General features: G+C 34.8%; 4 protein-coding genes and 1 pseudogene across 4 annotated transcripts; all 5 read left to right on the forward strand.

Annotated features, from left to right (window-relative positions):
• The first annotated feature begins 12227 nt into the window (after positions 1-12227).
• LOC106833369 (olfactory receptor 4K15-like) lies at positions 12228-13202 on the forward strand. The gene has a single exon (XM_014844560.3). It carries the CDS (start codon positions 12231-12233, stop codon positions 13200-13202), a length of 972 nt encoding a protein of 323 aa, XP_014700046.1. The 5' UTR covers positions 12228-12230.
• A 10993-nt stretch (positions 13203-24195) lies between these two features.
• LOC106833368 (olfactory receptor 4K15-like) lies at positions 24196-25143 on the forward strand. Its single transcript, XM_014844559.1, has one exon. It carries the CDS (start codon positions 24196-24198, stop codon positions 25141-25143), a length of 948 nt encoding a protein of 315 aa, XP_014700045.1.
• A 19803-nt stretch (positions 25144-44946) lies between these two features.
• On the forward strand, positions 44947-45771 carry LOC106833367 (olfactory receptor 4K1-like). Its single transcript, XM_044765221.2, has one exon. The coding sequence runs from the start codon at positions 44947-44949 to the stop codon at positions 45769-45771; it is 825 nt and encodes a 274-aa protein (XP_044621156.2).
• Positions 45772-51698: 5927 nt separating this feature from the next.
• LOC106833366 (olfactory receptor 4K1-like) lies at positions 51699-52629 on the forward strand (annotated as a pseudogene).
• A 5995-nt stretch (positions 52630-58624) lies between these two features.
• On the forward strand, positions 58625-71015 carry LOC106833365 (olfactory receptor 4K1-like). The gene is made up of 3 exons (XM_014844557.3): positions 58625-58754; positions 67659-68616; positions 70985-71015. Exons 1-3 carry the CDS (start codon positions 58625-58627, stop codon positions 71013-71015), a joined length of 1119 nt encoding a protein of 372 aa, XP_014700043.3.
• Positions 71016-72089: the final 1074 nt, after the last annotated feature.

Raw genomic sequence — 72089 nt, forward strand, 5'->3', positions numbered from 1 at the left:
CTTGGTATTCTCCTGAACTAATAATAAACTTGTTTAATTTGAAAGGTAAATTTTTATTTTATAAATTTTAACTATTTATGTCTGTATAGTTTGCATAAAATTAATGTGTATCAGAATTAATTTGCAAAATTAAAAGTAACTTCCACTAGAAAACTACATTGGTTCTTATATTAATTCAAGCTTCTAGAAACTTGTTTTCCTCACTGCTCATAGTTTTTATAAATCAAGAGAAATTCCAAATTGTTGTTTAATCAGTATGTGATCACTTTTTACAATGAGTAATTATTAAATTGATTTATTGATTTTAGAATAGATTTTTACCACAGTTTTGGTCAGAATAAGATGATGTTTGATCCTTTATATTATTAAGGTGAAGACATAGATAGATGCATAGGTTAGTAAATAGTTACTTAGCTAGATAAGTAAAATTTTATATGAACTGTCTTATGCGAGGTATTTTTGTATGTTGATAAGGAACTAGTATAATGTGAGCACTGGACTCTGCTACTAAATGGAAGACGTTCTTGGTAGAAGCTATCATTTGAACATATTCAGACTCTTTATGGAAGTGTTTTCAAGATAAAATTTACCAATGAAACCCTGCTTTTCAAATGAATGTTTACACAAAACAGTTAAAGCAAAGTTGAAAAGACAGGTAGAATATCCCTCTTCTCTCCCTGTATATTCCCTCTTACTAGTTTGCGTGACTCGTGGATACATGTGTCCAGATTGAAAAACAGAGGGAAAAACAGCCATGGAAGTCTAATTCATGTGAACCTCTTGCATGTACTCCCAGACGCCATTGAAATCCACTAAGCAATTTGATAATCTTTCAGTTTATATGGTTCTGTTATGATGATTAATTTTACAAAGATCAGGGTACTTTTTTGTTGTGGATTATTTTTATTGCTATTGGTTATACCTGTGAGGTAAATATGCATAACTTATGCTGAAGTTAGAAGGACCAACATCCAAATAAGATTGAAACTGTGACATGGATCATGGGTAGATGTAATCTGTCTGTAAGGTAGCTGGTATAATTTAATTGACATTTTATCTTTTTCTTTCAGATTTTTTTGTTAAATAAATGAATGAATGAAAAAATAAATAAATTCCAACATCTATCTTGTACTAAAATATCAGGTTTGCATTTTTATTTTTTACTCTGGTAATTTATATTGCCATTATAGAAAGAAGATGTATACCTATTTACATTTATGTTTTTAAAATTTACTTTTTTTTAAAGCAAATGTTTAGGTCTGGAGGTTCTAAGTTTTTTCCCCTAATAGCTTTTTTTATGACTGTTAATTACAAGCCTGTTGTTAATTTGCCTTTTTTTTTGTCTTGTAACTCTGCTAAGACTTTGAAGCCATCAACAAAACCTAGATTTCCCCCTTTTCCTCACTCACCATCCACCGAAGAAAATTTAAAGGAAAAAGTGTATTTTAGACTGAGGCTATAAATAGCATTTAAATTAAGAATTTGTCTTTATATAATGTATCTATCTCTACTAAACTTTTTCGTCTTGTCAGCATTTAATTATATTGTGGCCTTCAGTGAAGGAAACAGGACCATTGGGCATATTAAGCAGATTTAACACAGTGCATTATGAGCTTACAAAATAATTGGAGGAACCAGAGGAGTAGGAGTTGGCAGCCACTATGGGAGATGTTGGGTTCCAGAATAGACTCCAGTGGTGAGATCTTAAGAACAAAGAACCTCCATGCTGCTGCCACTGCCTCACTACCCTCAACACCGTTGTCGCTGGTGCATAGTCACTGGAGTACAGATCTGGCTGCCACAATTACTTCTCCCTCACATCTCATCATCTTGTTCAACAGCAGCCATTACTTCAGTACATGCCCTCTGCCTTCTAAAGCTCACATTGGTGCATCTAATTTGTGGAACCTAATTTGCATATGGAACGTTGGCTAAAAAGAAGCAGCCCGTAGATTTCAACATTTTTATGCAATGGAAAACATCCTAAAGGAGAGTGGGCTGGAGGCTGACTGAATTGATCAATAGTATTCATCATCACATTCATTTTTTATGATTATAACCTTTATATTGTAGAGTAAAACCAATGTAAAGAAAAATACACAAAGTATATAACAATGAAATAGCATAAGGCAAACACCATTATAACGACATCTCAGGCCACAAAATAGAACTTAGTCATTCCTGAAGCTCTTGCAATTGTCCATCTAAATCCCAATTGTCTCTCTCCTTCAAAAAATAACTATTACCCTATTATAATAAATTTCTTGGTTTCTTCACAGTTTTATGTATATATGTATACCCAAGTATATATGCTGAGACATTCGAATTTCATCACGTCCACTTTGTTTCATTTTCTATTAATTTACATGTCTCCCTCCCACCATCCCTTCTATTTCTGTACAATTCATCTTTTGAAGAACCTGAGCTCCAGGGTCTCCTGCAGTCTGGAATATGCTGATTGTATGCATTTAATATAATTCAACATGTACATCTAACCTCTATATTTCCTGCAAATAACACATCCAGAGACTTGATCATATTAGGTTTAATACCTTTTGTAGGACAGACTATAGATGGTCTTATGTTCTCTCATCTGGAAGACCTTGATATCTTGCTGTCTCTCTGTTGAGGATGATAGCAACTATTGTTGTTCAGTGCCACAGCCTATAGTCCATGTCTTCAGTCATTTTTGTTGCCTGAACCTTGTTTTCTGCTGTAGTCTGCAGCAAGGCCTCTTGAGGACCATATTTCCTGAATTTTGGCATGTTGACAACAGCTTCTCTGGTTCTTTAAACCTGTCAGTTTTGCTGGAAATTCTTTGACTATCCCTTTATTTCCTTGAGCATCTTAAATTTAAATTATGACTCTGTAAGCACACTATCTGGAGCCTCAAAGGCTGTATTTTATTCACCATAGAACATCACAAATTAGGAATTTGGGATTGATCTTTTAATTTTAGAAGGAAGACATTAAGACTCTATCATGGTATTTATATTAGTGGTCTCTCTAAACCAGTTAGGTAGGATTCCATTGCATCTGATAGATTCTCGAAACACTAAAATTTCCAAATTTTCTTTAAAAATCTTAAATCTACCTAAGTAAAAAATCTTCTTCAAGAGTAACATATAATTAACTGGATTGTCATCAATATACCTATTTAAGTTTTTAAAATTTTTTCAAGAAAGGCACAGCTCTTCTAGCTATACTGCTTCCTTATTAAATAGAGTCCCTATCTGGATTCTGGAGTCCTTTTGGATCTGCACTCCCCAGCTCTCACTTCACACATGGGGAAAAAGGAGTCTGGACTGAAACAGCCAAACTAATTATGGTGCAAAGAGATTACATGGCTTTTCCTTACTTTAAAGGAAAAGAAAGGAAATATGCAAATAGATTGTGAACTAGCTCTAATAAGGCAGATAGAGGCTAGCTTTTCTGTGTGTCTGTTTTACCTAAAACTCATTAGGAAACCACACACCCAAAAATAAAGGGTGAAAAAGACACCTTTACACAAGCTCAGGGCTTTCCTTGAACCAGATCATTCCTCATTTGTCTGTCATCTAGGAGATGACTGTTTCTGGCTCATTAGATAAAGAAATCTGCTCATATCATAGGTTTTGGCTTTTGAACCAATAGGTCCATTTGTTGGCATTAAAAATATTTCACAGTGAAATAAACTTTCAAACATTGAATCAGATTAATATTCTAACCTGGTTGATCTTTAGTCCTAAAAATGCCTGTTTTAAGAGAAAAAAGATCACCTTCTTCCTTTGAATATGAGTCCTAATCAACAATTTCAATTCACACAATAAAGCCTCCATGTTTTCTATAAACTCATTCCCAGTAACACCTGCCGATAACCACAATACAAGAATGGTAAAATAAACATTAATAAAAATGTCTACTTTTTGCCTTTTTCTTAATTTCCAATGACTATGTAGAGTCTCTCAGCCCCAGTTCCTATTTAGTACACTTTCTCAATTACTTACAGATTTGCTGGAATTCATCTGAGGAACACTGCACCCCAAAATTAAAGAGCGTATGTTTTTTCCAAGAACTCATGTAACATTTACTGAAACATGATTCATCGGTCGGCCATAAAGTCTCAATAAATACTAAATATTTACACAATGCATTACCTAATTACAATGCAATAAAAATACAAAATGATAAATAGTCCTCTCTTACCCAAAACCCTCTGAAAACAAATTGAACCCTGAACCTTTGGAATAAGACAAAGAGCTTTATAAGTAAGTCATGAGTAAAAAAACCCTTGTAATGGCAATGACCAAAACATGTAGAACTGAGTAATACGAAGAGACTATATAGAAAAACTTAACATTTCTAGTCATAAATAACATGTTTAAATACAAGAAAAAAAGAGTAAGCTTGGTTTTCTATATAAGAAATTAGAAAAAAAACAAAGAGAAATAAAGGAATAGAAGGATAAAAATTATAAAAACAGGAGCAGAAAATAATAAAATTTTCTTCATCTCTCTCCATGAATCTAGCTTAAGCTTAATACCCAAACTCAATGAGGATATTAGAAGAAGGGGAGTTTTTAGACAATTTTATTTTTGAACATAGACTATGTATCAGTTAGGATTTGATGAGTGAAGCTGAACCACTTAGAATGACATAGAATAAGGGGTTGATTATAAAGATTGGACTTTACATAAAAATGAGAGTTGGTGGAGAATACTATGGAAGGCTGTTGTTTCTGAATCTAGTGGTGAATCTGAAGTTGCTATAGGTCAGCAAGGCTGATGGCTGAGAAGAAAAGCTGGATGTGGAAGATAAAGTGTGTCTCCTGTTGACAGTGTATAACTGGATCTTCTTTTTTCTAGTCTGATAATCTACTTTTGTTTGGAGTGTTCAATTCACTCATGTGTAATGTAATGATTGATATGGTGGTTTGGGATTTACATCTACAAGTTTGGGATTTGATTTCTATATGTTTCATGTCTTTCTTCTTTGTTACTGTTCCTTTGTTTTTCTGCTGACTTCTTTCTTGTTAATAGATATTGTCTAGTGTGCCGTTCTAATTCCTTTGTTGTTTTTCAACTATAATTTTTTCAGTTATTTTCTTTTTGGTTGCTCTAGGGATTACCATATGCATGCTAATTTATTGCAATTTACTTCAGATTAATACTAACTCAATTCCAGTAAAATAGAGAAATTTTACTTCAGTTTATCTTCACATCCTCCTCCTTTCTTTGTGCTATTATTGTCAGATACATTGTGTTCATATTTGTAAGTCAAAAAACAAACTTCATAACAATTTTATGCAACTGACTTTCAAATCAGGTTAGATAAGGAAAAATTTAAAAATCTATTAATATTGGCTTTTACATTTACCTACATAATTAGCTTTACTATAGCTCTTTAATTCTTTATATTGAATGAAGTTACCCTCTGGTGTCCTTTCCTTACAGCCTGAAGAATTTCCTTTGTTATTTCTTGTAGAGCAGATCTAGCAATGAATTATCTTAGCCTTTTTTTTTTTAATCTAAGAATATCTTTATTTCTCTTTCATTTTGGAATATTTTCTTCTAGATACGTATTTCTTTGTTGACATTATTTTTCTTTCAGTACTTTCAATCAGTTATCCTATTGCCTAATATCTTCCATTGCATCCAATTAAAAGTCAGCTTAATTTTATTTAACTTAAAAGCCAGTTAATTTGATTGATGTCCCTTGTTGTGATAAGTTGGTTTTCCCTTATTGTTTCACAGTTTTCTAATTGTCTTTGTATTTCTACTGTTTGAGTATAATAGTCTATACTAGGCATAGATCTCTGTTTTGTGTTTATCCTCCTTGAAGTCTGTAAGCTTTTTGGATCTGTAGATTAAAGCTTTTCATCAACTTCGGAAAATTTTCAGGCATTATATTGTCACATGTTGTTCTGCCCCTTTCTTTCTACCTTCTCTTTCTGGGACTCCCCTCATGGGCAGGTTGTTATATTTTCCTTGTGTCCCACAGTTCTCCGAAGCTCTGTTCATATTTCTCCATTCTCTTTCTTTTTTTTCCTGTTCTTCAGAATGGATAATTTCTATTGATTTATATTCAACTTTGCTGACTCTTCTGCTCCTTCTAATTTGCTATTGAATTCCTCTAGTTAATATCTCATTTCACTTATTATATTTTTCAACTCCAGTATTTCCATTGTTTCTTATTTATAATTTCCATTTCTTTCTTATTGTTCTCTTTTTGGTGAGCCATTGTTATTATGATTCCCTTTAATTTTTAAACATAGTTTTCCTTAATTCTTTCAACATATTTTACTATATACTCTGAAGTCTTAGTTTGCTAAATCCAACATTTGAGACTCCTCAGAGATAGCTTCTATTGACTGTTTTTCTTCCTATTTTTCTTCTTCTATGTCTGTCACATTTTCTTTTTTGTTCACTTTTGGCATGTCTCATTTTTTTTGTTTAAAACTGAACATTTTTGGTAATATATTGTAACAACTCTTAATTTTTATCCCCTCCCTCCAAGGAATTGTTATTTTTGTTGTTTTTATTATTGTAGTTTTCCTTTATTTGTTTAGTGTCTTGCTTGGACTAAGTCTGTAGTCTGTTTTCCTGAAGTATATTGCTGCTGATATCTCTGCTCTGGTTTGTTGTTGTTAAGTCTTGATTTTACTTTTGATCCTGATGTACTAAAGGTCATTTCTTGATAAGAGGTTGTGCTTCATCATCTTGAGCCAGTAAGTCTTTCATCTTTTGTCAATGGCAGACAGTTTACAAGTCACCCTGGATTTACTTTCTGCCAGGTCTCCTTATGTCACCTCTGCCTGTGTGCAAGGGCTCTCATTCACCCAGGAGCAAGTAGATACTTGTGGCCCTCCTTGGACTCTCTTGAGCATACATGCAGTCTTGTGTACATGCATAGCAGTCCAAACTTCCAGGGATATGTGGGGGCTTATCAAGGCCCAATATAACTCTGATTCATCAGATCTCTTTCTTAAGTTTCTGGCTAATCTGCCAATTTCTTTCTTGTCCCATCCAATATATTTACATACACTACCTACAGTGTTGGATTTTTCTGATTTTTTTTGCCACTGATATTGTTATTATTTTAGACAACATACCTGAGTATGGAATTTTCTGTTTTCAGCCCCAAATTGAGTCAGCAAACTTGGGAAATAAAGCTACTCATTTCCACAACTTGCCCCAGTCTCATAGAACTATATACTAAACAAGCTGGTGGGGGTTGTGATAATGTGAGAAGCCCAAGGCTGAAATAGCACAGATTTCTATTGTTCTTACCCATTGTTCAGAATTCTTTCACAAATAAATGCTTCTCAACTTTTTGTATGCTTTTGTTCACTATACACAATTCTGAAATAGTTTTTCTGAAAATTTTGTCCAGTTTTACTGTTGCTTTTGGGAAATTTGCTGAGCTCTTCACTCCTCTATTCGAAAGTAGGTTTTGCCTTTCTGTAATTGATTTTGTATACTTTAGATGAGAGAAACTTCTAAAATACAAATCTTACCATGTTAGTGCCCAATAATGCAATGCTTCCCCCCTCCCCGACAATTGCTTTTCATTATTCTTAGGAGAAATTCAAAACTATGTAATATTTCTTATTTAAATAAACCCCATATACTCTACATTTCAGCCATATTGCATGTCTTTTAGCTCTTCAGTTTTGCACTTTCACTGAGCGTTTACTCCTTGACATACAGATACTGGCACTTTTTTCTGCTTAAAAACTCCCCCATCTAGAAACATAAGAATCCACTAACTTAGCCAACTTTGACTCATCCTTTATGTACTAACTGAAACCTTCCAAAATTTTTTTAGATAAGATTAACACCTTCCATAATGTGCTCATACCACTCTCTTCTTCCCCTGTGGTAAAACAAGCACAATTTTACTAAAATTATTTGTCAAGCGATCTACTTTCTGCTTTAGAATATAAAATCTGTGAAGTCAGGAACTATTATGTACCTCAATATTTTGCCCACTCCTAATTTAGTAAGTGGAAAACAATTAGTGTTCAATGACTGTTTGACAAAGGGATGCAGTAATATGTTGTTATGAAATGATTTCAAGTTAACCAGCCATTTGACTAGAAAAGCTTGAAATAGGACTATAAAATAAGTTATACAATATGAATAAGGTATAAATATAGTTAAATGCAGAAATGGTTTTTTAACTTCTTAATATTTGGACATTTAAAAAATAAACAAAAGGTGAGAAAATGCCCATATGCTCCCCTCTATCCATTTGTTGCCTCGCTTCAACACTTATCAACATATGCCTAATTGTGAGCTTTTTTCCCCTATTCTTCTAAGTAAAATTGCCAAGGACAATGGTCAATCGTATATACAATTTTCTAGACACTGCTAAATGCAGTTCTATAATGGTGTTGCATTTTCGTTCCCACATGCAGTATATGAGAGTGACTCATAGCCTTGCAAAGATAGTACATTAATTTTTTTTACCAATATGATATATAAGAGATGATATTTAAGTGTAGTTCCACTTTTAGAAGAGCAGTTCTTGGGAAAAAAAAAAAAACAATATAGCACAGTTACCAGTGAAATCAAAATATAGTTCTTGGAAAGGCAAAAAAAAAAAAAAAAAAGGACCAACTGATTAAAATTGAAAAGAGACTATACAAGTAATCATTTTGAGATTAGAAAAATGGCCTTAAATTTGTATGTTGAGGAGATTAGACAATTAAAAAAATATGTAAAAGCAGAAGATGACAGATTCATCCAGTTGAATTTGTTAATTTCCTAAGAAAGCGTAAGTTGCCAAATTTGCTTAAGAAGAGGAAGAAAACTGAAGTCTCCAATAATTATGGAATATATTGAGAAGAAGTTAAGGATGTAAACCTATAGAAGTCACAAGATGCATTCAAGTTTATGTACAAAATTTTTCAAACCTTCAAAGAACAAATAATATTAAAGTATAGAAATACATTCCTGAGTACTTCAACTCATTTTGTGAGTCTATCATTGTCTCAATACCAAAACTGGATATGGATAACACAACTTCAAGATACTTGTAAAACACTTGTAAGTCAATTTCACTAGTAAACCTATATGAAAAAATCCTACATAAAAAATTAGCACATCACCCAGGTTATGATATTCTCATATATCACTTCATAATTAATTAGGATTTACGCTAAGAATGCAAATATATTGATATTGGATTTTCTATTCGTGATATCTAACAATAAAGGTTAAAAGAGGAGTTCATTACACATTCCCATTGTGGGGGATCAGATATTTTCTGCCAAGATGGAAAATGTCACTGAAGATTCAATTCAATTCTTCATGAAGTATTTCAGAAATCTCTACATGTCAAAGTTTCCCTAAATCTATTAGAAATATAGCACATGTAATTGATAGTAGATATGACACAGGGAAGGAGCTCTGGGAGTTGAGAGAAAGTTGAAAGTGGCCTGGCTCTCTGGACGTAAGCAGTATTCCCTATTCAACACACCCACGAACATCTAATGACAAAGAATCACCATGGGAGACATCTATCCTCCCATAGTCTCAGTTCAATCCCCAGTCCTGAATGAAATGGAAAAACTATAAAAGGGAAAAAGGTGAAATAGAGTGCTGAGAAGAAGAGGTCGTTTGCCTAAGTCAATATTTATTAGAGTTATGATATATCTCTGCTTGAAAACGTACACATCTGATGCAGCTCTCTTAAAGGAGCATTTGATTTGAAAGAAGCCGAAACTTGTGTCAACATTCTTGAAATCTGTAAATAATTGAATCAGGTATGTTTTCTTTATTTTATGTCAACCACTTGATCCATGTGCTTTGGATTTTTTCCTCTGGAAGTTGTTAATGGGATCTTTAACTAGAGAAAGAAACTTGGAGCAATGGCTTATGACATTTGAACTTACAGTTTTGTTCAAAATCCTTTGCCTCAACCACAAAATATTTATACATATGTTAGTCTGCTGCATAAAATTTGACATTGGATCTGATAGAAAATGCTTTAAGAATCAATTCCTGTAAGGTTTCACCTAATATTTTTTTGTTTTAAAATTTTTCTTCAGAAAGACTGAGTAGAGGAGACTCTATAAAAGCATACAAACATCATTTTATATTTATCGCCGTTCTTTCCAGCCCAGTCTACATCTAGGCGAAAATAGCATTTGGTAGAGGTACAGTGTCACTCTCCATGAGGATTTCTGGAATTTTTCTTTCCTCCCTTCCCACATCATTAATTTCTCATTCACTTTTACTAAAAGAAAGTTGTCATTTCATAGGTGACTGACCAAATTAAAAGATATGGTCAAGAATAATTTTATTCCCAACATTTTCTTAAATCCTTTTGGATACAAATTCCTTCCCCTCAAGAGAATGCCTCAGGGAGGATGCCCGTCTCACTCCAACTGATAATTATTAATCTAAATATCCTTCGGAATGGTTCTATTTGAGTTATTTTGTCACAGCATTCATGGTTCATTCACTTGATTATTTTTTTATGCTCAAGTTTTTGGGAGAATCTTTGTACAGTGTAATATAGCAACAAACCATTTAGCAAATATTATCAGAGAATAAAGTTTTTCATGCTAATAAATGTTAAACTAAAATTTATACCTTTAAGCAAAACACAATCATTTTGGAAAACAAAATACTTATGACCTCCTACATTTTAAACTAGAAAGGGCTATTATTATCAATTTCATTTATGGTACATTTAGTAATATTTAATGGGGTTTTACATCAATTACTTAAACTACCCTCTCATTTTCTAATCTGGATAATTCCATTTGTTGCATACTCTTAGACATACGTTTTAGATTCCATTAGAGACTCAACTATCAAGGATTGCAGAAAGAACTTTGAAGACCTGGGATAAAGTTCTGAATTTGTTACTTGCTGGTAGTATAATATTGAGCATATTAGTTAACCTTTCTGAGTCTCAATTTGCTCATATGAAAAGTGGGAACAAGAATCCTCCTCACCAGATTGTTGTAGAGTTTAAAGCTCACATACTGCATGTAAAAACACTTCCAAACCTTTTTTGCCCACTGGCATTATTCTTTTTTTTTCACAAACACTGACACTTATCACTTCTAATTATAACAGAAAATTAAAAGTGAGAACCTTATTTCTTTTAAAAAAAACTACTTGGTTTTCAACTAAAAGATTCTTGTGCTTCTAAATATAATTTTTTAAAATTAATTTTCAAATAAGAGTCTATCTCCTTAGAAACTTTTTCTGTATTGTTCCAAAGAAGATGCAGAGAGAATATAGGCAGAATGGATTATTTTACAATCTATTGGCAGTGTTTATTATCTCAATTGTATATCATCTTAATTGTTATTGTTTACTATCTCATTAATTATCTCAAATTTTGCTTAATGAGAAAGCATTGTGTTACTAGATATTTTTCAAAGAATATGCCTTATTCTATTAAGTCAAAGACTGAAAATTCTATGTCCTGGATATAATTACTTCTTGGAAGTTTTCTGTATTGATAAGTGAAATGTTACAGCTGAGCTTCAAATGATCTACTTTTCAACTGCATATCTTAACTAAATCAGATCTTGGCATTTCATAGTTATTGTCACCTTATCTATTGATATTCTGTACAGACATCTTGGCCATTGCATTTTGTTTATTTTCACATAGTGCAATGTTAGCTTCAATGGACTTTACTTCTAACCAAAACAGCTATCAAAACATCAGAGGCAATATGGGTTAAACAGTTCTAATGGTGTGATTGTGGAGGTTAACTCATAGAGGAAGCACAGAGGCCAGAGGAGAGAGAACGGTAGTAAAAAAACACAGGGAAAAGATATGCCTTTTCCTTGTAAATGTAACCTCTTGAGAATTCTCTAAGAATCAAAGCTGATTGTAGATAATCCCAAGTGGATAATGAAAATTAGCAAGGCAGGGAAACTATAGTCCAAGAATCTGGATACCTTAGTATCTCCTTTTAATTGTGTTTTTTGCAATGTAGGTTTATTGTTTGGTTAGCATCAGATTTAACCCACAAATATATAAAATGGAGTTGTTGATTTACTACATTTGCACTTTATAGTTTCCTCACTAGTAAGGATAATTGAGAGAAGAATCTATTTGTCAAAATTACCAACAAAGCATTTCCTAATAGGAATAACTCTGGAGCATTTTAAATTAATGTTGAGAGGAACCCTCCAGGATTGAGGTCTACTGTTCTTGCTCTTGATAATAATATACTAAAATTTCTCTTTGTAGGTACTTCTCTTGTAGCCTGAGACCATGGACCAAGGAAATTATTCTAGGGTGGCTGAGTTTGTGTTGCTAGGTCTCTCCAGTTCCTGGGAGCTCCGGTATTTCTTCTTTGTATTGTTTAACTTCTTGTACATGGCCATTGTGCTGGGCAACCTCCTCATTGTCATCACAGTGATCTCTGAACCTGCTCTGCACACACCCATGTACATCATGCTCAGTAACCTTTCTGTTCTTGACGTGTTTCTGGCCACTTATGCAACACCCAAGATGATACACGATTTCCTTCATGAACCCAAGATCATCTCCTTTGAGGGCTGCATGGCCCAGATATTCTTGCTCCATGTCTTTGCTGGTGGTGAGATGGTGCTCCTTGTAGCCATGGCCTATGACAGGTATGTGGCCATATGCAAACCTCTCCATTATGCCACCATCATGAACTTGTGCAGGTGTACAGGTCTGGTGGTAGGCTCTTGGGTCATTGGGGTCATGCACTCCCTGAGCCAGTTAGCTTTCACTATAAACTTGCCCTTCTGTGGTCCAAATATAGTGGACAGTTATTATTGTGACCTTACTTTGGTCATCAAACTTGCCTGTACAGATACTTATGTCCCTGAAGTGTTGATGCTTTTGGATAGTGGTCTCATGGGGGTGACTTCATTCTTTCTCTTGCTGATCTCCTACATGGTCATCCTGGTCACTGTACGAGGTCATTCCTCAGTGAGTATGGCCAAGGCCCGCAGCACTCTGACTGCCCACATCACTGTAGTGATCCTCTTTTTTGGACCCTGTATCTTCATCTATTCCTGGCCTTTCAGCAACTTCCCAGTGGATAAAGTCCTTTCAGTGTTCTCTACAGTTTTCACACCTATTTTGAACCCCATTATCTATACATTGAGAAACAAAGAGGTGAAGTCAGCAATGCATAAACTGAAGACCCGGTATATAAGTTCCAGGCTGCTTTTCCAGCTGTCTCTCACAAGATTGAATTTGCTGAATTGAGTATCCAGGAAGAAACTTGAGGAAACATGGACTTTACCCTTCTCTTGTGACCACCATTGTTTTAAAAAATTGCATCCTTTGTTTAAAACAGCAAATGTAATGCATGTTCTTTGTTAAATATTTGTAATAAAGTAGCCTACATACATCTCTGCATTCTCTAGCCATACACATTTTTGCTATAGTTTTATAGTCTTTTAATTTTTTAATTTGCTTATCTTTGCTACCCAAAATCAGTGACAAGATGTTTCACAAACTATTGTACAATTTAAATTGTATGAAGTTAATTTTGTAAAATTTATGTGCATATTCATACAGGCTAAACTAAAAATTCTATGTTTCCTTTATGGTCTAAAATACTCCACACAATGTGTAAGATTTAATTCCAGTACTAAAAACAATCCTATTAGTATTCTTTTTTCACACATTCTACATCAAAAAAATCCATAGACTTAGCATATAAAATATTTTTTACAAAAATTCAAGGTAACACTTTTCAATCTTTTATTTTTTTATTTATTTAATTTCTAAAAATTATTTATTATTTATGTTAATTATAAATTATCAAATAAATAAAATTTATTTATTTATTTAAAAAATTATTTTTCCTCCTCACGTAAGGTATTTAAGGGACTTAACACACGACATTTTTACAGCTTTATAAAATCACTTGACGTAAGACATGTACCATTTATTCTTTTATCATTTAATCCCTAAAACTGTGTTGACATCAAAATATGACAGTTAACCACATTTAAATCCATAAAATATGTATAAAACAAAGCACATGAAGCTTTAAACACTTGGCAATAAGGCCACATAAACGTAGAAGAAGATCCCCATCATACTTGTCCTCAATCAGGTACTCACTGGGCCCTTGTTTGGTATCTATGCACTGATTTAAAAGGCAGCAAATGCAAAGGAAGCTACTTCAGAGATCACTGAACATTATGGTCTGGAAGCACATTATGATGTTACTGCAGTATTATCTACCACCCAGCTTCCTCCAAGGTGGCCCCTAGAATGTCAGGTAGAGCTGACACAATAAAAAGACAAACAACGCAACATTTACTCTGTAGAGGTATTCTATTCATGCTATGCACTTGCTGTGATTTTGAACATAATTTGTCCAAAGAACTTGTCACCATCATCTTGGAATTCTAGTTTGTTTGACCGTACAGTCCTCTTGCTTCTCTCCCGGTATCAGCATTCTGATCAAAGATGGCCCGGACAGCAATTACTGCTATAGATAGCCCACATGCAGTGTTTCCCGATAATGTGGAAAATATTTTATGTATACCTCCATGATGAGGAAAACTTATTAGAGTTGTTTTGTGTTCTTCCTTTCAAATACACATTATCTTTGGTTCTTTTTGAGGATTCAACCCAATTATTCTGCCTATTTTTCAAAGAATGCAAGGGTTTCCTTTGAAAGTACCAGAGTCAGGATGATCCACAACACTGTATGCTTCAAGTAAAGAGCAGGAAACTGACATGCAATATAAACTGGAACTGCCTGTTCAAACAGTATTCCATTAGGACAGATTATGAGAGTATTCTATTCATCTAATATGGCTTTAGAAAATTATTAAGGTCTGAAACAAATCCATTATAGAGACATGAATCAGTCTCTATAATGTGTATTCCAATCCAGACCATGGTTTTGGAAAGACCTGAAGTCCTGGACTAGGAAGCTGCTCACTATATTTTAGAAACTCATCTCTCAGAGTCTGAAGCATAGTACACATTATGAATAAAAAGAGTGCAACTGGGAGCCCACAGAAGACTAAGCAGAAGAGCAAGTTCAAGCCTCTTTCCTTCCCTCCCACTACCAGTCCAGGAAGTACTGTCTCTCCCTGGGTGATGTGCTCTACTGCTGTGACGGGCACAGACATCAATTACCTTCATTTACTGCCTTCTCCTTTATAGACAACCAAGGTGAGATGGAGGGCAAAAATAAGCACCGGAACATTTTTTTAAGAAAATATGAAATTTCAGGAGCTTACTATGTAAACAGATAAATATAAAGGTAGTCTGATGATGGCAGATTGGAGGGGGTAATATCTGGTCCCTCCAATCTCCTTTAGGAACATGTAGGAGCATCTGCACTATACCTCCAGGGTTCCATGAATCGAACTTTGAAATTCCCTGGGCTGAAAAACTGCTCTGGCTTTTGCAGGATTTTTATATTCTGATTTTTCTTCTTCACGTTCTTATTTCTCTCTCTCTCTCGGTCCTTGCTGGTAATCAATTGATTAAGTCTGAATATTCTGTCCCTGAAATGTCTATTTCCTGTATCTTTCTTTCTCCATATTCATCTCTACTTCAGTAGGCATACAAGGAACTTCTGAGCTAGCCTCCAATTGCAGCTACTCACCTCTGGCCTTTTATCTCCTCCAGTCAATTCCACAACTGCCAGATACATGCTCCTAAAGTATATGCCCTTGCACTGCAATCACGAGTAGTATTACATTTGCCAACAAATTACTTACAAAATCCTAAGGCTTGTACTTAAGACCCTCTAAAATATGGTCCAGTGAAACTCTCTGACATACGCTATGCTCTAGCCAAGCTGGAGCAGTTGTTCTTGGATCGCTGATAGTTGTCTTCTTTCACACCTTTGTTGATTTTAGTCTATATGTGTAATCTTCCTTCATTGGGTTTCTTTGCTTTTCAAAACCTTGCGTCTCATTTAAGGCCCTTTACAAAAAATACATTTTGTCTTCTTCTGTCTCTTTCGTATTTACCTCCTCCTCCTTCTCCACCCTTCTCTTCCTTCTTCGTTTCCTGATCTTTTCAACAAAATTTAATCTCTCCCAATGTTGAATACCAATGTAATTTTTTGTACTTCTTTTACACTATGTATGATCTCCTTTTTGTATTTTACATTACATTGTTTATTTTCTTTAATTATACTTATAAATTGTAAACTACTTACAGATAAGCACTTTGTCTTATTCATTTCTGAATTCTTATTCTGTGGCTTTGCATATTGTACATACTCAATTTTCACACATTTCTGAACTACATGTAACTAGGGAATGCAGAAAAAGTAAGACATTCTGTTTTACCTAAATGATTTATAGTTTTGCAATCTGCAATTTTTTTTGCTATACTTACTATTATAGTAATTTGAATGAGGCTTGAAACAGTATGTATTTCACAGAGAATGTTAATAGTAATGATTGGGACTCAGTTGAACCTACAGAGAGAGTAAAAGTTACTTTATGAGAGTTCAATTACAACTCTAGAAAACACTCAGAAATCTTACCTATGGGTAAATTTTCATAGAAAATGAATCTTTTTCTTTTCTTTTTGGAGGAAGATTAGCTCTGAACTAACATCTACTGCCAATTCTCCTCTTTTTGCTGAGGAAGACTGCCCCTGAGCTAATATCCGTGCCCATCTTCCTCTACTTTATATGTGGGACGCCTGCCACAGCATGGCTTGATGAGCGGTGCATAGCTCTGCACCTGGGATCCGAACCGGTGAACCCTGGGCCACTGAAGCAGAATGGCAGAACTTAACTGCTGCGCCACAGGGCTGGCCCCAGAAAATGAATTTTTCACTAGTTAAAATAGGCCATTGAAATAACTAATGTATAGATATTACTGATGTATAGATAATGTATAGATAGATTGGGAATATGATTTTTAGAGATGTGAATCCCTAGGTAGAAATGATATTTGCTAATCTATAATGCAAAAGAGCTTGTTAGCATTGACCCCACTGGGACAAAATTACTCATCAATGAGAAATACATTTTCACATTTACCTCCTTTTAAATAAAGTGTGTTGAAGTAGAAGGAGTGTTGCAAGCCATATGAGAAGAATCTATTTTTCATATTACCATAATACTTCAGGTTATTTGTGTGGAACTTCTGAAATGAAAAAAACTGGACAAATTCTAGCTCTCTTGATGAGTCTATGTGGCAACTGAATAATGACTCATGTAAGTTTTAAAACTTCTGTTACTTCAAATAGCTTTCTGTAGACAAACTGTTCTAATATAATTTTCTGTTACTTTCAATTCTGTGAATGAGAGTGAATTTATCTCTCCATGTTTGACCTCTGTTTTATTTTCTGAGATGAGTTCATTTTTCTATATGCTACTAAACTTCAGGCACTCTTCCGCACACCTGGCCACTAGTATCTCTCAGTTTATTCTTATAGTTATATGGCACATAATGCGGTGCCACAGTGAATGGCCAATATATTCATGTGAATTCGATTGCTTCTTTACACATATAGGCACACATGCTTTTTTTAGTTCTTGCATTGATCTCCATGCAAATAATTATGCCAATATTCTATTTTAGAATGCTTAGCATATACTTTCTACAATGAAAATTTGTTTTGTCGCTTGCTTGCATATGGCCAGGCCAATTATTTAATTTGAGATTTGATAATATAAGAATAGAACTATACTTGAAGTGCTACACTTTATACTTATGTATTTGTCTGTATTTCTATGTACAGTTTTATAGAGTTCTTGGCACATAATGAGTATGCAAGAAATTGAAGCTCATTATTTCATCCAAAAATTAAAGGGGTACATATAACAACCCCATTATATTCTCCACTTAATATCTTGTAGATTTTTACAGACATTATGTTTTGGATGAATGAATCAAGCATCATAAATATACACAAACGTATATGTGTTTTTATATGCACTCACACACACACCCCATCATGCCTAAGTAACTGGATAAAACCAAAAAAGGTTTTCCAAGTTGACAAATTAGTGAAAGAAGAAAATGATTATATTCAATTACATCAGTTGTTTGAATGGCATTTTTGGCTATTAAAATTAAAAAATCATTGATGAGTAATTTACAAACACTTACTGTGTATTCTGCCATTCTTAGTTTAGAGGGTACTACAGATATTTATCCGAGGCTCTATAGTTTCAGAGATCTTATGTTATTTGTGTACAGGCTTCAGTGACTCAGCTAGTCAATGAGTAAAGTATCCATAATTTAGTGCTCAGAAAGAGTCACATACATCAAAAATCTCAATCTAACTCACTTTCATCAGGAAAAGTTTGAGTCCATCTTCTTTTGAACATGCCTTTCTGCTTTACTCTTACGAAGATTTATTTCCCTTCAAGAATATTTTTGGTCTCTTTTACCTTTAATTTACCTTAGAATAACTTTGGGACAGAAAGGCACATCTGTATGTTTTTCCATAAGATTTCTATTAACTTTATATTGTGTAGAGATTATGGAATTACTCAAAGTTAAATAGTCCAAGGCATAGATTTAGATTAAGATTTGGTCTGGTTCTTAGTTCTATAATCTAAACGTTGTGTCTTTCTTAGGAATAATAGGACTGAGTAGGCCAGGAATTCTGTTTATGTTGAAATATTCTCTTGTTCCTTATAATTTATGAAATTTCACCCAAATTAATAAAATACAATAGCTTTTTTTTAAAGACTTTATTTTTTATTTTTTCTCCCCAAAGCCCCCCAGTACACAGTTGTATATTCTTTGTTGTGGGTCCTTGTAGTTGTGGCATGTGGGACGCTGCCTCAGCGTGGTTTGATGAGCAGTGCCCTGTCCGAGCCCAGGATTCGAACAGGATTCGAACTGACGAAACCCTGGGCCACCTGCAGCGAAGCGCGCGAACTTAACCATTCGGCCACTGGGCCAGCCCCTAAAATACAATAGCTTTTGTGCTATTCAAAGCTCGCTATTTAAAGTGAGTGAACTGTTTTTTATTTTGTGTTTGTATTTGTTTTTAGTTTAAGTAAATTGAATAAAAATAAATTAATAAAATTAATAAAACAGCTCTGGGCCTCGCTCTAGAGATTCTCAATATTTCTATTTTTGCATTTATTTTTACGTTATTTGCCAGCTACAAAATAGATAAAATGTGCTGACATATGGTAAGACAAACAAATCAAATGAGTTTTATTTTACAGCTTAGAGGACTTATTAATGTTCAACAAATTAGCAGAATTATGAGGAAGAAATAGAATCAGTCTAAAAATGCTCTTTCTCCCTCCCTTCTTCCCTACCTCCTTTCTTTCTTTCTTTCTTTTTTTCTTCCTCCTTTTATCCTTCAGTGAAGTCATGGTTTCAAGATGATAGAATGTGGGTTGGACTTAAAAAAAATGATGTTTTGATGTTCAGAAAATCTAATTAATCATTTATGATTGAATGATCTCTGTGGCTTTCTTTGTCTATAAACAAAGACAGAATGACAATGTAATATATTCAATCAGTAGTTATCCTTCCTACTAAAACTTTACTGGATTCATCCATGCATACGCAGAATTATTCATATGATCATTCTTCAATATGCTAACTAATTTGGCAAAGCTTTTGGTACCTTTTATAAACAGGCCCTTTTGTGAGAAACAGGCTTAATTGTGATCAGGAAGAAAGGCTTCATTCCTTCCCTCATGGAGTTTACAATCCAATTCAATCACTTGCAAGATTGTAATTCTAGGTTTTTTTAATCTTAAAATAAATGGCAGCTAAATGAAGAGTAAAATTTTTAGTAAGTTAATTTTTATTTTGAGTTAGTTGGTGTTTGGTCCTTCTTTGGATAATAAACAAGAATGTCTTAGACTGCCCTCTGATCAATGCCACCTCTAGGATTTTTGTCTTTCTCTCAAATCCTGTAGTAATGCTTGGCTTATTTTAAGAGATTAAAGCTAGGGATAATATATTTCCAATTACAAACAATATGCAAAAGAGATTAGCTTATTTATAAGGCTCCTTAGCCTGATATTAGGAAAGAAGCCCAGCTATATGAGCTAGAAATTTTGTAGAGTTATTTCAGATGCATGCTGAAAAACTTCATTCCTTACCTTTCTTCAGCCCTTTAGAGATAGTAATTTCCATGACAAATTTCATTTTCTTTAGTATAAGGCTTTGATTTCCATAGAAATGCCAAACTTCACAATCACTCCCACCCAACACTGGCACCCTCCCTTGTCAAACAAAGGTGGCATTTGAAGATGAGACTTCTTAAACTTTCACTCCTAAGTACTCACTTAATATGTATTTTCCATAGCAATCAATATTTAAAAAGTTTTGTTTAAATACTGAATTTATTAATGAATAGGACTTATTTTACATTTTTGAAATAATGAATATAATTGTACAAAAACATTTTAAGCAAGACAACAAAGGCAGAAATGTTTTGGGAAAAATTATAGATCTTAATTTATTTAAATATTTTAAACAATTTTATTGAAAGTATAATGTAAACAAAATTAAAAGAAACAAAGCAAACTAAAATATTTGTGGAATATTTGTAAAAAAGATAATACTTTTAATGTAAAGTTTCTTCATAAGTACACATTGAAAAGAGGAAGAGCTCAGTAGAAAAATGGGCAAAAGACATGCACTGCAATTGTGAAGTAAAAACATACAAATGATCAATTCATGAATAAGTGATCAACTCCACTAATAATCATTAAATGCACTGAAAAATCAATAAGATGCATTTTCATTTAGCAAATAAGTAAACAAAGAAAAACATAAACTGTCTTGTTAAGAAGGGAAGAAATGAAGAATGGACATTCTCATGCATCATTTTCATGAGATAAGTTCTGGTATCATTAATTAAAAATCTCATAAGTGCATAATTATAATGATGTATCCTAAATAAATAATTATGTATAGCCATAGAGTATTAGTGAAATAAAAGAAAGGTTATTATATGTTAACGATAGGGAAAACTGAAAACATCCATCTAATAAAATACTGCAAAAACATAAAAAAATAAAATCCCACAAAAACATAAAAAATGCCATAAAACATAAAAAAGTGGTAAGTTATAAAATAATATGCACTGTGTATGCAGTGATATATATTTTTTATGTTATTATATTTGTGTTCTCATTAAATATAATTTTATGCCATCTCATTACTTATTTGATTTTTCTAAAATAAAAGATAGAACCTTATCAATTACAAAGAGCTTTACTGGTTTCTTCTGGTTCAAAAGATAATGTATGCTAATTGCAGAACAAAAACCTCAGCAAATACAGAAATGTGTAAGGAAAAAATTTATTGCATTCTCTCAGCCAGAGATAACCACTGTCAACACTTTGGGGTAGGTCTTCATAAGCTTTTCTACCTGTATAACAATAACAGGAGATTCCTGTAGAGGTGATTTTAGCAAATGAGTTCCACATCCCTCTAGTACTTTTCCTTAATTCCAGATAAAGAAACAGAGGTTTGGATAATTAAGAATATTACTTCATCTGACTACAGATGTCACTAGGTGTCTGCAGAAAGGAACATGATGACCTTGGGTTCTTAAAACGGAGGAGTCAAAAGGCGAGAGAGCCCCTGAATTGGGGAACAAAAGAGTAGAGACAGAGGAACAATAGTCAATTATTTTGCCCAACAAAGTTTTCTTGGCTTCTCTTCCAGAAATGGAGTGCTACATGCTATGAGTTAACTCTGTCTACCTTCCCCAAGACAGGCTTTTTGGAAATTTCACTTCAGGAAAAGAGCCACCTACTTTTCTTTTCTCGTTTCGTTTCTATTGTTTTTTTTCATTAAGGTCACATCGGTTTACAGCATTACATAAGTTTCAGGTGCACTTCATTATATTCCTGCTTCTGCATAGACTGCATTGTGTTCACCACTAAAAGTCTTGTTTCCATGCAGCACCGTACACGTGTGTACATTTACTCCTTCTGCTCTACCCCCACCCACTTCCCCTCTGGTAACCACCAACTTATTCTCCATATCTATATGTTTGTTTTTTTGTTTTATCTTCCACATTGAGTGAAATAATACAGTATTTGCCATTCTCTGTCTGACTTGTTCTTCTTTGCATAATACCTTCGAAGTCCACCCATGTTGTCACAAATGGCACAATTTCGTCATTTTTTGTGGCTGAATAGTATTCTATTGTGTATATATACCACCTCTTCTTTACCATTCATCTGTTGATGGGCACTTAGATTGCTTCCAAGTTTTGGCTATTGTGAATATTGCTGCAGTGAACACAGGGAGGCATATATATTTTTGAATTACTGTTTTCATGTTCTTTAGATAAATACCCAGAAGTGGAATAGCTAGGTCATATGGTAGTTCTATTTTTAATTTTTTGAGAAATCTCCATATTGTTTTCCATAGTGGCTGCACTAGTTTGCATTCCCACCAGCAGTATATGAGGGTTCCCTTTTCACTACATCCTCTCCAACATTTGTTCTTTCTTGTCTTTTGATAATAGCTATTCTGACAGGTGCGAGGTGATATCTCATTGCAGTTTTGATTTGCGTTTCCCTAATAATTAGTGATGTTGAACATCTTTCATGTGTCTGTTGGCCATCTGTATATCTTCTTTGGAAAAATGTTTGTTCATATCCTCTGCCTGTTTTTTGATTGTGTTTTTCATTTTTTTGTTGTTGAGTTGTATGAGTTCTTCATATATTTTAGATGTTAACCTTTTATTGGATATATGATTTGTGAATATTTTCTCCTAGTTGCCACTTATTTTTCTTGATCAGTAGAATCCAAAGTAGGGCATACATACCCAAGCAGGTAAGCTGCTTGAGTGTGAGAAAAATACTGAAAGTTCTCTTTCCATGTATAAAATATTTCTTTCTTAAATTTTAATCATATTTTATATTGCATGTAATATATTAGTGTAGTGATATATGCATATAAGTCGCAGGTAAATAAATGTACATGGTAACAATCTTTCTGTTGTTAGAAGAGCACAATGAAAAAAATTTGGATGTCACCTTTCTAAAGGTATGGTTCTCTACGTTGCTGCAATCAGATATGTTTTAATGTGCATCCTGTTTACTTTCTTCAAAATTACCTTTCAACATGAATTTTCATACTAAATTCAAACTTTGCAGTTTATCAAAATGGGATTATCTATCTCTCAGAGAAAATAATCAGAGACTCTTAAGAAGCAGAGTTTCTTTGTTTTTAAGAGTTTTCTCCAAAACGAACAGGGATAATTAGCCTGTAAAATAAAAGCAGTTCTCTTTTAGCTGATATGAAACTAAACATTGCATTTTTTGTATATTTGGATCACCAAATATTGAACACCATCTATGAGCAATGGACAATTAAAAATCAAAGAATAAAATATGACTTCTTTCAGAATCATAAAATAGGTTTGCATAAATTGATAGGGAAGACAGGTTGATAATAGCAAATATGATATCCTTTTTTGTACTTGATTACTGAAGAGCACACAAATTAAATTTATTAAATTCACACAAATTCAGAGTCACTGGGTGAAGAAGAGTCATTATGCATTTATAAGGAGTCTAAATTAGGAAATTTCTAGTTAAAAAGAGAAAAATGTGATATTAAGTAACAAATAATATTAACATGCTTAAATGTAAACAGACACCACTAAAGTGCATGAAATAGCCATTTTCTTAAGTAAGATGAGTATGTACTTTGATATTTTACGTACCATGTTAATTTACACCTGCAAATATTTTCATCATAGATGCACCAAAGACATAGTACCTAACATCCATTGAATATCTATTATAGGCCAGGTACTGTTGTAAGTATTTCATCAATTACAACTCTTTTAATCTTTACAACAATCCTGTGAGCCACTTACTATTATTTCCCCCAATATACAGATGCGAAAACAAAAGCACAGACAGTTTAATTAATGTGCTCAAGATCACACCACTAAGAATTACAAGAGATAGCACTTGAAACCTGTCAGTATGACTCTAGAGCTTAACTCTCTTATTTATCAGGAATTTTAAAGTTGTGGAGGTGATGTATAAATTTGTATTTTTAGAATAATAGCTATCACACTTGGAGGCAGAGGTGAAAGCCAAGGTTGTAGAGTCATTACAAAATAAATGATTACATGCAATGTGTATTTTGTGTGCTAATGAGGATCTAATGTACATAAGCGTGTTGAATGGAATTTGATACCAGGCTTGACTTTGCTCATTTACTCTCACAATCCTGTGATGTTATTTCCACTTCACTTTACAGGAACTTTTCTGATCCGATTTCAGAAATTTGAAATCATGGACCAAGGCAATAATTCAGGAGTGACTGAATTTGTACTGCACAGTCTTTCAGGTTCTCAAGAGCTACAACTTTTCTATTTTGCATTTTTTACACTTTTCTATTTATCCATTGTGCTGGGGAACCTCCTCATTGTGCTCACAGTCATCTCTGAACCTGCTCTACACTCACCCATGTACTTCCTACTCGGTAACCTCTCCTGCATCGATGTCTGTCTGTCCACATTTGCCACACCCAAAATGATTGTTGACTTCCTTATGGACCATAAGACCATCTCTTTTGAGGGCTGCATGGCCCAGATATTCTTTCTACATGTCTTTGCTGGTGGTGAGATGATGCTTCTTGTGGCCATGGCATATGATAGATATGTAGCCATATGTCGACCCCTGCATTATGCAACCATCATGAATGTGCGCAAGTGCACAATCCTCGTGGTGGGCTCCTGGCTCATTGGTGTTCTGCACTCAGTAAGTCAGTTGGTCTTCACAGTGAATCTTCCATTCTGTGGCCCCAATAAAGTTGACAGTTTTTTCTGTGACCTTCCCCTGGTTATCAAACTTGCTTGCACCGATACCTTTACTCTTGAGGTACTGATGCTTTCAGACAGTGGCTTAATGGCCATGAGCTCCTTTGTGCTCTTGCTGACTTCCTACACAGTCATTCTGGTCACTGTGCGACGGCATTCCTCAGTGGGCATGGCCAAAGCAAGGGCCACTCTGACTGCCCATATTACTGTGGTGACCCTCTTCTTTGGGCCCTGCATCTTTATTTATGCCTGGCCTTTTAGTGACCTCCCAGTGGATAAGCTTCTCTCAATATTTTATACTGTTTTCACACCTCTCTTAAACCCCTTGATCTACACCTTAAGAAATAAAGAGGTAACATCAGCAATGCAAAAACTGAGTCGACAAGTGAGTTCCTGTAGGTCTCCCAGCTCCCCCTTGTGATAAATAACAGCCCATAATAAAAGCCAGGTTAGCGTACCTTCCTCTGTGAAGTACTGTTATGTCTGAAATATCACAGGACACATTTTCTTCCTTTTGACAGGATTTGCTTTTATAACAGTAAACAAACCATCTTAGATAACAGGAGAATTGGATTCCTTGTCTTTTGCTTATGAAATGCCTTATTTGATTCAGAGTAAAATTATTTATAATCATAGAATTCTTTTCTTTTCCTATAAAATATGTCTATTGAATTCATACTTCTTCCAATCAACTTGATAAATACAAAAATGTAAAAAATACCAAAGTAATGTAAAATATTTGTCATATTTTAAAATAGTAATTAATTTGAAGTTATTTTCTAGTCATCATCTTATCTGGTATCACAAATTAGAGGTGGGTATTGTAATAAATTTTACCATTTTCTTACCATTTTTGATTGACAGAGTAAGTCCTCTGATTATACACCTTGTTCTTTCTGTCCCTCTGTGTCTCACTCTCTCTAAATGTATACAAATACACACCTATAATTTCTTACTATTCCAACTATTTCTATTTGAACTGAGGAGGTAAATAAATTGAGATATTTTTTGCATTATAGGGGTGATACTTCTTCCAATTCGAACTCTCACTACACTCTGTCCAAATGTATGGACCAAAGAGCAAATAGATTATGTTGCAGAACTCATTATCTGAACTCAGAAGCCAAATAAATTAATATATTTACATTAATCATATTGCAAATACTAAAAGTTGAGCACACAATTAAAGTTTCTTTGTATCCATGTATTAAAGTTCAGAACTGACAAAGTTAGTGGTTCAATGACTACACACAAAAATGGATCTCTCCATTGTATAAGTAGATGGTTTTCACCAACAGTGCTAAATATATGTTTTTGTCCTGTGTATTTATTCTCTTGCCAATCTCCAGGTCATGCTTTCTAATCTACACCACCCAATAAAACATAATTCAGAATACATTTTTTCAAAGCTTTCTAAAAGTAAGAAATTATTGTTTTGACTTTTCAAAAGAAGGCTGCATTTTCATACTTAAGTTTAATATTTAATTCTTACTCATAGTCTAACTCCTCTTTCACCACTTAGAAAACTGAGTCAAGTGTCGAAAAAGATAAGTGAATTGACCACACTCATAATCAGCAAGTAGAAGCAATGATACAACTCTCTTAAACTTCTGACTTCTAGTGTTTGAAAGAAAAACCACATCTCAAAGGCAAGTTATGTTTTTGAAATAGTGTGGAGGAAATGGTAGTATGGAATAGAATTTAACACCAATTATGTCTTAAACAATTTTGACTCACTTTTCTCCTTCATAAATTTACCATTCTGCAAAGCTCTGTTGATTCTTTCCTGAAACATAGAATTCAAAAAAAAGCAAACATAGAACTGTGTCGTATGGTGATGGTGATGATAAAGCCAAACATATATTCAATGATCACAATGTAATTTATAAATTGTATCTTTATATATCATCTCACTGATTCTCACAAAATATATGTGGATTAGGACAATAAGATTGTACCTATATTACTGACAATATTGAAATTTAGGTAATCTGAAACACTTTCTACAAAAATACTTATGAATTCTAGATGCATTCTCTGAAATAAACAAATGACCTCATGGTATTTGAAGTAGTGGAAACCTTGGGAGAAGAAAGTTGATGGCAAGTGATTACAGGTCATGAAAATGATCGGAAGTACTTGGCCATTGGGAAGTCTGAGCAAAAGTCTGAGGTAGAATTGGATCTCTTCGATCTGGGACCCTCAGTGAAGGTATGGACTAGAAGAGGGTACTTAGGAGCACAAGAAAAAGGCCAAAACATTTATCTTCACTGGCCTAGCCTATGCATAGAAAAATTGCTTCCTCTTGGAAACTATAATCATGGGATTGCCTACATCCGGGTTTGGAGTTTGAATTTATACTCTCTGCATAGGCAAGAGAGCTTTAACCTGAAACAAATCAATGTAAGCTGTTGGGAACACACATATTGAAATTTTGGAGTCATTTGGAAAAGCAAAAACAAAAACTTTTCTGAAGAGTCATGTCCTTAAAACTGGCCATGGGGCCGGCCCCATGGCCAAGTGGTTAAGTTTGTGTGCTCCTCTTTGGCAGCCCAGTGTTTCCCCAGTTTGGGTTTTGCCGGTTCCGATCCTGGGTGTGGACCTAACACCGTTCATCAGCCCATGCTGAGGTGGTGTCCCACATAGCACAATTAGAAGGACCTGCAACTAGAATATATAACTATGTACTTGGAATGGGGGCTTTGGGGAGAAGAAGAAAAAACACAAAACAAAACAAAAAGAAAACTTGCCACAGAAGATTTAGACACATGAAGTTCTGCTGAACTTGAGTTTACAATCAAATTCACAAAACACCTGAGGAGCCTATCCACAATGAATGAAAGTCAGTAGACAGAATAAATAGTAGGCTAAAGCCCCACTCCCCTCTTGAATCAGCAATAAATCTATTAGATAGATACTATGATGCAAATATCTTCAAAATGACTAAATACACAAAGCAAATAAAAAGGAGAAAACATTACTATCATAAAAGAAAAGCAGGTGATTTCTGCTCCTGGGAAGAGGAGTAGACATAATTTTCCATATTCCTCCTGCTAAATATAATTACAATCAGTAGAATATATATATATATATATATGTGTGTGTGTGTGTGTGTGTGTGTGTGAGTGTGTGTGTGTGTATTATAACACTCTGAGAGTTGGAGAGAAGAAGGTAGACTGGATGGGGTCCCAAGGAATGACACAACATGACTGAACATGCCAACAACTCAGAAACACTAGTGAGAGCAGACAAGAAAAATCCCCAACAAAAGCCTATTCTCTCCAGCCAAAGGACCAGGAAAGGGGCAGCCTGGCAAGACAGAAAACTTTTAGACAACTTCTCTACTTCAGCCAAACACCACAAAAAAAATCTTTGGTTCCACCTCACCCACACCAGCAAAGGCCAAGAGGGTAGCTGAGACTCCTATCCCTGGCCAAGGTGTAACAAGGCACTCCAATGCCTCCACACCCCTGAGTTGGTGTCAGAGAAGGCCAAGTAGGGAGGCGGAAATTCCATCTTTTTTAGATCATAATCAGCACCTCCTCCCATGGTGTAAGTGGAGAGCAGTAACAAGGTTCTCCTATCCCTCCCAGGCAGGGAAGTATCACTGGAGGTCTAGTGAGGAGCCAGACATCTCATTCCCACCCAAAAGTTCTAGAAGCATCCTCTCCTACCCTTGGTTGGGTGTTCATAGAGGCAGAATTGGGAAACTGGACTTCTTTTCTCACCTGGCAGTGAAAAGGCAGTCTTCCCTCTGTCTTTACCTGTCAGAGCAATGCAAGAAAAGCTCACTAAACAGAAAGTTTAAATATGGTTCATAGTCTTAAAATAGGATACCTCTGATAAACTATTGCTTATAGTAAGTAAATCAGGAAACCTTGGATTTATGATGCATAGCTCTGTGTACATGCGGTATAAAACAGAGATCTTTCAAAAACTAAACACCCCTCTACTGTGTCAGGTAATTCTGCAAAATTTCATTTGATGACCTCATTTATTATTCTGGGCCAAAAGGGGCCTGTCAGATGTGGAAGCAAAGACCTAGGAATCTGTTTGTGATCAGACACACACGTCAGCATTGACACAAACCTTCCACGTGAAGATGAGAATCCCATCAAGGAAGTTTGTACTGAGGTCAATTCATGCCTCATCTGTTTATATTCTTGAGTAATTTAAGTTTCTGCATTCATTTTTTTAGGAAGATTAGCCCTGAGCTTATATCTGCTGCCAAACCTCCTTATTTTGCTGAGGAAGCCTGGACCTAGCTAACATCCATGCCCATCTTCCTCTATTTTATATGTGGGATGCCTGCCACAGTATGACTTGACAAGCAGTGTGTAGTCTGCACCGGGATCCTAACTGGCGAATCCAGGGCCGCCAAAGTGGACCTTGCAAACTTAACCGCTGTGCCACTGGGCCAGCCTCACTCTGCATTCTTCTTAAGACTAGATATCCTAACTCAAAGGCAAAGATGAAGCCCTTTAAAGGTTAGGATTCTGTGCTTCAACAACCAGGTTGAAATTACATAATGAAAGTCTATAATAGTTGACACACTTGTTTAATTGGTTAATTTACCGTTACGTGTACAATTTTGTTTTTAAGGTTCTCAATATTTATTATTTTAGTTATATCACCACTGAATAATACAAGGCGCAGAACTTCCATCAGGATAATGACAAATAAATACCTATTGTGTAAAGTTGGCTTCACAAGTTTAAAGCCAAAAATGTTTCTTAAATCACTGGAGGTATGTAGGGTATTTTCTGGGAACAAGTGGCCACTTGGTCTCTAATGTGTTAAGGAAAATGTCCAAAAATGTTCAAGAGAAGATTTACACATGACTGCATTTTTCTCTTTTGAAAAGCTTTTGGGTGTTCGAAATGCACCTTGTATAGTTATATAGAATATTTCTGAAAGGTTGGTTTCTGAAAGGCATTGCATATTTTGATAAATCCAAGTATGTCAGAAATATTTAGGAAGAGAAAAAAGGCAGAATCAGAAGAGACTGAACACACATTGGTGATTCATTTATAATAGGTCTTTATGCATCAGAAGTTGAACTCTGATTATATTTTGTTAAAAAAATGAAAGAAACATTCTTGATCTTCACAGACACTTTCAGAATATTACCATTGCCTCTTCATTCCATAATATGGCAGATGGCTTCTATTAAGCTTCTTAAACACTGTCAAGCACTTTATGATTCTCAGTTTCAATAACATTATTCTGGTCCACTTAGTCTTGCATTTAAGGCTAATGGCATCCACAATTTGCTCCTGATCTACCGTTCCCAACTTTATTTTCATTGTTACTTAGGACACCCTCCTCCAGCCAGGCCACTCAACTCACGACTCTCTAATTATGTCTTTCATATTTTTACCTTTGCATCTTTATTCCTGCTATTCTCCCTGCCTGAAATAGCCTTTCCTTCAGTTTTGGCTATCAAATTCCAAACTTTTAAAAAAAAATTAGCTTAAATAACACCCATTCCATGGCACCTTACCTTAGCACTTTGGAATAATTTGTTTCATCTTGGTAACTTTTATATTAATGTATCATTTACATTTGCTTATTTCTGATTTTACGTTTTTATTTTTCAATATGTGCATCTTTTTTTCCTAATTATGATAAGATCAATATCTAACCCTCTTTTCTCATACTTCTCTCACTTTCCACAACAGTCATAGGTGCTAGATATTAATCAATGAATTATTTATATAGTTAAATTAAATTGCCTTTTAATTGAGAACTTATCATGTGTCTTTTGTATATATACTAGATATGATGTCAATCATTGTGATATTTTCCTGATGTCCTTTTACTTAGGTGACAGTAGATGGGATAGATGGCTCACACAAATGAATCGGTGGTGTCTGAGTTTGTGCTTCTGGGACTCTCTAATTCTTCGGAAATTGATCTTTTCTTTTTTGCCCACTTCTCTATAGTGTATGTGACATTAGTGCAGGACAACCTCATGATTACTGCTATCATTTCCTCTGACTCCCGTTTGAACTTTCCCACGTACTTCCTGCTCAGTAAACTTTCTTTCATTGATATCTGCCAAACTAACTTTGCCACCCACTGTGAACTTTTTCATTGAGCACATGACTATCTCCTTTGAGGGTTGCATAGCCCAAATATTTCTTCCTCCTAGTTTACTTGGGAGTGAAATGATGTTTCTCATAGCTATGGCATATGAAAGATTTAGAGCCATCTATAAGCCCCTGAACTACAGCACAATTATGAATCTGTGTATAGTTTTGTGTTTACTTCCTGGGTTCTGTGTATTCTTCATTCTGTGAGCCACTAGGCTTTTACAATGGACCTGCCATTCTGTGGCCCCAATAAGGTAGATAGCTTCTTTTGCAACCTTCCCCTGGTGACAGAGCTGGCTCTCATGGATACTTACAAGACAGAAATTATGACCCTAACCAACAGTGGACCTAAACATTCAAAGGCAAAGTGACAAAAGTTATTTGAAACTGAGGACCAAATATGAAATCTAGGCTTTCACAATTTTTGGAAAACAGAAGAAGGAAAGTAAAATTCATGTAATCTAGTAGTGAAAATAAAAGATCAATAAATTATTCTTTCATTCGCTAGCCAAAATGAAAAAAATTAATCACTTAACAGAAAATAGAAAGCCTGCAACTTTTATCATGCTGGGTTCAGTATTTTACGTATACTATGAGACATAAGTTAGTGGCTATGTGCATAGATATTAATTCTGCAAGCTAAGTCCTAGTGCAAGCTGAGTTTTAGATATAGACACACGGTATTTTTGAACCAAGATACTATTTAGCTAAAGTTTGTTGAAACACCAGACTTTTGGTCAATTGATTTGTATTATGTCTAACATAACGATCTTTTAAACTTGACTACCTTTTATATATTTTATACAGTGCCAAAAACATTTTGAATACACAATAAACATTAATGTAGTCATGATATTACTCTTAGTACTTTTTTCCTTTTAACTCTGTCCTGCCGGTGAAAATGGAGAGGTGTCGATAGTGTCCTTGAAAAATCAAGTAATTTTCCTGCTTTGATCCTCAGTGGTCTCACACTGTGAGAGAAGAAGGATAGAGGGCAAAAGGGAAAGATGGAGGGAGATGGAGGGAGAGCATCAGAAGAAGGAGGAGAGACATTAGAATTTATGGGTGGCTGTTTGACTGAATCAATTCTTTATATTGCCAGTGATACATCCTTCCACTTTTTAATTATTACTTCACCAGTGAGTGTACTTTGCTTTTAATGAATAAGCATGAACATAAACTGTCACATTAAATTTGAAAAAAAATCCAGAAAGGCTAGGGTGGGCCTGGTGGTGTAGTGGTTGAGTTTGCGTATTCCACTTCAGCAGCCTGGGGTTCGCGGGTTTGGATCCCAGGCACAAACCTACACATCGTTCATCAAGCTATTCTGTGGTAGTGTCCCACATACAAAATAAAGGAAGACTGGCAACACATGTCAACTCAGGGCCAAGCTTCCTCACCAAAAAATAAAAAAAATGTATTGTCTTATTCAATACAGTAAAAACCTCTGCTGGGCATTTATCCAAAGAATATGAAAACACAAATGTGTAAAGATATATGCACCCCTATATTCATTGCAGTATTATTCACAATAGCCAAAACTTGGAAGAAACCTAGGTGGCCATGAAGGGACAAAGGGATAAAGAAGATATGGTATATATACACCATGGAATACTACTTAGCCATAAAAGAGATGAAATCATGCCATTTGCGACAACGTGGATGGACCTTGAGGGTGTTATGCTAAGTGAAATAAGTCAGAGGGAGAAAGTCAAATATCGTATGACCACACCATACATAGATGACAAAGCAAGAACAAACAAACGCATACAGATAGACATTGGATAGGTGGTTGCCGGAGGTGCAGGGGAAGGGAGGAGAACGAAAGGAGTGATTCACACATGTGTATGGTGATGGATGATAATTAGTCTTTGGGTGGTGAACATCAAGTAGTCTACACAGAAATCAAAATAGAATGATGTACATCTCCAGTTTATATAACGTAATAAACCAATGTTACCTCAACAGCAAAATAATATGCCAATCAAATAAAAGTACTTATTGCAAGTTTGTGGGGAAAAAATTATTGATAAATCTGACTACACAATCTTCCAGAGATTTTTTTCTTTAAAGCCTATCACAAATAAAGTGAAAAAGGCTAGATGAATAGCAGTGTTATTTGCAGGGGTAATATCTTTACTTTGTAAACAGCAAGAGTTAATAATGAAAAAAGGAATTGCTTGCATTAGGACTTAGAATGCAGAATTAATATCTATGCACATAGCTATTAACTTATGTCCTATAGTGTAATTAAAATACTGAATCTGGAGTGATGACAACTGTAGGCTTTCTATTTTCTGTTAAGAAATTCTTTTTTTAATTTAGTTTATAACAAGCAACAAACAATAAGTAAAGGCCCAACAAGCTGGTAAAAAAATGAGCAAAGTATATGAATAGCTAGTTTATGATTAATGTTATGTAAGTGACTCTTGAACATACAAATAAATGCTAAAACTATCATATAAATAAATGCAAGTATAAGTAGAGTGAGATTCCTTTGTTCATCTAGGTGATTGGTAATGATCCAAAAGTGTGATAGTAAACTGGATTGACGAGACTTTGATAAAACAGGAAAACTCAATCATTGTTAATAAATCTCTAAAATGGTAGAATATATGGAGGAAAATTTTCAATATCTATAAAAGTTTTAAAGCTTTGTATTAATAATTATGCTTCTAGTATTTTATCTTACAGATATACCCACACTCATATAAAACAAAATATGTACATAGTATTTAATGCAAGCATTAATTGGAAGAACAAAATATTGACAAGAAATCTAAATATAAAAACCTAAACATCCATTAATGTAGACTCCTGAAATATATTATTGGTACACCCATAAAATACAATGTTGAACGGCTATTAAAAAATAATTAAGGGGGCCAGCCCCTTGGCTGAGTGGATAAGTTTGGATGCTCTGCTTCGGCAGCCCAGGGTTTGCTTGTTTGGGTCCTGCGTGCAGACCTAGCACTGCTCACCAAGCCATGCTGCATCAGCATTCCACATAGAAGAATTAGAATGACGTACAACTGGATGATGACTTCCGCTAGGGTTTGGGGGAGAAATAAAAAAATGAGGAAGATTGGCAACAGTTGTTATCTCAGGGCCAATCTTCAAAAAAATGAAAAAGTAGGGATCTTCCACTGCTTTTATCAATTTACAAGGAAAAGAAGTGCCTCAGGAGAAGGCTGGGATAGAGAACAATTTATCATAGACTTTGGGGATGGAAAGTGTTGTTAGAGATAATTTAACCCAGACTATTTACTTTTCACTGAGGAAATTCAAGCCTAGAGAATGTAAATAACCTGTCCAAACAGCTCAATGAATTAATGACAAAGGCAAGACTCATTTATACATTGCATGCAGTCTTTCCTTCTACCAAATTGCAGGGCTGTAGAATTGTAGACGTGTGGATTGCTGTTTTAGTGGGCGTATCATGAATATAGATACTTTCATAGGAGTGTTCAACATACAATTGATGTTAGAACCAATGATTTTTCTAACTCTATGGTTAAGATTTCCTGGAGAATACATTTATTGCAGCTTGATGATAGATTACTCTAGATATGGATGCTTTGATGTTTGTGTAATTTTAAAGATTTTTTCCTCTGCAACACAACAAATTGTGTTTTGTTTTTATAGTTTGAGCAAATGCACTCTCATAAACTAACAGCTCTGATCCAGGTGGTGTTCCTTCCTTAAATACTCTTGGGGGAAGAATAAGAGTAAACCAGTGCAATTCATGATTTTTTTCTACTTCATGTGTAATCAGTCACATCCTCTATATTGATGAAACAATACTTTATTTATGATAAGAAACTTAGAATGGAGCTAAATTCATAATGACCACTTTTTGAATGTCTAATAAGTGCCAATGACATTCAGTGTCACATTTGATCATAGTGGCATTGTGTGGCAGGGAGTGTACCTTATCCTCATTTTATAGATGATGAAACTGAGCGGCTCAGTGGGAAGCTGTACATCTAACATCCATTTCCTATTCATTACAGCACCACAAGTGAAAACAGACTCACAAGTGGAAACCTTGCTCTCTTCTCTTAATTTTCTAAAGCCTTGCTCTGAGATCAATAAAACTAGCATCAATTAGAAATCCATAACACAGAAAGGACCTCTGAAAGTTAAAAATAAATATCATAAAATCTAGCCACAAAAATTCCTATTCTTGACTGTAAGAGGACATTGTGGGTTGTCACTCAAAGTCCGTTAGTGACCAATTTTAAACATTTAAATTATTAAAGCCATTTTGTTAAAAATTCAAACAAGACAGAATATTATAAAGCAAAAGTGTATCTCCACTCCCCACTCACTAGACCATTATCAGAAGTAATTGCCAAAAGTTTTACACGTATCCTTTGAGAGATTTGCTGTGAATTTTCGTATTAGTTCATACATGCAAGCATACAAAATCATTTTTCATGTGTTTAGTTTTTTTTCTTTTTACGTAAATGGAAGTTCATTTTCTTTTTATTTCCATAACAATGTGTTTTAGAAATCTTTCCATGGTCAGTCATTGGTCTGCCACATCTTTTTAATTCCTCCACAGTATTCTATCATTTATTTATCCATTCCTTTATTTACTGATATTTAGGTATTTCCCATTTTTTGCTTTTGGAAACACTGCTGCAGTGAATATCCTTATACATATTTCTTCACGTAGAATATGTGCAAAGATTCGTACATTTTAAATCTTCTAACTACTATCAAATCACCCTCTAAGTGAGGTACACCAATTCATAGACCCAGCAATAGCATATGAGGACACCCATTTCCTCCCATTCTTGCCAAAACTAAATATTGCAATTGTGGTAGCCAGTCTCCAATGATCCTAATCTGGCTTTCACACCTTTGTGTTGTCCGTCCCACACTAAATTAGAGCTGGCTTGAGTGTCCAGTAGAGTATGGTGACGGTAAACATGTGGTATATCTGAGGCTTGGTCATAAAAAGTTTCACTCTTTTGGACTCGTTGCTCTGGGGGATGTCAGTTGCTGTGCCATGAGGACACTCAAGCAAGTCTACAGAGAGGAACTGAGGCCTCCCTCCCACCTCCAGCACCAACAACTGGCTATAAAAGTGCATTGTCCAGCCCCTGTCAAGCTTTTGATGTCTGTAGCTTCATGAGAATGATACATCCCAAGTTGGAACTGCACAGCCAACCACTACTGAATTCCTAATGTACAGAAACAGAGATAATAAACGATTTTTTAACACAAATAAAATAATAAAAGAACTAGGTAATTCTTCATGCACTAATAGGAAGTATCTACTCAAACTATTCATACATGAGAAAACCAGCATGCACAATCATGTGCAAAACGTGCTAACATTTATGTTTAGTGATATATATTTTAAGGTACATTACGTATATGTGTTTACTTACATATCCATAAATTGTCTCTGGAAATATTAAAGAATCTGGTGAAGGATGCTGCCTTTCCGGAGAGAAATTGAATGCATGTGATGGGAGATGCTTGTTAGATAGAATTGAAAAGATTCAGAGATATTTAAAGGTAAGTTCTATTGATTGGCTACATTTGAAGGTAAGGGACAATCAAGATTGGCTCTCAGCTTTCTTGCTTGAGGAACTAGCAAGAAGATATATACTCTAAGGGGAGTTCATTCATTAATTTGATTAAACATTCACTATGTGTCAAATATGTTGAAGATGAAGAGTTAAGTATTGTACATAATGGATTTGAAGTGGAGATGATCAGTAGGTAATTGGATATATAGTAGAGAGAAAAAACACTATTTAAACATATTACCTTTAGCACCTTCCTCTCAAGAGAATGATGTCATTCCTTCTAAGACCAGAAGCCTTTTATTAAGCGAAATGTCTGGGCAGGCCACTTTTTTTTTTTTTTAAGTTTTGAACAGGCAGTTAAAATGAGATAAATGGATGTGGTTTTGATTGAATTATGAAGTCCAAGATGAGATTAGAAAAAGTCAAGAAGTGTTAGCGAAGCACAGAAGGAAACAGAAAGCACATTTGGCAGAGATTTTGAATATAAAGAGTACTATCTGTAAAAGTCTTGGAAGAATTAAATGAGGCATCCAGGCACCAGCAGCAGGAACCTTTACCACTCTTAGCCTGAAGGGACAGGAGAAGAGATGGAAACTGGTGAGAGCTGGAGCCATGAAGATACCACAAGGTACTGACTGAGTAGTCAAGTCAAGGATGTAATTGCTGCCAGAATTTTAGTGATGTGGCAGGGAGAAGAAGTGAAGAAATGTCCAGAGCTCTTTCTCCTTCTTCTCCCTAATATCCTGCCAGTTCCTTCCACTCTCCAATCTCAATAAAAGCCAGAGGCAAAAAGGTCCAGATAATGTAGTCCACAGAGATCAGCCCACAGGTACACAGAACAGAAAAGGATATAAAATGGAGCAAATGGAGAAAAGAACAAAACAGAAAGAGAAGTGAATGGGGGATGAAGAAGTGGGGACAGTGGTGCAAGTATCTCTCTCAAGAATTTTGGGGATAAATTGGAAGAGAAAAGTTTATAGTTGGGAGAGGATACATTAAGAAAGTAAGGTACTGAAGACAGAGAAAACAGAAGGACTCCAGACTTGGGGTAATAGGATTGGCTTTAGATAGGAGAGAATGAGTTTATCCAGTGCATACCATATCCTAAAAGCCAATATAAAGAAGAAAGTCCGAATGTCCTGTTTTAGAAGGCGAGGATGATGATCAAGGCCATTTTCTGTGCTTTCTCCTTCCACCATTACATAGGCCCACAATGGTTAAATATCTTCATTGCCCAACTGTACAAGAAGGAATCTAATTTTTGGAGGTCTGTTTTTGTTCATTTCCATGCAAGTTATCTGGTATAATTTTTTTTTTAAATTTTTTCGAGGAAGATTAGCCCTGAGCTAACTACTGCCAGTCCTCCTCTTTTTTTGTTGAGGCAGCCTGGCCCTGAGCTAACATCCGTGTCCATCTTCCTCTACTTTATATGTGGGATGCCTACCACAGCATGGCGTGCCAAGCGGTGCCATGTCTGCACCCGGGATCCGAACCGGCGAACCCCGGGCCGCTGAGAAGCGGAACATGAGCACTTAACCACTGCACCACCGGGCCGGCCCCTGGTATAAAAAATTTAATTAAAGAAAGTTACCTATTATTTTGCCTCCAGGTTTTAGATATATGTGCTGCTTTAAATTCTGTCTTGTTTTAAACGAAGGCAGAAAGAGTAAGATGTCTCTAAATCTTTGTATTTCAAATGTCTGATTTTAGTTTGTGGTTTTCAGCTCAACTTTGATCACTAAAGTTAACATATTTTATTACAGGAAAGTTGTGTGAAGCTTTTTGTACCTATGTGTTTCACAAAGTCGCAATAATCTATGATGGAGAAATGAAACTAGGAAATGTCAACTGGGATGGGAAACTAGTGTCAACAGCTAATTTATATTCCTGGTATTGCAATCCATATTTTCTACTATCTTAAATGATTAATTCAACTTACACATAGCCTTAGTAGTCCACTAGAAAAATAAAAACCTAGCTACTTATCTCAATGAAAATAAAATTTCACTGATTTTCTTGGTGTCTTGTAGAGTCAGTTTTTCAGAAACCACTTACCATTTGTTTATACTATTCAAGATACTTTAGAGTGATCTGGAATGAAAAGTAGACAATTGCATCTATTAGATTTTTCTACATATCAGGCCACCCCATCACCCAAAATTTATTGATTTAAAACAGTAGCCATTTTATATTTACTCACAAACCAGATAGGTTCTTTCTCAGGTCTGGGCCAGCATGTGTCATATCTGCTGGACTCTCTGGTGTGTCTGGAAACTGGAAGATGAATAATGACCTCACTCACACATCTGGTGATTGGTAGGTTGGCAGCAGGAGCTAGCTGACTGCCAGCCAAGGCACCTCAGTTCTCTCCACAGGGCCTCTCATCTGTGTTTGGAGCTGTCTTATACCAGCCCTTGAGAGCTGATTGTCAAGTTATCAGGGATTTTATAAGATGGCTGCTAACCTGTTGGTGGCTTGAATTCAACCATGGTAGCAGTATTGATTCCCCAGAAGACTAGCTGGGCTCATTCACATGGTGGCCTCAGGATTTTACTAGTGGCAAGAAATCTTCAATGCAAAACACTTGAGTACTATTATCAAATTGGACAAAACAAGGCACATGGCCAAGTCCACAGTTGATACAGAATTCTACTCAGAAATAAAAAGGAACCAATTATTGATTTATGCAACCACTTGGACGAATCTCAAACGCATTCTGTTGGGTAAAAAAGGCAATATAAAGGAAAAACGGGGTCAGTCTTGGCAGCCTAGTGACTAAGTTTGGTGTGCTCTGCTTTGGCAGCCCAGGTTCGGTTCTTGGATGTGGATGTAAACCGCTCATCTGTCAGTGGCCATGAAGTTTTGGGTGCTCACATAGAAAAAGAAGATTGGTGGCCAGCCTGGTGGTATAGTGGTTAAGTTCACATACTCCAATTTGACTGCCAGGGTTCAGATCCTGGCCATGGACCTACACACTGCTTGTCAAGCTGTGCTGTGGTGGCATTCCAGTTACAAAATAAAGGAAGTTTGGTACAGATGTTAGCTAAGATCCAATCCTCCTCAAGCAAAAAGAGGAAGATTGGCAGTGGATGTGAGCTCAGGGCAAATCTTCCTCACCAAAAAATAATAAAAATAATAATATATATGTATTTATATGGTATAATCCCATTTATATGACATTCTCAAAAAGATAAAGTTCTCTGGCATTTCTTAAAAATAATAAGTAACCACCTCATGGTCACTTATACATTCAAATATTCACTGAATCAATGCTACTTTTTGAGCACCTACCAATTACTAGGTTCTGTGCCAGGTACTGGGAATACAGTAGTGATCCCCAGAGAGTTAGTTCTTTCACGCATGAAGCCAACAGTCTGGGGTGGGGAGGAGGAATGAAGAAACAAACGCTAATATGTGAAGAAAAAATTTAAAAAATTAAAATTGTTGTAAGTGTTATGAAAGGAGCAAATAACGTCATGAGATGAAAAATATTAAAAATTAGGAGTACAGGGAGAGGGAATGGTGCTCAGAAAAAGCTGCTCTTTGTAATGACCTTTCATCTGAAAGCTGAAATATAAGATGGATATAACATGTGAAGAGCCAGAGGAAAAAAAATTCAGATAGAGGAAAGAGAAAGCAAGACCCCCTGACGTGGAAAGGGGCAGTTTGTTCCAGAAAATGAAAGCAGTTTAGTCACAGAGCACAGAGTGAGAAGAGATAAAGTTGAAGGTTAATATGTAAAATGAGAAGGACTCAGTAATGTGATTGAATTTTATCTCTGAGATCTGGGCTAATGCTTATGGGCATAGTCACTTTAAACAATGGGAAAAAAGGCACCTGGATGGACATAGATTATTAAATGAGAGTAAATATAACTGTTGCAAGCTTCCCGGTCACTACATTTCTCTCTTGTGGATATATGCCTCACTTGCAATTATAGATGAATGACTTAAAAGTTCTTACCATCCTGTTTTTGGAAAAAGCAACCAAAATTATGTTAATCACTCCCACAGAAAGATGACTTCATTTACAAAGGAAGTTCTTTAATTGGCTATTGCAATTCATGAGATTAGTTATCTGAAATTTTTGGGCACTGGTTTCGTACTTAAATGTTTGTTTTATGCACTCTAGTGACTCATTCTTTAAAAAAAAAAAAAAAAAAAAGATTTCGTGGGCTTCTCTTCCCAACCTGTTATTTCTTCCCTGGGATTTCTCTCGAAACTGGTATGTGGAATTTAACCATATCAAGTAACAAATTAAATATGAACTTCATCATTCAGAGAGTTAAAGGGATTCTGGGCTAAAGTTATTGCTAGAATTAAGATGCCTTGAGTTCATGAGCATGAGAACTTGGAGTTTGTTTATGAGATTCTAAAATCTGAAACAAAATGTCAAACTATGTCTAATTATTGTCATTTCTAACACACGTGATGGATTGAGGCACCCAGGTAAAAGTGAGAATATTGATATATAGATGTGAAAGAACAAAGATTACGATAGAGAATAGAATGGGGCACAAGATTGTCATTTAATAATCAGGTAGACTTCCTCAGATATAGATTCACAGTGATCAGGTCTTCAATTAAGTAATATATGGTGGCTAAAAATACGTCTTTTGACTATGCAAAACCCGGTTCACTAGCAGTGTGCCCCTGTCACACTAACTTTACTGCTAAGATTCAGCTTCTTCTACTACTAATAATAGTACCCCCTTTATAGAATTGTAACGATAAATGAATTAACAGTTGAAGTGTTTAGCACAATGCTTTGTATGAAGTTGACTAAGAAAATACTGGCTGTCAGAATTGTGATTAGCAGAAACTCTTTCCTCTCGACATTTTACAAATATAGAATGCTATAATTTGATCTTTTTCTTAATTGAGGACATTTTCTAGCTTCAATTCTTTTGCACTTTCTTGCATCAGAGTTACAAATCTATTTATGTAATTATTTGTCACATATCAATGCAAGGCAAATAAATCAAAGTGTATCATATCCAAAAGCTTTTATTCAGTTTGATTAATTATGTACACAGGGACAAGAAGTCAATTTTCTCATATAAATATGGTTATCTTCATTGTCCAGCTACTGTCTTTCTCTTCCATGTCTTTGATTCTTTTCATGTATCACATCTACACTACCATCATAGAAGTCTTTAAATTATTGTGTTTGTGAATCTGAGCTGAGCAATCTAGAGTTTGACCGAAAGGAGAAGCTTCTACAATTTGACCTCTCGCCTTGTAAACTTCACTTCTCTATTCTTGAATGGAATGCTTTCAGTTGACTCTCCTGGTTCAGAAAAATCAATTTCTGAGTCTGGAAAGTGCCACATAGAAATTTCACATTTCCTTTCAAACGGAAGGCTGATTTCACATTCACTTTATCTTTATCTTAGATAGAGACCTGCAATTTCTTGCTTTCCAAAGTCAGTGACCAAGGAAAGCTCATCTATAGGATACGCTGAAGTCCAAGACTGGGTACTATTCAACTCTGTGTTCTAAGTCTGAAGTAGATTTCATAATGGAACATCAAAGAATGCCCTCCTCTCTTTCACAATGATAACTATTGGGAACATAATTCTAGCTCTAGTTTACTCTACTTTCTTTCCTTTACAGGTTAGAGTTAAAGAACGCCAAAGACCGGCAGTAACTAACAGTGAATACAGAGAGAACTATAAAAACCCTATCTGACTTCTTTTCAGTGTCTTCTTTCCTTTTTGTCAGATTTCCATCTCACTGTTTCAACAAATTATAAACATTATAGAAAAAGTTTTTTCATTCTAAAATTTCATTTTAATTTTCTTTTTGGCCCTTTAAAGTTTCATGGACTATTAATTTACTCAGAAACAGATATTTTCTCATTGAGATTGGCTTTCCCTGAAAGGAGGTAAAACTTTACCATGTCAGTTTTAATTATAATGGAAAGCTAACACAATTAACATTTATTTAACACTTTATATATCTTTTATAACTTTTACATCTTTCAAATGTAGGCTGCAATAAGTAAGAAATCAAAAGTTCAGAGAGATGTGATGAATTGCATGAGGACATGAATTGTATCTGATTTGATCACTGTTGTATGCCCAGGCCTACCGAATGCTGGGCACATAATCGTAGTAGATGCACAATAGGTTGGAATAAATGAACAAATGTTATCACAAAAATAAGTAGTGAAACCAGGAATGAAATCCAGATCTGATCCCGAATCGTGTATTCTTTATATGATGGCATCTTGTGGAAATTTTCACCCTCTGCCTTTCTATGAAGACTTGCTGAACACACAACTGTGAATAAAGAATATGCTTATTTCTTAATATGGAAAAAAACTTTTAAAGTAGTTTTAGAGAAATTCTGCCTGTACTTTTACAATGAAACTAAGTCAATTTAATAAAACTCATTGTAGACAAAGTGGAATGGTTTATCATTAAAAACTTTGGTTCAATACACTTAGCACTGTGCAAATTCTTGTCAGGCTTTTCATATGCGTATCCACAGTATAGGAAGATGTTTTAAAGGACATAAGATTCTTTGAAGTAACACAAAAAAGTAATTAGCAATTTTTATGTTTTTAAATGGTCTCAATATGTGAAACTCTTGCCATGAATAAATAATACATCTTAACTCTCATCAAGTGTGATTACACTCAGGGAGCTCTCCCCAGCTTCTAAGATCTGGCCACGAGTTTCATTTCAAAGGATTCTTCCTAGAAATCACAGATGATTTCAATTTTATTTTGAATGATAAAATTAGCACCATAAGTTATATTAAAACATATAAAATTGATTTTCAAATTCTGTATATTCAAGAATATATATATGGAAATATAGAATTTGGAAAGCAGTTTTATATCCATATTTCATTCTAGAAAATAAAAAGGCTAGTTTTTAATGTGAGTCCTTATTTTAAGACTGAATTTATAGTTGCCTAAAGTTGTAGATGTATTTAGGCCTGCGAGGTAGAATACTATTCAGAAATGCCAATTATGAATGTGTCAATTCCATAATAACATCAAAAGCTGATTTCCATTCAATTTCTAATAAACCTGCCCAAATTATACTGATAGTTCCCAAGGGAATGCTTATTTCACGTAAATAAGTTATTGTACATACTTGCTATTCCCTTTGTTTGAAGTAGATTTCCTCAAAGCTTGCTCCTAATTTCCCTCGGTCTTTACTGAAATGTAATCTGTATAGTGAAGTTGTTTCTGACCACCTCAGAAAAAATATTGGTCGGTACCCCTTTGCTCGGCTTTTTTTTCTCCATAGCACTTATAATTAGCTGACAATGTATTTTATTTATGTATTTTTAATTGTCTCTGCCAGCCCCACCACCTCCTTAGGATGTAAGCTACATGAAGGTGGGACACTTTTTCCTGTTTTTTTCCCATAGCTTTTTCTGCAGAGTCCATAAAAGTGCATAGTACATAGCAAGTAATCCATATATTTGTTGAATGAATTAATTACATCAAACATGCTGTTCAATGGGCTTTGGAAAAACACTTGCTATTGTGATATTAATCTCATTAGAAAAAGAAGACATTATAAAAATCATCAGCAAAGACAGGTAGTATAAATACAAATTTAATTAGCAAATATATCATGCTAATTGAAATTGCATTCAGTCCTAACTTTGAAGAGAAGGTAGCTGGTCAGATTAAATAGTATCAGATTCAACTGCCTTGAAAGGTAAATCACATTGAGAGAGGTAAAGATTGCAACTGTGACACTAGAAGTATCATTTTTGCTAAAAAGAATGTATGCTTCTGTCGTTCTAGAAGATGCTTCTTCCACCGCTATGTGGTGTAACACTGCGGTACAGCTTGATTGTTTTAATATAGAAAAGTGAATATAACCTGTTGTTCACACTAGTTTAACTTGTTGCAAATTCATTTCTCTCTTCTTATTACTGCAGATAACTACATGGTCACATCTCACTGCTTTCTCTGATGTCATTTACCAAAGCAACTGGGCCGATTTCCATCTCTTTACACTTGGCCTAAATTTTTTCTCTTTTCAAGATTCTATAAAAGGCATCAGGCTCATTTTCTGCTATTCGTAATCTGAATGTGTAAGTACGGTATATATAACTTCCAACGTACTGTTGAGATTTTGCACACTTCTACACAAGCATGTTAGAATACAATGGCAAACACTCAACATCTTCCTTCTTTCCATATTGACTTCTCTGTTAGATAAATCTAGCTTTCTATTTATCTATTATCTACCATGTCAACCCATAAATGCAAAAGTAAAGAACAATTTATAATATGTAATTATGTAAATAACCACAAGGAAAATATCAATTGCTAATGATAATGTAAATAATCCGTGTCTTATAGCCTCACCATATTATTTTTCTGGTTATTGGAACTGAAGTATCCATTTGATTTGCAAAATAGTAAAGGGCTTTTCCTTATATATTTTCCTTATTTTTCTCCCCTCTAGATAACTTCATCAAGCCAGATTCAGTTAATGGATGGAGCAATAAGTCAGTGGTTACTGAATTCATTTTATTGGGTCTCTCTAGCTCTAGAGAACTACAGCTCTTCCTTTTCTTTATCTTCTCTGTGTCTTATGGAGCTGCAATGTTGGGAAACATCCTTATCATTCTCCTGGTAATTACAGACTCTCGCTTGCATTCCCCAGTGTACTTTCTTCTCAGCAATCTCTCTTTCTTTGATATGTGTCAGGCTACGTTTGCCACTCCCAAGATGATTGTAGACTTCCTCAATGAATACAAGACCATCACCTTTCAGGGATGCATGTCACAAATCTTTTTCTTGCATGTTTTTGGGGGTAGTGAGATGGTGCTTCTTGTTGCCATGGCCTATGATAGATACATTGCTATATGCAAACCTCTGCACTACATGACCGTCATGAGCCGAAGAGTGTGCACTGTTCTGGTGGGGGTCTCCTGGACCATTGGCATCCTGCACTCAGCCAGCCACCTGGTGTTCACAGTCAATCTTCCTTTCTGTGGACCCAACAAGGTTGACAATTTCTTTTGTGACCTCCCCCTTGTGATCAAACTTGCCTGCCTAGACACATATGTTTTAGAGATCCTGGTGCTCACCAACAGTGGTCTGCTCTCACTTATCTGTTTCCTCCTTTTGCTCATTTCTTACACTATCATCCTTGCTACTGTCCATCACCAAGCCTCTGGTGGGATGTCCAAGGCACTTTCCACCCTGTCTGCTCATGTCACTGTTGTGGTTCTTTTCTTTGGCCCATTAATCTTCATCTATATCTGGCCCTTTGAAAGCTTCCCAATTGACAAATTTATCTCTGTGTGTTTTACTGTCTTCACTCCTCTCCTTAACCCCATGATTTACACGCTGAGGAATAAAGATGTTAAGGAAGCAATGAGGAAGCTAAGGAACCGACATGTGGGTTCCAAGCAGATCTTTTAGATAATTCGAGGAAGTAACACAAATCCTTACTTCTTGTTCTTTGTAATGCAGATATATGATTGTTATTATTGTGTTTCTATCACAGTTAGTCTTTCACTATTAGAAGATCTGAATCTGGTGAAGTTGGTAAATGTAGTGCAGTATCTCATATTATGAGATCAGTTCCAATAGTCTGTGGCTTTCTTCGTTTTCCCTGAAAGAGCAACTACATGTGTCAAAATTCCTAAGTAGTTTTTTTCCCTTTACATAGGCATGGTTAAAAAAAGTATCTTGTAGCATTTCAAAATCAGCACCACATGAAAACAGGTTAGCTAACACATCTGATTTGATTGGAATAGCATAAAGAACAATTTAGCATTCTTTGATTTAAAAACAGAATCTGCTTTGACATGACTGCATGTATGAAGACTCCTCCACTTTTATTAGTTACAGTTCATAATTATTTCAACTAATAAGTTGGTTTCAATAAATAGGCTGCCAAAATTCCATGTTTACAAATAAGGCATTTGTGTTTATAAAATCTACTTTTATTATATTTATTATTTTTGCTAAGTTTTCAATACCTTGATTCTGCAGTATCGATGATAGGACTGATTTTTACTTCTTTGGCTTTAAAATAAATAATACATGAATAAACCATCAAATCTGTAGTTCAGATTACAAGAGTACTCTTCCACCTTCTGTGAGAAATCTTTCAGCACTTACATACAGATGCTCTTTATACTACTGATAATAAACCTACCGTCAGTTGAAAATGATTCAGAATATCTGAATAGTCAGTGATTTTGTTTAGTTAATTTCATTTAAGAGTTTAAATTTCAAAGTAATCACAGAAAGCGCATATATCTGTAAGTGGAAACTATACTCCATACTTATTTTTCTCAAACTGTAAATGCAATTTCAGAAGCACTCCACCAAATCATGGAAAAAATAGAAGGAAGATTAACACAATTGATTCAGTCTCTTATCAGTCACATATCTGTCACTGTCATCGCTGCATTTCTGAATTTATGCCAGGAGGAATTTATTCTGTTTGTCCTGGCTTTCGATTCAAACTTGTGATCTTTCAACTAAAGACACAATTGCGATTTTGTTTTTATTACTTAGAATAGATTAAAAGTTTCTAAGATAATTACTGCTCTATTTCTTACCATATTTGTCAATGTACCAGAAATTTAACATGTAAGCACATGCAGTAAGTGCCACAAGGATGATATAAAACCCAAAGCTTTGGTTTCCAGGAAAGTGCTACTGTTGTTTCACATGAACGAGTTATTTGAAGCGATGGAGCAGGAAGCCTGTGGAAAACTATATTGTCTGTATTTGTCTTAGAATTTTATATGAGTCACGGTACTCTGTGGCAATCTGATCTTGTTTTCACGTTTAGTTGTCCATGTGTGAGGTTGCCTCACTGGAGCTTACTTTAATAAACTGACATTGATTAAAAACAGGCTGAATGAATATTACTAAAATTAGCACTGGCAGGTATTACAAAAGAGGCAGAAGTCATAGTCTCACATTCAGTAAAAGCTTTCAAATCAAGATAGCTATAAAAAATTTACTAGCAATTAGTTAATAAAGGCAAGTAAAAATATGATAGTTGTCATAAACATATATTTCGAGTTAATAATCTCAGTGTGGTAATGCTCAGTTTTGTTCAATTCAAAGAAGCCTAATGCATTTCAGCAATTTTCTTTACTTAATTTATGCCGGATGTTGTGGACACATAAAGCAGATTAAGGAAGTTCTCTGGCCTCAAGGAAATGACTGAATTGGGAAGCAGAGAATCATAGAGGTTTTGAATGATAAATGACTTCCTCTGCATAAGGCTTGCAGAATGGTAACACCAGGACAGGACATTTAGCTAACCAACCACCAGAAAACCTCATAATTCACACTAACTTAAAGAATTGCTCCAGTTCAAGTTTTGGCCCACATACTTACAGACTCAGAAATCTCAACTTCTTAATAATTACAAGAAACTTGGAGAAACTTATCAAATTATGCTGAAAATATAATTGTCAAATAAATCAAGTAGTCACAGTATTATGATTGAAATGGAAGCCACATATTAGTAAGTGATTTTGGTGCATCTGCGTTAAAATTTAAAGTTTTGGTTACTTGATTGACGTATGTAAGATCATCAGAGGCTGATTACCTGACAGGGAAACACTCACCTGAACAATGGTGGTATGGGTACTTTTATGATTTCTCTCAGTGACTCCCTCTCTTATCTATCCATATACCAGGGCTGCATATAATCTTTCTCTAGGTGTGTTAACACCTATCACCAGGTTAAAATCAAGTCTCACTGGCCCAGGAATCATTCTAATTGAGAGCTGGCTTATGTTCTCCTATCCATTGTGGATGCTTATAGAACTTAACTCTAAAATGACAGCCTTATTTAATTATTTCTGAAGATTTATGGGTCAACTATCATAAGCAGAAAAATTTAAGAAAAAAGATATAACAATGGTTAACAAAAATAGAAAAACATTGAATCTAACAGGTAATAAAAATGTAAATTAAAATGAGAGAAATCTTGTGTCCTCTGTTACACTGAGAAAGAATAAAACAAAAGAATAGTACTAAGTGGGACTTAAAATTTGGAAATGTGGATGTTCTATTTGGTCAAAAATTATTGAACAATTTTTAGAAAGCAATTTGGTATATCAAAATATGTCTGTATTCATGACTGAATAATTATATTTCTAGGAGTCTTCTATCTTGAGTATTCTATCTCCCAGTTCTGAAGCACAGAATTAAATGTGTATATATGCTAGACATGACAGTCTCTAGAAAATATAGCCCCCATGAAGAATTGGTTAAAGCAAATCATAAAACAAAGAAAATTTATGATTCCTTCCATGCAAGAATGCCATCTAAAAACAGAGACTGATATTTATTCCCTTTCCTGGGGGAATGTTCCTCCACTCAATAAAGCCAGAACAGCCCTGATTCCAAAATTTGACAAGCATTTTATAATAAAAGAAAATTTTAGACCAGTCTTACTCAAAAACAGACACAAAATTCCTTTAAAGAAAACCCTACAATTTAATCGAGGATACATAAAAGCAGGGAAAAAATAATGATCTAATTAAGATAAAGCAGAAATGCAAGGTTGGTTCAACATTTAACAATCATTCAATATAATTTGTTGTATTAACAGAATAAAAAATATAAACATCATTGTCTCAATATGTACTGAAAAGTGTTTACTAATAATTAACAATCATTGTTGGACAATCATTTTCTGTCAAAGATTTTCACTATGATAAGTTATTTTTGTTTATATGCTTTTTGCTCAGTAAATAGCTATATATCATCTCTAGTCAACCTGAGGATATAATGCTTGAAAATGTTTGTTTGTTTTTTCTTAAATTCTAAATCTGTCTAAGATGATAAAGCTTTCCCAGCTGGGTTAAAAAACCTCTATTCTGAGAACTAATTTTGATCTTCAGATTAATTTTATCTTATGTATTGGAGTGGACATTAAGAAGTGAGAGAAGTCCGAGAAAATGTTTATAATTATAGAAAAATATCACGTTTTGAAAAGTCTCTGGTGGCAGGACTCTAACCTACTCCAAGATGGGCTGTTACTCTGCCTAAGAATGTGTCTAACCCTGAGTATTTTCCCTTTATTTCTTTCTTTTCCTTTGTATAGACCTCTTTATCATCAATTTCTTTTTGTGGCTATGTTGGATTTATGGAATGTGTATTCCTGTGAACCAATGTCTCTCTGTCTCTTCACCTTAAAAAAAAATATATATATATATATATTTGTAATTATATAATTTTCTTGTCATTTATCTCTCCAATAGCCTTTTTTTTCTCAGTTTTCTTGTTCTACATTTTAATCATTTTCTAACTTTCTCTGTACCTCTTTTTTCCTCTCATTTTTCTTTCCTCTCTTTTTCTGCTTCTCACACTGTGTCTTTGTGCTGAAAATAGATAAGAACAAATAAACATTTGATTACAAATTATATTTAGTTTACAAGAATGTGTGTTCATTATTTCAATTCTAAAGCAACTCATAAATCTAGATTCCACTTTAAAGCAAAACAACAAAAAAAGAACTACCAGATATAAAAAAAATTAAGTTGCATTTAATTGCTCTGATCCTTAATTAATTTTTTATTTCAATAATCTTCAATGTAAAAACAAAAAGTTCTTTATCCTTGTTTTAGCTGAGCAGAGTAAAAGTGAGTAAACAACAAATTCTGAGATCATGGTACATCTTTTCATGTCCTATTTGGGGGGTTACTTTCCCTCGAGGAAGTGGTTAATAGACAGTTCTTTACCAACAGTTTTCGACAGGACAGTTTTTTTCTTAAGAAGAATCATACCTTGAAAATCCTTATGACCATTATTTATATTCTCTCTGCCTATGGCTTCATCACCAGCAATATGCTGACTCTTACATACTCACTACTGACATGGTCATGTGACTTGCTTTCAGAGCCAGAACAATGGTGAAACTAGAGAGGTGAGTAAGGCACTTGCTTTGAGTGCAAAATTTAAGGGAGTAACAAAAAAACTTAGTCATAGAGATAAACAATATTTAACCAATATTTAAAAAATCAAAATTAATTCAAAAAATCCATGATGAACAAAATAAATACTAATTTTTAAATAAAAACAGGATCAGTAATAGTGTTATCTAGAGCCATATTGGAACCTGAGGCAAAGGAAAAATTTGTACTATTCATGGATTTATTTTTAAAAATTGATATTCTGTTCATAATTTCACCTTAACTTTGATCTTCAAAATATTATTTATCTTGATGACTAAAAGTTTTAGTCCCTTGGTAAATTTTGTGCCTGATGCCAGTACCTCAGTTGCCACAGCCTCATTCTGGCTTTCCTGGCTTTCTTTATAAACATACCAATAATCTCTCATCATTTATTTACATTTTTTCCTTTTTTAAATTTTGTTATAATATGTAAATTAACTTTTCCTTATAAATTTGTTTTCCTTATAAAGTACAGATGAAAGGGAGGAAGATGAAGAAAAGGTAGACTAAGGCCTCCAGAGAAAAACTTAACAGACTATATGATTTTGCAGAAGTTGAGCCATGATCTCTTAATTTCCATACTCAACATATTTGAGAGTGTCTTCTATTGTGTATGGTTCTGCTATTCATCAACAATTGGGCTTTGACAGAGAGAAAGTTATAAAACTGAGAAAAGCTTGTCATAAAACAACTGACAGCACTAGAAATTTTATGGGAAGGATTTACTGCATCTCCACAATTTCTTCTCTCTATTAGTCACTCAGATTTATGCACCTCCATCACCCTGGGTTTACCCTACAGACATTGACAAAGGATCTAGTGGCAATGTGTCCATCAATAGAGCTACTGCTTAACATCTAGATATTTTCAGGGTTAGCTTTGGTTTAAACACACTCGAATGAGTTACTTATTATTAGCATCATCACTTCATTTTCGTATTTTTCCCTTGGTATCTTCCTGCTATTCTCTCTGCCTGAAATAGTCTTTTCCTTCAGTTTTGCCTAGCAAATTCCAAAGTTCTAAAAAATTTTAGTTTAAATAATACCTTCTCCATGATGCCTTCCCTTACCACTTTGGCATAACTTCTTTCATCTTGATAATATTTATGATGTTAATGTATCACTTATATTTGCTTGTTTCTGACTTTGTATCTTTATTTTTTAATATGTTTTCCCTATATTCCTAATTATGGTTGAATCCATATCTAATTCTCTTTTTTCATACTTCCCCCACTTTTTACAATAATCATAGTTGTTAAATACTAGCCAATTGATGATTTACATAGTTGATTAAATTAAACTGAGTTTAAATTGAAAGATTATCATATTTCTTTTGTAAATATACTAGATACAGTGCCAAAAATTGTGATGTTTTCCTGATTTTCTTTTACTTAGGTGACAGTAGATTGAATACATGGCTCACACAAATGAGTTGGTGATGTTTGAGTTTGTGCTTCTGGGACTCTCTAATTCTTGGCAACTTCAACTTTTCTTTTTTGCCCTCTTTTCTATAGTGTATGTGTCATCAGTGCTGGCAGCATCTTGATTATTGTTATCATTTCCTCTGACTCCCATTTGAACTCTCCCATGTCCTTCCTATTCAGTAACCTCTCTCACTGAGATCTGCCAAACTAGCTTTGTCACCCCCAAGATGCTTGTGGACTTTTTTTGTTGAGTACAAGGCTATTTCCTTGGAGGGTTGCATGGCCCAGATGTTTCTTCTTCATAGTTTTGTTGGGAGTGAGACAACTGTGCTTGTATCCACGGCATATAACAGGTTTATAGCCATCTGTAATCCCCTGCACTACAGCATGATGATGAATTGAAGACTGTGCATAATTTTGTGTTGATTTCCTGGGCTGTGGGTATTCTTCATTCTGTGAGTCACTTGGCTTTCACAGTGGACCTGCCATTCTGTGGCCCCAATGAGGGAGACAGCTTCTTTTGCGACCTTCCTCTAGTGATAGAGTTGGCTAGCATGGATACTTATGAAATGGAAATTATGATGCTGACTAACAGTGGCCTGATAGCACTGAGCTGTTTTCTGGCTTTAATTATTTCCCATGTCATCATTCTGATCACTGTCTGACGTCGATCCTCCAGTGGGTCAGTCAAGGCACTTTCTACATTAAGCCCACATCACAATGGTGATTCTTTGCTTCAGGCCTTGCATTTATTTCTGTATATGGCCTTTTAGCAGACTTTCTGTGGATAAGTTCCTGTCTGTGTTCTACACTGTTTGTACACCCCTGTTGAACCTCAGCAACTAATCTCTGAGGAATGAAGATGTTAAATCATCAATGTGAAAGTTTAGAAACCATCACGTGAACTCCTGCAAAATCTAGGGATCACCATGAGGAAACATAATCCTAAATGACAATGAAGAACCTTCACTGGATCACAGCACCGTGTCAATTATTTTCCCTAATGATACAGTTTATTGAATTATTGAATTGGATTTTTGTCCTAAGTGCAAGGGAATTGCATAAAATGATTTCCTGGTGTAATATTTAAATATAATTTTAATCAATTTTTTATGTTTATAATTCTAAAGTACAAATTCTCTTGAAAATATTTAGTAATCCTTTCAAATATTTTAAAAATAATTTACAGATTCTAATTTACAGAATATGTTACTCATGTTACTAAACTTGTGATTGTCTTCAATTGAAAGCATGATATTTTTATACCTTGAAATCTAAGTGTACAAGCACATTAAGTTTCTGACAACTTCAGTGAGCTTATTCATAACATTTTTCCAAATATTGACATAGCAGAAAAAATATTGTGTTTTACAATATGGATTTCACCTTATTAATGTACATTTGTTAGCTTATCTTTTCCTTGTGTGTTGAATATTTTGGTTATAATTTAGTTGTTAGACATTTTGTTATTTATAACTTATCTACTTCTATTCGTGTTGATAGTACCCTTGCAAAATCAAGTCGTTTCACTGCTGGGATCCTCAGTAGTCGCATACTGAGAGAGAGCAGGGCTAAGGGGTGAGGGGAAAATGGAGGGAGGGGTAGGGAGAGCAGCAGAAGAAAGAGGAGGGAAATTAGAATTTAAGAGTGGCTGTTTGATATGATCAATTCTTTGCAGTGACAGTGGTACATTTTTCCACTTTTTTAATTCTTACTTCACCATTGTATCTATTTGTATTTTAGTGACCCGGCCTGGCCATAACTTATCACATTAAGTTTTACAAAAACTCCAAAAGTCACAAAGTTAAAAAAAAAGGTTGAAAAATCTGACTATATAATTTTCCACAGAGGTTTTTTTCTTTTATTTCAAGGCAATCACAAATAAAGGCAAAAGGAAAACCAGGTGAAAAGCAGTATTATTTGTAAGGATAATATCTCTAATTTGTAAAGAGCTCTTACAAGTCAGTAAGTAAATGAGCAACAAGCTAGTAGATAAATTAGCAAAGTATATGAATAGGTAGTTTATTATTAATGCAATGTAATTGACTCTTGAATGTATGAATAAATGTTAAAACTATCATATGATAAAATGCAGTTTTAAGTGAGATTGCTTTTTTCACCCACATGATTGGCAAAGATCCAAAAGTTTGACAGTAGATGTGTAAATAAGAGTTTTATAAAATAGAAAACCTCAAATATTGTTATTATATCTCTAATTTGGTAGAATATATGGAGGGGGATTTTTGATATCTTTTAAAATTTTGAATTGATAATTATACTTCTAGTATTTTTTCTTACAAATATACCCACACACGTATAAAACAAAATATGTACATAATATTTATTGCTAGCATTGATTGGAAGAATAAAATATTGACAAAAAATGTAAATATGTAAACCTAAGGGTCCATCAATGTAGGCTCCTGAAATATATTATTGGTACATCCATAAAAAGATGGCTATACAGCTATTAAAAGATAATTAGGTATCATTTGATGCTTTGATTAATTTATAAGGAAAAGAAGTGCCCCAGATAAAGGGAGGACTAGAGAACACTTTATTATGGACTTTTGGGGTGGGAAGATTGTTAGACTTCCAGACTCCTCAATTTTCACTGAGGTAATTCAATCCTAGAGAATAAAATAACCTGTCCAAATGACTCAATGAATTAGTGACAGAGGCGTGATTCATTATACATCTCAGTCTTTCCTTTTACCAAGTTGCTAGATTACAGAATTGTTGACCTATGTGTTGGTTGCTGTTTCGGTAGGTGTTTCATGAATATAGATATTTTGAAAGGAATGTGCAAGTTGAGGATGCATTACACTTGATGTTAGAGCCAACTTTTTTTTAAATTTTATAGTCAAAATTTTCTGGAGAATAAATTTATTATAATTTTATGATAGATTACTCTAGATATGGATGCTTTGTATTTATATAATGATTTTTAAAAGATGTATTTGCTTTGCAACACTATAAAATGTGTTTTTATTTTATAGTCTAAGCGAATGCCGTCTAATACGCTAATAGCTCTGATCCAGGTGGTCTTCCTTCCTTAAATATTCTTGGGGAAGAAAAAAAGTAAACCAAAACAAGTCATGATTGATTTTATTCTGGTTCACATGTAATCAGTCACATCCTCTATATTGACCAAAACGATGCTTTATTTCTGATATGAAATTTAGAATGGACCTAAACTAATAAGGATCACTGTTTCAATGTCTAATAATTGACAAAGACTTTCACTGTCACATTTGATCATAGTGGCATTGTGTGGCAAGAAGTGTACCTTATCCCCATTTTGTAAATGATGAAACTGAGAGGCTAAGTAGGAGCCTTTATATCTAACAGTCATTTCCTATTCATTACAAAACTACAAGCGAAAACAGACTCAGAAGTGGAGACCTTGTTTTCTTCTTTTAATTTTCTAAAGACTTGCTCTGAGATCAACAAAATTGTAGCAGCAATTAGAAATCCATAAGCCAGAAAAGGCCTCGGAAAGCTAAAAATAAGTATCATAAAGTCTAACCACAAGAACTCATATTCTTTACCATAAGAGGGCATCTTGGGTTGTCACTGAAAGTCCATTAGTTAACTAATTTTACATGTTTAAATTATTAAAGCCATTTTGTTAAAAATTCGAGCAAGATAGAATATTATAAAATAAAAGTGCTGCCTCTACTCCACTGTACATCATTTTCAGAAGTAACTGCCATAATATTTACATATATACTTCAAGAGACTTCCTTTGAATTTTCATATTCATTCATATATGTCCACACGGGAAATCACTTTTCATGTGTTTGGTCTTTTCTTTTTACGTAAACAGAAATGTATTTTCTTTCTCCTGGTTTTTTCATAACAATGTGTTTTATAACTATCTCCATTGTCAGTCATAGATGTGCCACATTTTTTAAACTCCACAACATTATTCTATCATTTACTTATCCATTTCCTTATTTACAGATATCTAGGTATTTCCCTTTTTTTGCTATTGCAAACAATGTTGCAGTGAACATTCTTATAAATATTTTTTCAAATATAATATATGCAAAGATACGTGTATTTCAAATCTTACTAACTACTATCAAATCACTCTCTAAATGATGTACACAATTTACACAGCCAGCAACAGCACATGAGGGCACCCATCTTCTCCGATTCTTGCTAAAGCTAAATATTGCAATTGCGGTAGCCAGCCTCCAATGATCCTAATCTTCTGGCTTTTCTGCCTTTGTGTTGTCCCTCCCATACTAAATTAAATCTGATTTGCATGTCCAATAGAATATGGTGAAAGTGATCATGCGGTATTTCTGAGATTTGGTCATAAAAAGCTTTTCACTCTTGGACTGCACTGCTTGCTCTGGGAGATATCTGTTGCTATGTCCTGAGGAGGGTCAAGCAAGTCTATAGAGTTGAACTTAGGCCTTCTTCCAAACACCAGAACCAATTGCCAGCCATAGAAGTGTATTTTCTAGCCCCAGGCAAGCCTTCAATGACTGTAGATTCATGAGAATGAGGTACCATAAGTTGGGACTGCCCAGCGAAACCACTACTGAAATCCTAATGTACAGAAGTCATGAGAGATAATCAAATATTTTTTAAGACATAAAAAGAAAATAAGAATTAGGGAGTTCTTTATGTGCTGATAGGAATTATCTCCACAAAGTGTTCCTATATGAGAAAATCAGCATGCACAATCATGTGCAAAAGATGCTACCTTTTGTTTTAGTGATATAAACATATAAGATGCATTATATATACATATTTACTGTATTTACTTATATATCCATAAATTATCTCTGAAAGTATTAAAGAAACTGGTGAAGGATACTGCCTTTTAGGAGATAAACTGTATGCCTGCAATAGAAGATAAAGTTTGGACAGAGAGAATTGCGCAGATTCAGAGATATTTAAAGGTAAATCCTATTGATTGGCTGCATTTGAAGGTAAGGGACAAGCAAGATTGGTTCTCAGATTTCTTGCTTAGGGAACTAGCAAGAAGATTCATACCCGTAGGGGAGTTCATTCATTAATTTTTTACACATTCATTATGTGTCAAATATAAGGAAGATGATGAATTAAGTATTGTACATAATGGATTTGAAGTAGAGATGATCAGTAGGTAACTGGATATATAGTAGAGAGAAAACACTGTATTTAAAATCATATTACCTTTAGCACCTTCTTCTCTCAAGGGAATGATGTAATTTCTCCTAAGACCAGAAGCCTTTTGTTTAGTAAAATATCCTGGCAGGCCACTTTTTTGTAAGTTTTGAACAGGCTGCTAAACCAAGAGATAAATGGATGTGGTTTCGATTAAATGATGAAGTCCTACAACAGATTAGAAAAGGTCAAGAAGTGTGTTAGTGAAGGTCACAGATGGAAATAGAAAGCACATTTGGCAGAGATTTTGAATATAAAGAGAAACTGTCTATAAAAGTCTTAGCAGAATTAAATCAGGCATCCAGGGACCAACACCAGGAACTTTTACCACCCTTAGCCTGAAAGGACTAGAGAAGAGAATGGAAACTGGTGAGATCTGGAGCCAAGAAGGGACCACAAGATATTGGGTCGTCAAGTCAGTAATTACTGCCGGAATTTTAGTGATGTGACAGGGAGGAGAAGTCCAATAAATATCCAGACATCCCTCTTGTTCTCTCTATTCTCTTGCCAGTTGTTCCACTCTCCAAGCTCAATAAAAGCCACAGGTGAAAAAGCCTAGGATAGTGTAGTCCATGAAGATCAGCCTACAGGTGCACAAAACAGAAAAGGTATAAAATGGAGCAACTGGAGAAAAAACAAAACAACAAGAGAAGTGAATGGGGATAAAGAAGTGGGGATAGTGATGCAAGGATCTCTATCAAGAATTTTGTGTATAAAAAGGGAGAGAAAAATTTATAGTTGGGAGAGGATTCATTACGCAAACAAGGTGCTTAAATAGAGAAAATGGAAGAACTCTAGACTTAGGATAATAGAATTGACTTTAAATGGAGAGAATGAGTTTATCCAGTACATACCATATTCTAAAAGCCAATATAAAGAAGAAAATCCAAATGTTCTGTTTTAGAATGTGAGGATGATGATCAAAGCCACTTTCTGCATGTTCTCCCCCCACCATTACATAGGCCCACAATAGTTAAATATCTTCATTGCCCAACTGTACAAGAAGGAATATAATTTTGTGAGGTCTGTTTTTGTTCATTTTCATGTAAAGTATCTGCATAAAAATGTCAGGAGTACATCGGCATCATGTTGGAGTGAGCACTCCCTTTGACTCTCTCCTCTAATCAAAACCAGTTGGACCTCCAGTGACCAACAAAGGACTACCTACACAGCACAACAGACTTCTTAAGAGATCCATGCATCTATCTATCTGAAGGTGGGTGGACTGGACCTCCAAGAGGCAGTGGAGTTAGCAGAACAGTCCCCTCCCAATACCCCGGCAGCAGCAATCCAAAATGAGGATCCTCACACTGGCAAATATGCCTGAGAATGGCGGCTGCAGGGACAGACATGACACTTATAGCTTAGCCCCTGTCTTCTCTCAGTGGTGGCAGGTGGTGTACATGTCTAGAGGATTCAAGACATAGAATGGAGCCAGTGATCCAGCACCCTAACTCCCCTAGCATCGGTGATCCAAAATGTGGATCTGGCATGCGCACATGTAAACTGAGACTACAGAGGCAAACATAACTCTTGTGGCTTAACCCCTGCCCCCTCAGCAGCAGCAGGTGGCACAGACATCCTGAGGATTCAGGATGCCCCTAATCCCCTGGTAGTGGCTTAATCTTTTCAACAGTGGGGAGAGTATCCAAAATGTGGATTTTCCTGGCAAGGCTGGAGCATCCTGACATGAGTTTTCAAAAGACACCTGCTTGCGCCAGCATCCAAGGGTCTTCATAGATGAGAAGCAATGACACTTACTGGTTACTCACTACCCCCTCTAGTGGTGGCAGGTGGAACCTGTGACCTGAGACTTCAGGAAACAGCAGAACCCATGACCCAGCCCCCAAGTGGCAGCCCCCCTGACACTGGTTTTACCAGTAGTGGGGGCTGACAAACAAATAAACACATAAATAAAGAGAATAGTTTGGTGGTTACCAGAGGAGAAGTGGTTAGGGGTAGAGTGAAAGGGATAAATGGGCACATATGTATGGTGACAGATGGAAACTAGACTTTTTGTGGTGAACACGATACAGTCTATACAGAAGCTGAAATACAATAATGTACACCTGAAATTTACACAATATAATAAACTAATATGACCTCAGAAAAATAATTTTTAAAAAGACAACTCTAAAGAAAAAATTACATTAAAAAAAGTTAGCTCCTATTTTTTCACCAGGTTCTAGGTATATTGTCAGATTTAAATTCTGTCTTGCCTTAAAAGAAGGCAGAAGGAGAAAGGCATCTCTACATCTTCATATTTCAAATATTTAGCTTTAGTTTGGGATTTTCAGCTCAACCCTGACCACTAAAGTTAACACAATGTTACAAGAAACTTGCATGAACCTTTTAGTACCTATGTGCTTCAAAAAGTTGCAATACAGTATGATGGAGAAATGCAACAAGGAAATGCCACCTGGGATGGGAAGTTAGTGTCAACAGCTAATTTATACTCCTGATATTGAAATCCATATTTTCTACTGTTTTAAACAAATAATTCAACTTCCACATGGACCTAGCAGTGCACTAGAAATATGACAACATAAACATCCGTCTCAATGAAAAGAAAATTACACTGATTTTCTTGGTCTTGTAGACTCAGTTTTTCAGAAACTGCTTATCATTCATTTATACTATTCAAAACACCGCATAGTGATCTGGAATGAAAAATAGACAACTGAATCCATTATATTTTGTTACATATCCAGCCACCCAAGACCTTATTGATTTAAAACAGTAGCCATTTTATATTTACTCACAAAGCAAGTGGGTTCTTTCTCTGGTATGGGCCAGCATATCTCATCTCTGCTGGACTGTCTGATGAGTTTGGAAACTATAAGAGCAACAATGACCTCACTCGCACATCTGGTGGTTGGCAGGTGGCAGCAGGAACTAGCTGACTGCCAGCCACGGCATCTCAATTTTCTCCACGTGTCCTCTCATCTGTGCTTGGCTAGAGCTGGCTTATAGCAGCCCTAAAGAGTAGATGGTTAAATTATCAGGGATTTTGTAAGATGGCTGCTAAACAGGTGGTGACTTGAAACCAACCATGGTAGGAGTATTTACACCACAGACATTGGGAAACACTACAAGTGAAGGCCTTCCCTGGGCCTCCCTACCCCCACCCAGAACCAGTTATTTAATATTTGCCGGCACACTATTGCTTCTTATCCCCAGCAGATTAGCTAGGCTGATTCACATGGTGGCCTCAGGATTTCAATAGTGGCAAGAAAGGGCATCTCCAATGCAAAACACTTTGTGCTATTATCCAATTGGACAAAACAAGACACATGGCTAAGTCCACAGTTGGTGTAGAATTCTACTCAGAAATAGAAAGGAACCAACTATTGATTTATGTAACTTGAGATGAATTTCAAAATTATGTTGGGTAAAAAAAGGCAGTATAAAGTAAAAACATATTGTATAGATCCCATTTACATGATATTCTCAAAAAGACAAAGCTTTATAATATTTCTTAAAAACAAAAAATAACCACCTTATGGTCACTTATGCAGTCAACTATCCACTGAATGGATACTAATATTTGAGTACCTACCATTTGCTAGGTTCTGTACCAGGTACTGAGGATACAATAGTGATCCCAAGAGACTCAATTCTTGTACACGTGGAGCCTACATTCTTGAGGTGGAGAGAAGGAAAGAAGAAAGAAGCACCCATATGTACACAAACAAGTAAATAAAAAATTAAAATTGTAGTGAGTCTTATGAATAACGTCAGGGGATGAAAAAAAATTAGGAGTGACGAGAAAGGGTAGGGTGCTCATAAAAAGCTCCTGTGTGTAATGATCTTTCATCCAAAACCTGATAAATGAGAAGGATATAGCATGTGAAGAACCAGAGAAAAAATACACAGATAGAGGAAAGAGAAAGCAAAACTTCCTGAAGTGGAAAGGGGCAGTGTGTTCCAGAAAATGAAAGCAGGAGTTTAGTCACTGAGCAAAGAGTGAGAAGAGATGAAATGAAGGTTAATATGTAAAATGTAAAATGACAAAGACTCAGTAACGTGATTGGATTTTGTTTCTAGAGCAATGGAACATATTCACCATTTTAAAGTGGTTTGATTTATTGTGCTTTTATTTTATTTTTAAAGTATTTTTTTTTTCCTGAGGAAGATTAGCCCTGAGCTAACATCTGTCCCCAATGCTCCTCTTTTTTTGCTGAGGAAGACTGACCCTGAGCTAACATTCATGCCCATCTTCCTCTATTTTATATGTGGGATGCCTGCCACAGCATGGCTTGATGAGCGGTGCGTAGGTCTGCACCCGGGATGCAAACGAGCAAATCCCTGGCCACTGAAGCTGAACGTGTGAACTTAACCACTGTGCCACTGGGCCAGCCCTTTTATTTTATTTTTAAAGATCACTCTGTAGGAATAGCTTGGGAAAACTCAATGGTACAAGGTGGAGACCATTGGAAAGCTTTGAAACACTTCAGGAGAAAGATAATGAAAGTTTAGACAGGAGAGTTAAAATGGAAATAATTTGATAAATTGGGACTATTTTGGAGGAAGGCAAAGCAGGATTTGGAAAGGGAGTGAAGAAAGTAAGGAGCTAAGTTTCTGGCTGAAACAACAGGTTCAGTAGAAATGCCGTTAGCTGGGATGACAGAGTAAAGGAGGAATATGTTTAGAAAAGGAAGAATTGAAATGTCTGTGAAATATTAAAGGGAAGATGTAAAGAAGGAACTTGGTCTCTCAGAAGAGAACTCAGAGAAGCCTGGCCTCTTAGATCAGGCTCACCAAATGTCCTGGGCACTCACTCTGTGTCTCAACATTAATTATTTTCTCTCTGTCGCCTGCTTTTCTCTGTAGACCTTCTTAGTCCTGCTACTGCTCTGAGATATCTTTTCAGCACAACCAAAAGCAAGCTATGTGTATATCTAAGCAGTTTTATCCACTCCTGGCCGACTAAGCTTTCTTCCTGATTCTAATGTATGATCAGGCACTGAGCACTGACAACTAAAATATTGCATTTTTTTGGTGGCATATTACGTGGTATGGGCTTTGAAAAACTTTATCATAATATTTCCATGAAAAGGAAGGGGTAATGTGGATAAGAGAAAACAAAATTCTGATTCTTTTAGGCCCACTGCCAGATTTAAGTTTCTTCTGATATGATTTCCTTCAGGCTCTGAGTGTATGGGCTGGTGTTTATGGGCATAGGCACTTTAAACAATGGAAAAGAAGGCATGTATGGAGACAAATTATTAAATGAAAGTAAATGTAGCTGTTGCAAGCTTCTGGGTCTACATTCCTCCCTTGTGATATATGCCTCACTTGCAATTATAGGCAAATGATTTAAAAGATCTTACCATCTTGTTTTTTGGAAAGGCAACCAAAATTTTGTTAAGTAACTCCCTCAGCAGGATGACCTCACTTCACAGAGGAAGTTCTTTGATTGGCTGTTGCAACCCATAGGATTGGTTATTTGAGATTTTGGGGCATGTGGTTTGATGTTTAAATATTTGTTTTATGGGATCTTGTGACTCACTCTTTTTTAAAAAAATATGTATTTATTTTTAAATGTATTTAAAGTGTATTTTAGAGGTTTCTTTTCTTCAACTTCTTACTGCTCCACTGGGATTTCTCTCAAAACTGGTATGTGGAATTTAATCACATCAAGCAAAAAATTAAATATAGATGTTATCATTCGGAGAGTTAAAGGATTCTGGCCTTAAAGTACTAGAATTCTGGGCTTAATTACTAGAATTAAGACGACTTGGGTTCTTGAGCACAAGAAGCTGCAGTTTGTTTATGAGAATCCAAAATCTGAAACAAAATATCAAACTATTTCTAAACGTCTCTGCTACCAGAGATTATGGATGGAGAAAGCAAGGGAAAGTGATCATGTTGATATATACTTCTGAAAGAACAGAGATGACCGTATAGAATAGAATGGGGCAAAATTGTCATTTTAACGACCAGGTAGACTTCCTCAGATATAGGTTGTCAGTGGTCAAGTCTTTAATTAAGCAATATGTAGTTAGTAAACATGTGTTTTTGAATATACAAAACCCTGTTGACCAGCAGTGTGCCTTTGTGACATGAACTTTACTAAGATTTAGCTTTTTCTACCATAAAGTTAGGATAGTAATAGTACTCCCTTTGTAGCATTGTTGTAACAATAAATGAGTCAACAGATGAAGTATTTAGTACAATGATTTGTATGAAGTTGGCTGAAAAAATACTGGCTGTTATAATTATGATTAGCAGAGGCTCTTTCCTCTCAACATTTTGTAAGTATAGAATGGTGTAATTCAAGCTTTTAATTGAGGACATTTTCTGACCTCTATTCTTTTGCACTCTTTTACATCAGAGTTACAAATATGTTTACGTAATTATTTGTCACATATCAATGCAAGGCAATTAAATTAATTCTATCACATTCAAAAGCTTTTATTCAGTTTGGTTAGTTATGTACACAAGGACAAGAAGCCAATTATCTCATATAAATATGGTTATCTTCCTTGCCAAGCTATCTTCTTACTCTTCCATGTCTTTGATTGATTCTTTTCATGTCTCAATCACATCTCCACTACTATCACAAAAACCTTTAAATTATTATGTTTGTGGATCTGAGCTGAGCAACCTAGAGTTTGACCCAAAGGAGAAGCTTCGACAATTTGATCTCTTGCCTCGTAAACTTCACTTCTTTCCTTCTACTTGACTGGAATGCTTTTAGTTGATCCTCCTAGCTCACAAAAATCAATTTCTGAGTCCAGAAAGTACCACACATGAATCTCAAATTTCCTTTTAAATGGAAGGCTGGTTTCACATTCAGTTTATCTTTATCTTAGATAGAGCCCTGCAATTGCTTGCTTTCCAAAGTCAGTGACCAAACAAAGACAATCCCCAGGATACTCTGAAGTTCAAGACAGGGCATTATTTAACTCTGTATTCTAAATTTGAAGTAGATTTAATAGTGAAAGATCAAAGAATGCTCTCCTGTCTTTCACAGTGATAACCATTGGGAACATAATTCTAGCTCTGGTTTGCCCTACTATTTTTTTCTTTTTTAAGATTAGAGCTAAAGAACTCCAAACACTGAAAGTAACTACAGGCGAATACAGAGAGAACTGTAAAGAACCTTATCTTGCTTCTTTTCATTATCTACTTTCTTTTTTGTCAGATTTCCATTTCATTGTTTCAACAGAATATAGGCTTATTATAGAAAAAATATTATTTCCTTTTAATATTTAATTTTAATTTTATTTTTGTTCCTTTAAAGTTTAGTAGATTGTTAATTTGTTTAGAAGTGTGTATTTTTCCATTCAGATTGGCTTTGCCTGAATGGAGGTAAAACTCTATTAAATAATTTTTAATTATAATCATATGTTAACACAAATGATATTTATTTAGCACTTTATAGTTTACACAGCTCTTTCAAATGTATATTACAACAAATGAAGAATTAAAACTTCATAGAGTTGTGATGAATTGCATGAGGACATGAATGTTACCTGTTTTAATCATCATTATTTCCCCAGACCTACAGAATACTGGGCATATAATCATAGCATATGCTCAATAAATTGGAATAAAAGAACAAACATTATCACAGAGTAAGTAAGGAAACCAAGAATGAAAACCAGATCTGATTTCAAATGGTGTGCTCCTTATATGATGGCATCTTGTGGAAACTTTTATCCTTTGCCTTTCTATGAAGACTTGCTATTCACACAACTGTGAATAAGGATTATAATTACATCTTAATTTGAAAAAAATATTTTTAAGATGGTTTTAGAAAAATTCTGCCCATAGTTGTAGAATGGAATTAAGCCAATTAAAAAAAAATGTAGACAAAGTGGAATGGTTTAAGGTCAGAAAACTTTGGTTTAATACATTTATCACCATGCAAATTCTTGTCAGGCCTTATATATGCATAGCTATGGTATAGGAAGATGTTTTAAAAAGCATAAGATTCTTTGAAGTAATGCAAAAAAAGTAATTAGCAATTTTTATATTTTTAAATGATCTCAAATGCGAAAGTCTTGTCATGAATAAATAATAAATAATATATCTCAACTGTCATCAAATGTGACTACAGACACACGGAGCTCTTCCAGCTTCTGAGATCTTGCCATGAGCTTCATTTCAAAGGGTTATTCCTGGAAATCACAGATCATTTAAACTTTATTTTGAATGATAAAATTAGCAGCATGCATTTATATGAAAATATGTAAAATTGCTTTTCAAATTCTGTACGTAGAAATATATGTACGGAAATAAAGAATTTGGAAAGTAATTTTATATCCATATTTCAGTCTAGAAAAAGAGGAACATTTTTAATATGTTTTATGACTGTAATATATTTTAAGATAATAAATTCAGTCTTAAAATAAGTTTTAATATGTTTTAAGACATTTTCTGATCACCTGGTTAGTCCGTTTCCCTTTGCACTGCTTTATTTTCTCCATAGCAATTATAACTGGGTGATATATATGTTATTTTTTGTATTTTTAATTGCCTTTGCTAACTCTGCCACCTACTTAGAACGTAAGCTACGTGAAGGTGGGACATTTTTTCCTATTTTTTTCATTGCTTAGTCTGCAGAGTCCATAAAAGTTCATGGTGCAGAGCAAGCAATCCACATTATTTATTAAAAAAATAAATTACATCAAATATGCTATTCAATGGGCTTTGGAAAAACTCTTCTGTTATTGTGATGTTAACCTTATTAGAGACAGAGGGATTATAAAATCATCAGCAAAGATAAGTAGTACAAATATAAATTTAATTACAAAATATATCACGCTAATTGAAATCACATTCAGTCCCATCTTTGAAGAGCAGATAGCTGGTGAGATTAAATAGTCTCAAATTCAACAGTATAAAAGTTAAATCATGGTGAGAACAGTAGAGTGCAACTGTGATACTAAAAGAATCATTTTGACTACAAAGAGTGGATGCTTCTGAGGTTCTAGAAAATAATTCTTCCACCACTACATCGTGTAACTCACTGCTGTGAAACTGGCTTTACTATAGAAAAGTGAATGTGATCTGTTGTTCACACAGTTTAACTTGGTACAACTTAATTTCTCTCTCTTCTTATTACTACAGATTATCTCAAATACATGGCCACATCGTACTCCTTTTTCTGATGTCATTTGTCAGAATAACGAGGCTGATTTCTATCTTTTTATGCTTGGCCTATATTTCCTCTCCCTTCAAGATTCTGTAACAGGCACCAGGCTCATTTTCTGCTATTTGTAATCTGAATGCGTAAGTACAGTACATATGACTTTCAAAGTACTATTGAGATCTTGAACACTTCTACACAAACATGTTACAATACAGTATTAAACTCTCAACTTCTTCCTCCCTTCCATATTGATTTATCTGTTAGTTAGACAAATCTACCTACCTAATTATCTCTCTCTCTCTCTCACTATCTATCATGCCAATCCATAAATGCCAAAGTAAAGAACAGTTTATGTAACTATGTAAGTAATTACAAGGGAAATATCAATTTCTAATAACAATCAGTATCTTATAGCCTCACTGTATTATTTTTATAGGTATTGGAACTTAAGGATCTATTTGATACCATATGATCTCACTCATAAGTAGAAGATAAAAACGACAAAAAAAAAACACACATAGCATTGGAGATTGGACTGATGTTTACCATTGTGGAAGTGGGGAGGGGGGAGGACAAAAGGGGTGATTAGGGTCATATGTGAGAGGATGCACTATATTTAGTGTTCGGGTGTTGAACATGATGTAATGTATACAGAATTGGAAATATGATGTACAGCGGAAAAAAATAAAAATTAAAAAAAAAAGAGTGTTTATAGCTGTTTTACTCAGAGTAGCCCTAAACTGGATCCCAAGTGTCTACCAGTAGATGAATAGATAAACAATCCGTATTTGGATATATCTATATACTGGAATACTACGCAGCAATAAAAAGGAACAAACTACATGCAACAACATAAATGAATCTCAAAAACATTATGCTGAACAAAATAAGCCAGATACAAAAGAGTACACATTAAATGATTCTATTTGTATGAAATTCTATTAAAAATCTGATTTATTTTGACAGAAAGCAGATAGTGGTTGTCTGAGGTTTAGAGTCTGGGGTGGGAGGACAGATTGGCTAGAAAATGGCACAAGGAAACTTTTTTTAATCTACTCACCTACTGATGGATATTTGGGGTCCAGTTTGGGGCTACTATGACAAAGCTGTTATAAATATTTTTGTATGATTCTTTTTTGATGATGGAAATGTTCTATATCTTGATTGTTGTGTTGGCTATATGAGTGTAGATATTTGCCAAAACTCATTAAACTGTACACTTAAAATGGAAAAAAAAAAAAAACAGTACCACATTATAATTTGCCAAATGAAATGACTGTGTTATAAGACCCAGTTTTACTGAATAGAGGGCTACAGAGTACTTGATACTGACCAATGCAGTCACTGTAAGATTAAAGATAGTTCATTTTATATCAGCTCATGACGGTCCATAATTGCTCTTTCACAGATCAATAAAGTTTCTTAGTTAGTATCTAGTATGAGATAGTTTTGTGTGATGTAAATATCAGATTAGAAGGAATTAGACTTTTAAATATCCCGTATTATAAGGATATTTCTGGAGACATAATATCTTTAAGTGTTCTAACTGTAAAATGATAACATGGAGTCAAAGCTCAAAATATAGTAAATAAAATGACACTAAAAAAAAGGGGATCTATTTGATTTACAAAATGATGAAGGCCTATTCCTTATCTTTCTAAATTATTTTTCACCCCTCTAGATAACTTCAGGAACCCAGATTCAGCTAATGGATGGAGCAATAAGTCAGTGGTTACTGAATTCATTTTATTGGGTCTATCTAGCTCTAGAGAACTACAGCTCTTCCTTTTCTTTATCTTCTCTGTGTCTTATGGAGCTGCAATGTTGGGAAACATCCTTATCATACTCCTGGTAATTACAGACTCTCACTTGCATTTTCCGATGTACTTTCTCCTTATCAATCTCTCCTTCATTGACATGTGTCAGGCTACATTTGCCACTCCCAAGATGATTGCAGACTTCCTCAATGAATACAAGACCATCACTTTTCAGGGATGCATGTCACAAATCTTTTTCTTGCATGTTTTTGGGGGTAGTGAGATGGTGCTTCTTGTTGCCATGGCCTATGATAGATACATTGCTATATGCAAACCTCTGCACTACATGACCATCATGAGCCGAAGAGTGTGCACTGTTCTGGTGGGGGTCTCCTGGACCATTGGCATCCTGCACTCAGCCAGCCACCTGGTGTTCACAGTCAATCTTCCTTTCTGTGGACCCAACAAGGTTGACAATTTCTTTTGTGATCTCCCCCTCGTGATCAAGCTTGCCTGCCTAGACACATATGTTTTAGAGATCCTGGTGCTCACCAACAGTGGCCTGCTTTCACTTATCTGCTTTCTCCTTTTGCTCATTTCTTACACTATTATGCTTGCTACTGTCCATCACCAAGCCTCTGGTGGGACGTCCAAGGCACTTTCCACCCTGTCTGCTCATGTCACTGTTGTGGTTCTTTTCTTTGGCCCAATAATCTTCATCTATATCTGGCCCTTTGAAAGCTTCCCAATTGATAAATTTATCTCTGTGTGTTTTACCGTCTTCACTCCTCTTCTTAATCCCATGATTTACACACTGAGGAATAAAGATGTAAAGGAAGCCATGAGGAAGCTGAGGAACCGACACACAGTTTCCAAGCAGGTGTTTTAGACAAGGTGGGGAAGTAACACAAATGATTACTTCTTGTTCTTTGTAATGCAGATATATGATTGTTATTAGTGTGTTTCTATCACAACTGGTCTTTCACTATTAGAAGACCTGAATTTGATGATCTAGAGTTGGTAAACACAGTGCAGAATCTCATATTATGATACCAGTTCCAGCAATCTGTGGTACCCCTCATTATCCCTGAAACAACAACTATGTGTATTAAAATTCCTAAGTACTTTTTCCTCTTATATAGGTATTGTTAAAAAAAATCTTCTAGAATTTTAAAATTTGCTCCATATCAAAGCAGATTAGCCAACACATCCGATTTGATTGGGGTAATGTAGAAATCAACTTAGCATTCTTCGAGTTAAAAAGAAAATCTGCTCAGACATGACAGGCTGTATGAAGAATCTTCTACTTTTATTAGTTATTATTCATAATTATTTCAAATAATAAGTTGATTTCCATAAATTGGCTGCAAAAATTCCACATTTACAAATAAGGAATTCGTGTTTATAAAATCTATTTTTATTATACTCATTATTTATGCTAAATTTTGAATATCTGAATTCTGTAGTATCAATTATTGGACTGAGTTTTGCTACTGTGACTTTGAAACAAATAACACATCAAAAAATATCACCAAGTCCATAATTCAAATTACGAGAATAGTCTTCCACCCTCTGGGAGAAATGTCATAGCATTTACATACAGATGCTGTTTACATCACTGATAATAAACCTACCATCAGTTGAAAATTATGTAGAGTCTGTGAATAGTAACTGGTTTTGTTCAATTAATTTTATTTGAATGTTTAAATTTGAAGTTAGTCACTGAAAGCACAGATATTTGTAATTGGAAAATACACTCTATACTTATTTTTCTCAAACTGCAAGTGAAATCTCAGAAGCATTCTACCAAATCATGAAACAAATAGGAGAAGGAAGGTAGGAAGGTGAACACAATTGATTCAGTCCCTTATCAGTCACAGGTCTGTCATTGTCATCACTGCATCTCTGAGTTCTTGCCAGAAGAAGTTTATCCTGTGTGTTCAGGATTTGAATTTAAACTTGTGTTCTTTGAACTGAAGATTTAATTGTGTTCTTGTTTTTATTACTTTGAATAGACTGCAAGTCCCTAAGGTAATTATTGTTCTATCTCTTACCATGTTTGTTGATGTACCAAAAGTTTAACTTGTAAGCACGTGCAGTAAATGCCATAAGGATGATATAATGCCCCAAGCACTGATTTCCAGGAAAGTTCTACTGTTGTTTGATACAAATGAAACATTTGGAGAGATGGAGTAGGAAGTCAATTAAGATTGTCCATATGGATTTTTTTAGTGTGTGAGGAAGATTCGCCCTGAGCTAACATCTGCTGAAAATCCTCCTCTTTTTTCTATTGTTTTTTTTTTTTTTTGCTTGACGAAGATTAGCCCTGAGATAACATTTACTTTAATCTTCTTCTACTTTGTATGTGGGATGCCTCCATACATGGCTGATGAGTGGAGTAGGTCTGTACCCGGGTTCCAAAGCCATGAACCTGGGCAACCGACGCGGAGCGCAAGGAATTTTAACCGTTCAGCCACGGGGCTGGCCTCTAGATTGCCCATATTTAAGTCTTATGATTCTATGTTAGTCATTGTACTCTGTAGCAATCTTATCTTGTTTTCATATTTAGTTGTTCATGTGGGAGGTTGCTTCATTGGATGTTACTTTAACAAACTGACATAGATTCAAAACAGGCTGCATCGTTATTATTAAAATCACCACTGACAGATGTTATAAAAGGGCAAAAGTCATAGTCTCATGTTCAATAAGAGCTTTCAGAGCAATAAAGACAGCTATAAAAAAGTTTACTAGCAATTAGGTAATAAGGGCAAGCAAAAATATAATAAATATCATAACATACATATGTTGAGTTAATAATCTCAATGTGGTAATCATCAGTTTTGTTCAATTCAGAGCAGCCCAATGTATTTCAGCAATTTATTTACTTAATTTATGTCAGATATTGTGGAGCAATAAAGGAGAAAAAGAAATGTCTCTTGCCACAAGGAAATGACTGAATTGGGAAGCAGAGAATCATAGAGGTTTTGAATCAAAAAGGGCTTAATGGTCTAGATAAGAGTTGCAGACTAGTATCCCCAGGAGAGGACATTTAGCTGACTAGCCACCAGAAAGGCCTCATAATTGAAATTAACTAAATGTATTTCCCCACTTCAAGTTTGGCCCACAGACTTACAGACCCCGAGATCTCAATTTGTCAATAATTGCAAGAAACTTGGAGAAATTTTTCAAACTACATTGAAAATATAATTGTCAAACAAATCAAATAGTCATGGCACTATGATTAAAATAGAAGTCAAATTATTAGGAAGTGGTTTCGTTGAATCTATATTAAAATTTAAAGTTTTGGTTACTTGATTGACGTATCTGAGATCCTCAGACTTTTATTGCCTGACAGGGAAACACCCACATGAACAATTTTGGGATAGACCCTATTATAATTCATCTCAGTGACTCACTCTCTTATTTATCCCTACACTCAGGGCTGCATACAATCTTTTTGAAGGTGTGTTAATACCTCTCATCAGTTTAAAATCAAGACTCCCTGGCGCAGGAATCATTTTAATTGAGAGTTGGCATATGTTCTCCTATCCATTATGTATGCTTATAGAACTTAACTCTCAAATGACAACCTTATTTTATTATTTTTAAAGGTTTATGGGTCAAAGATCATAAACAGCAAATTTAAAGAAAATATCCATAACTGGTAAACAGAAATAGAAAAAAAATTCAATATAACAAGTCATAAAAATGTAAATTAAAACAAGAGAGAAGTCTTGTGTCCCCTATTAGTATGACAAAGAATAAAACAAAAAAGTAATACTAACTAGGACTGAAAATTTGGAGATGTGGAAATTTTATTTAGTCAAATACTACTGAAAAATTTCCAGAAAATAATTTGGTGTATTTATGAAAATATGTCTTTATTCATGGCCCAATCATTATATTTCTGAGTCTTCTAACTTGAGTGATGTATCTTCTAATTCTGAAGCATGAAAGTAAATGTGTATGTATGTTGGACATCAAGGCCTCTAGTAAATGCTAATATTTCTTCCGTTTTCTGGGAGAACGTTCTTGCATTTACTTAACAAGAACAGAATAACCTAGATTCCAAAATTTGAAAAGCATCATATAATAAAGGAGAATTTTCTGCCAATCTCACTTGAAAACAAAAATACAAAATTCCTTTAAAAAAACTGCAATATGAATCCAGGAATACATAAAAACAGGAGAAAAAATAGTGATTTATTTAAGATAACCCAGAAATGCAATGTTGGCTTAACTTTTGACAATCATTCAATATATTTCACTGTTTTCACAGAATAAATGAAAATAAACATACAATTATCTAATATATGCAAGCATTTTATAATAATCAACAAACATTGTTGAAAAAA

Source organism: Equus asinus, chromosome 2 (assembly GCF_041296235.1).
Source record: "Equus asinus isolate D_3611 breed Donkey chromosome 2, EquAss-T2T_v2, whole genome shotgun sequence".
Classification (NCBI taxonomy): domain Eukaryota; kingdom Metazoa; phylum Chordata; class Mammalia; order Perissodactyla; family Equidae; genus Equus; species Equus asinus.

Excerpts from the sequence above, each read along its gene's own strand:
- LOC106833368 (XM_014844559.1), top strand. The coding sequence starts at position 24,196 with ATGGACCAAGGCAATAATTCAGGAGTGACTGAATTTGTACTGCACAGT.
- LOC106833369 (XM_014844560.3), top strand. The coding sequence starts at position 12,231 with ATGGACCAAGGAAATTATTCTAGGGTGGCTGAGTTTGTGTTGCTAGGT.
- LOC106833365 (XM_014844557.3), top strand. The coding sequence starts at position 58,625 with ATGACACTTACTGGTTACTCACTACCCCCTCTAGTGGTGGCAGGTGGA. Across the intron at positions 58,755-67,658 it reads CCCTGACACTGGTTTTACCA|ATAACTTCAGGAACCCAGAT; the intron begins GTAGTGGGGGCT and ends TCACCCCTCTAG. Across the intron at positions 68,617-70,984 it reads CACACAGTTTCCAAGCAGGT|AAGTCAAATTATTAGGAAGT; the intron begins GTTTTAGACAAG and ends TGATTAAAATAG.
- LOC106833367 (XM_044765221.2), top strand. The coding sequence starts at position 44,947 with ATGTTGGGAAACATCCTTATCATTCTCCTGGTAATTACAGACTCTCGC.